Below are 60,948 nucleotides of genomic sequence, written 5' to 3'. Positions count from 1 at the left end.
GCGTATTCCAATTTTTTTTAAAAAAAAGATGCCCACCCTGGCATGATCCGACGGCTGAGGTTCGTCGAACGTACGGGACCGGGAAGCATGCGACTGGGACGCGTCTTCGCAGTTCGGTAGGCCGTGGGTGCTCCGTGTACGTGTCAGAATTATATTTAACAGGGTCCGCTTTCTGCCGTTCTTTGCCAGCCAGCTTATCAGAATTCGGATCCTCTCATCCACCGGTGTCGGAGCAGACCCACCCTTGACCTTCAGTCAAAACAGAGCAACAAGAACTAAAATAACACGCGCTTATAGAGGTCTCCATGCGGATGAAGATCTGGCGTCAGCGTCGCTGCTTGAATCCATCCTGTCCGTTAGCGCGGGGCGTCGCAATCAAGAAGAGTGACGCTTTAGAAATTTTTACGAAATTATTACCGCTCACATTAGGATTCCTAAATAATATATATATATATATATAAATGGTTGCTCATACTGATGTAGATAAAGCTAGCAGAATCAAGAGAAATAAGATGACAAAGTGGTGGAGGAGGAACCCCTAGTATGTCGAGAGAATTTTTTTGGAGTATTGGGTATCAAAAGAGGCCACTCTATTCACCTTATGGTACACATGTATAATTTGTAAGACACTACAATTCTCGACCATCCAATGAATATTGCATAATAGAGGATTTCCATCCCTCCGCCATTCATCTCGTATCTAGTTGATTAGTGATTGAGTTTTTTTTAAGAAGGACACGCTCAGCTCTTAGCACCGGCCTCGTGTTAGGATGATATTTTCTCATGCTGCTCTGAGCTCCATCTTATGGCTGTTAATATAAAGGTGTTTAGTTCTTAAGTAGTAATCAATTTTGAGTTATGACTCATAAAATTTACATCTGCTCCGTCTTTATTATTGAAAGCTTCAATCTTAAGATGGCCTGAAAGTTCCCAAAAATGGACAATTGTAGGCACTATAACAGTATTGTGGGGTCGGACGTATCTGGCCATCCTGAATGAGGTGACCGTGGTAGCTTGGTGATTTCAGCAGCGCCCTTTCCACTACCTCTCCTCATTCACTGTAGTTTACTACAATACTCTCTCTCAATATATAAAGCGAGAAAAGAGGAGCTCTTTGTAGGAAAATAATATGTACGAATCGAAACCCTAGGGGCTCGCTGCGATCGGGAAGGAAGAACCCTAGTTCTTGGAATCGGAGCAGGGGGCCGGCATTTGGATTTCGTTGGATTAATTATTTCTTTTTCTTTTGTCGGTGTGCTGTGATTTGATGTGAGAGAGGGATCAGATCCGGGGATGGCCGATCTGAGCGGCGGCGCTGGCGGGGAGGGTCATGTGGCGGAGGCCGGGGGAGGAAATGCGGCAGCATCGTCGGCGGCGGCACCGGTAATACTGACGGCGTCGGCGTCGTTCAAGGGGGAGGGGAAGGCGGGGCCGGCGCTGAGGCGGAGGCCTTCGATCAAGCCGAGCTTGGAGGTGGAGGAGTTCATAAATATGCTCCATGGATCCGATCCGGTGAGGGTTGAGCTCAGTCGACTGGAGAATGAAGTCCGAGGTGGGAATGCGGTTCGATCCGTCTCTTTTTTGATCTTTTCTTGTTTCTTTTTCCTTTTGGGGCATTGAGGTGTTTTCTTGTTTGGTCTTTGCAGACAAAGATCGGGAATTGGGGGAGGCGCAGGCGGAGATTAAGGCACTCAGGTTGTCAGAGCGTGCCAGGGAGAAGGCAGTTGAAGAGGTGATTTCACCCTTTTTTTGGAATATTCGTCTTGGCGATTGTTCTGTTTCGTTTTTTTTTTGTAACTTCATTGTGGACTTATGATTCTAAATGCAGATTTAACTAAGTTTTTTCTTTTATTGACACTGTTGATTGATGCTTCTCCTTGTTCTCTTCTTTTGATGATTTCCATAAAATCGTGTTATAAATCAAATTGCAGTTTTTTTTTTGAAATTAGAGAGTGAAAAAGTGAGTTTTTTTTTTCTTCTTTTGATCTTGTCACTACTGGTATATAACTCTATGATTTTTTTTTGTTGGGTTTGATTATTAAGATCAAACAATATTTCAGTGCTAAAATCTGATTATTTAATATGTTATATTTTGTCTTACTTGGTTTCTATGCAGAATAATTAAAATGTCCGATAAAGTGCTCAAAAATATTGGTTCAATCTCTGATATGGGCTATTTTCTTGTTTCCCAATGATATGGATTTGGATCTCAACATAGCTTAAGCTGATTTTCAATTGACCACTAATTAGTTAGTGTTTCTGTTCCGTATGTTTATTTTGCGTTGCACTGGCAATATTTATCATACACTCCCAGTAAAGAACTTTCCAGCATCCAACAGTTTTATTGTTATTATCATTTTATTTGAACTAGATTTCTCAATCCTTTATTTTAAAATAGAGGGAAAAGGGACTTGTATTATTATTATTGTTATTATTTATTATGGGTTGCATTCTGATATTTTTCTTTCCCATTCAGCTTACAGAAGAATTGGCTAAGGTGGAAGGAAAACTAAAGCTAACTGAATCACTTTTGGAAAACAAGGTAGTCCATAACATTTTTTTTTGCTATAATTTTGGCTATCCATTTTTGGACAATTATTTATGATGAAGTGCTTTTGCAGAATCTTGAAGTTAAGAAGATAAATGATGAGAAGAAAGCAGCCTTGGCTGCTCAATTTGCAGCAGAGGCTACGCTTAGAAGAGTTCATGCAGCTCAAAAGGATGATGACATGCCCCCTATTGAAGCCATTCTTGCACCACTTGAGGCAGAGCTGAAGCTAGCTCGCCAAGAGGTACCATATGCTGCACCATCATGTCCAGCTGTTCTAAATCTCATAACTACCCAAATAACTTAGAACCCATTTTAGACCTATATTTGTTAACTGTTGCATTAAACCCACTCCTGCCAGACATCACCAAATTATTTGGAAAATCATAAGTTTAGTTGAAACTGTTACATGTCTATGTACTTTCTTTTTTCTTCCCATTGTCATGACCAATGGAGATAAATGCTTGAAGCTTTTAACTTATTGTTTGCTGTTTCATAGATTTGCTGCAAGATTTTTCGGAGTTTTACTGAATCCTTTCATTTTCACCAACCTCTCATTTTATTTTAACTATTTGTGCCCACTTTATTTTATGAGTGCAGCATATCTGTGCCCAATTGCCTGCGCCCCTGTATGTGGCTGCACTTCTAGCATGGTGATTAGCCTGTGTGGTGGAGGGCCATGCACTGCACATGGTCCCATGCATGAATTGAGTGCCCCTCGCTGCATGGGCATATCATGCATGCGCCACCGAGGAACCATGCTTTAACATTTTAGTTTTTAAACGTTTGTACTTTTTGCTGGACAACAAATGTAGTGAAGGTTTGTACTATCGTAAAGTGGTGGCTTGTCTTATTTGACGGGCACTTTGGATGTTTGTGTTTCTGGTTATGTTAGTTTTCTTTCTAATCTGCAGTATACAGGAGTCTTCTGTTTTACATTTAGAAAAGAAAAGATCTGTCATAACAATTCGATTTGATTTGGAGAGAGAAAATTGGGGAAGAAATAATATTTGTCAGATATGATAGAGATGGTAAGCCACTGGATATTATCTTTTTAATAGGATTTTTTTTAGTACTTGCCATCTACTAGTTATCATGTAATAAATTTTTCTATGTGAATTAATCAATTTCTCACCTTTTTTAATGTAGTTTAGATGTTTGTCCTACAGAGTTACCATCTTGGCGGACTGGTTTTGTTTTCTTTGTGTTTCTTGATTTTATTCTTCATTTGTATGTAGCAGAGGTGTGGCTTTGCAAGTAAAGTTTAAGCTGGTGATCTCCCTCCTACGTTTAAAAAAAAAAGGAAGAAAGGGAGAAGGGTTACAGAAGTTTTTGTCCATATTTGTTGATATCCTATTCTACATAGTTTTGTCATGAACTAACATCAATGCCTTTACCCTTCTACAACTTTGATATTTTGTAGCACTGTAGGATCATCTAGCCTGCAAAACGAGATCTTTTCACTAGTGGGTGAAGGGGTATCTGCCTGTAACATTTGCATACCAATAGGATATGTAGGAAGATGGTAATATTTTGACAGTCACTTCTTTTTTGCAGATTGCAAAGCTACAGGATGACAACAGGGCATTAGATCGTCTCACAAAATCAAAGGAAGCAGCTCTACTAGAAGCAGAAAGAACTGTTCAGATTGCACTTGCAAAGGCTTCTATGGTGGATGATTTACAAAACAAGAATCAGGAGTTGATGAAACAGATTGAAATCTGTCAGGTATCCTTCAACAAACCATTACTCTGTAACCTCTGAAAATATGGAGTGAGGATTGGGTTTTTTGGTTATGAAAAGTTAAAACAAATTTACTTTTCTATTTGTCCATTCTGCATTCTGTAGGAAGAAAACAAGATTCTGGATAAAATGCACCGCCAGAAGGTTGCTGAGGTTGAAAAGCTTAGCCAGACAGTAAAGGAGCTAGAAGAGGCTGTTCTTTCAGGTGGAGCGGCTGCAAATGCTGTTAGGGATTACCAGCGGAAAGTTCAGGAGATGAATGTAACATATCTCACTGCCATAATAATTATAGAGCTCGAGAAATTTCTTGAATCATTGTTGCTTTTGGTCTTTCATTAGAGCTTGAAAATGTACATAATGCTATTTCTCATCACTTATTAATTTTATGTTGATATATGCATATGTATTTGCTTAGGACGAGATGAAAACCCTAGACCGGGAACTAGCCCGTGCGAAGGTTACAGCTAATAGGGTTGCTGTTGTAGTTGCAAATGAATGGAAAGATGCTAATGACAAAGTAATGCCTGTTAGACAATGGCTTGAGGAGCGAAGATTCATGCAGGTAGGCAGTAATCATTGGATCAGTTATTTCATGGTCTAATTTTAAGGATGTCATGTTAGTGGCTATTTCTTACTTATTAGAATTATTCTCTTCTTTTAGTTAAGCAATTTATGGTAATTGTCACTCAATATGTTTCTTATGGAATATATATATCATCAGCCGTAACTTTTGTTACAGGGAGAAATGCAGCAACTTCGAGATAAGCTTGCTATTGCAGAACGCACTGCACGATCTGAAGCTCAATTAAAAGTAAAACACCTAACTATACCCTCATATCTCATAAGTATTTTATATTCTGCGAACTGGTTTTCCGAAAAAGCTAGTCGACATTTTATCTATAGTGATAATAGATGATAATTTATTCTTTTGAACTTCTCAGGAAAAATATCAGTTGCGACTTAAGGTATTAGAAGAGGGATTGAGAATGTCTGCAAATGGTGGCAGCCGTACCAGTGTAGAGGGAAGGAGTGTCAGCAATGGCCCTTCACGTCGCCAGTCCCTTGGTGGTGCTGAGAATATTTCCAAGAGTTCTCCTAATGGCTTCCTATCTAAGAGGCCATCTTTTCAGTTGAGATCTTCTTTGTCTAGCAGCACAAGTGCAGTACTGAAACATGCCAAAGGGACATCAAAGTCATTTGATGGTGGCACTAGGTCATTGGATCGTGGTAAGGTCTTTGCAAATGGGTCTGGCCTCTCACTGATCAAATCTTCTGATGCAACTAGAGAGAATGAGGCACATGGCAGTTGGAAGGAAAATCCAGATGAGAAACCCAGTGAACTCCCCAATGTTGATACAGATAGTAGCGTCTCTGGGTTGTTATATGACATGTTGCAAAAGGAGGTAATCACCCTGAGAAAAACATGTTATGAGAAGGATCAAAGCCTGAAAGACAAAGATGATGCAATCGAGGTACTTTTGGCATTCTAATATATAATGGTGCCACGCCTTTGCAAAACTTGTTTAATTTGTTGTGCCAATCTTTTGAGATGCAGATGCTGGAAAAGAAGGTTGATACATTGACAAAAGCAAAGGAAGTGGAGGCCAAGAAAAAGAGAAGGGAAGTAGCTGCTATGGAGAAGGAGGTGGCTGCCATTCGGGCAGAGAAAGGGCAAGATAACAGGGCTAAACGACTTGGCAGTTCCAAGGGTCCTGTAAATAGTTCCCAGCTGCTGCCAGGGAGGTATGTTGAAGAAATTGGTCTAATATTGTTGTGCATGATGTTACCTGTTAATTGGCCAAGTTTTAAAGAGCACTGTACACCACTAGTTTTCATTGATGACTCGGTGTTACCTTTTTTGCTGCATTTGCGGCAAGATCTGAATTTCATTTTCCTTGCTTATCATCACATATAACTTCAACCTCTTCTATCGTGGATGTTTATTTCACCCTCATAACTTTAATTTTCATGAAGATGTTTGATTTATGCCTTTTAGATGTGGCTTTAGTTTTAGCTGACCTCTTATTCTGGCTGATGGACCAGCACTGGCATGCATCGGTTCTCCTTGATGATACATCATTGAGGTTGATCCTTAGCTGCATATCAGGGCAAGTCAAAGGCCAATTATGAATTAATTTTAGTATGTGCCACCGATCATCAAGTCATTTGTCCACCAATGACCACAAATGTGTATGATGTGTTTTGTATGCTTATGTTTTTCCTACTTTTAAATGATAACAATCTGATTGCATACAATGTCAATTTTTTAAATCACTTGGAGCCTTAATTTCGATTAGATCAACTTTCAAGTTGCTTTTTGAATACATTCATTTACAATTTAGGATATCTATGTATAGAATCTGTTAACTTATGATTTTGAGTCCAGTGCAACACTTATGCATCACTGACATGATAGACTTATTAAAATTGAGTGCTCGACCTTTCTTCTTTCTATGAGGAAAGAATATACGAGAACGGTCCTTTTTCTGCACCAAATTTCCTAACTAAAATGTGAGCAGATATCGATCAGCTGCGATATTGTGTAGAGTCCACTTTCGAGGGTAAGGGTGATAATTTTCTCCATTGCAGATAAAAAATAAGACTTTACAATGTGCAAGTTGAGTTTCAGATTTGCGGTTGGAATGTGATACAGATTCAACAAAGCCCAAGCTAGTCCACCAGCATTAAATTTTGGACATGAATCTCAAATCTTTAGCTGTATCCCTAGTAGTAGGAAAGTTCTACTTATGGTTGCTTTCTTGCTTCAGAATCTCTTTAGAAACTCTGAAGTGACTTCCAAAGCACTTCTTTTTTCAAAATTTTTCGAGCAACCTTCATCCTGGTACCTTCAACTGGATCTGCTGCCACTCATAAACCTGCATCCGCACCTGCACCTGCTTCAGGTAACTAAGGTTGTACCACAGAGATACCGAGGGAAAACTATTACTTCCACACGCAAGGAAACCGACACAAACATTAGGGGCAGTGAATTTATAGACCTATCTACAGTAGTTTTTGACTCATGTAGCATGTGAGGATATTGAAAATTGTGTTCATGCTCAATCAAGATGTACGTCAATAACTCACGCATCTCCAATTCTTTGCCCAAGCCTTTTAATAGAGTGGGGGCCTTCAGTGTGAAGAGGCCTTATTGCTGGATGTTGGTCCTTTAAACTATCTAGAGTAGTGAAATAGGAGAACAACCATGTGGAAGCATTTAACTGGCATGAATGAGAAAAGCCTACACACTTTACATAAATACTTATTGTGTATATTGCTAAGTGGGCTAAGATTAACCTTGGTCATTCATTCAAGACCCTTAGGAAACCTAATAAAGTCCTTACCATAAAATGTAAATAGATCAATCTGTGGTAAGTAATCGACCAATTCTAAATGATAATACAGAATTGTCAAGATCTGCTCCCCACTTGGAAACAAGTGCTGATGTAACCCAAATTGGCATCGACAATAGTAGAATCAGCATCAAAAAAATATCTTGACATTGACTGTGGAAGCTCTAGAAATGCAGGACAAAATGTTCGATGGTTGACACTTTTCAAGTGTTGGTAGTGCCCTTTAGTATGACCCTTTATGTCAGGGCTGTTCAAAAGTACCTTCTTTTACTGAATGACCATGAGTATCAGTGATGGTGGTTGAGAAATTGACTTTTAGTTGAGCCCCTTGAACTGCTGCCCGTGTTTGGCAGATCAATCTGTGAGATATAGAAAGTAGAAACCTTGTCAATGATGCTTGTTTGTCCGTCATGATATTTACCTATTTAGTGACTCCTATCATACAAAATTCAGTTAATTGCTTCTCTGGATAAACAATTTTAACTTGCATCAATGTGGATTATCACCCATCTTAGTAATTATAGTGACAAGCAGCACTAAAGATAGCTAATGCATCTTACTCTAGTAACTCCAGATGGTGAGCATAGTTATTGACGTTCCAAAAAAAAAAATACTGCACGAGCCAATTTTCTTTTCCTTAACTATTAGTTTCCCATGGTAACCTCATTCCTTGAAGATGTCACAGCTAATCACCCTTCCTAAACAACATATGCTACTGATGGACATCCATTTACTCTTTTTATTTCGCTGCAGTATATTCAAAGTGACATGCTCATTGGTTTTCTTGTTGATGCCAATAAGAGTACTCATGTTGCAACTAATTGGCGGTAACCTAATGGCTCTGAATCTAGAGCATGTAGTGGTTCTTTCCAGATAATCCTGAATATGCTTCATCCTCAAGATCTATTGGATGGGTTACTGAACAGTAAGATCCAGGAAATGACAATGACTCAATGCCCATAGGTTATGATTTATCTAAAATTTTGGCTCTTATTATTTTGGTAATTGAACTCATATAACTAAGATGTTGGCAGATATGATATCAACATATCGGCAAAGATATTCTCTAACTTTTACTACCTCAACTGTGTTTATCAATTAATAAATTTCAAAATCAAAGCCTTAATACAGTTATTAATCCTCTTTTAGATGATATATGAATATCTCGGTTCCAATAATTTGGCCAAGATTTTGTGATATTTTGCTTCTTTTAGAAGTTCTCCAACCTTCCATCTTGGTCAAAATAAACCGATCTTCAATTCATCCGCCGGTCTCTCATCAAGGTGACCGATACCTCTGGATCTAAATGCATTGAGGGCAGTCTTTGGATGATTCTGCCCGGTCCGTGGGATTGGAAATGGTATTTCCAGAATTAAAAGACATGAGGCCCCACCTGGCCCATGTGAACTAGGCCTCCCCCAGCCCATGACTTTTGGGAGGAAAAAGGGCTGTGCAGGTTCTTTTTTCTTTCCTGCAGTGTCTGGGCCTCCCCATGCCCCCCCTCTCACCCCCGGCCGCCCTCTTTCTCTCTAATTTGCTGTTCCCAATCCCACAAATCCTTCTGGACAGTGCAGGAGCAAACTTTCTCACTCGTCCTTCATTACAAGCTGACTGGACCCCTTCTCGCCAACATCGTGTAGGAAATTGTTAAGTTCATTTTCCTTTATTGGCAATCAAACATTTGAGATGCCTGAACCTTCATATATGGATGAAGGATCTGGAGGTAGTACATGATGACATCTTCACAACAGCCTACTATCACAAACGAGTAACATATTGATATTCAAAGCAGCAAAATCCTTAACACACATCAGCTATAATGGTTGTTATTGGAAAATTTTCCCTTCTTCAATATTATACTATAATTTCTATATTAATGCTATTGAATCTATTTGAAGAGTTTTGTTTCTTAAATCAAAGCATTCACTTTGGAAATTGATAGTGGTCCTTATGACTGTAATTTCATATTCCTATATTTTTTTCCCAATCTTTTAGCTTGGTAAGTGTTACCTAGACACGTGCATCCAGCTCCAAAATCGGTGTGGACATGTATCCGAGTTGGATGCATATTAGTTACTTGGATACTTATGAAGTTTTGGATGGCCACCTTCTAAGATTAGAAGAGAGTTGAACTCTTTCAAAATGAGTTTGATCCTCAGTGTTGATGTTAGAAGTGAGTATCTATTCTATTTAGGAATTGGTCAAGGATGTAGGTATTTGAAACAATTTTGCAAAATATAGTTCTTCTCATATTCTTAAGTTAATTGGGAAGTTTAAAAGTGAATATTGATAGATCTTAACAAACAAAATTGTTTTAATAGTTTAAAGTTTAAACAGTATTTAAATGTATAAATACATCACATAGTTAAAATTATATTTTATCCTATGTATCCATGTATCCCTTTTTCCCTCTTGCTGAATCACACACTGGGATAGGCGTCCAAATCTAATTCTTGTATCCTGTGTCTGTGCAATACTGGTAACTGCTGTTTGAGACCATTACAGTAAAGGGTTATGGATATGGCTATTAGCTGTTACAAGATAAAGAATCCTTTAAAGCCATTAATAACGGTCTTTGAAATGCTTCATTCTATGATTGTTGTTTGTGAATAATGATATCACTCCAACCATATCTAAATATGTTTTCTTTTGCCCTTCATGGATGCTCCAATCAGTTGTATGAGCATAAAAACTCTGTAAATTTTCAGAAATCTTAAAAGACCAAGATGTTCCTCCCTCACAATTACTTCAACCTATTAGGAAAGTTTCAGTTGCTTTTATTTTTTTTTCTTTTTAATGCCAAGGCAAGTTTCAGTTAAGTTGAAACTCTAGAGAAAGCCATAGTTAACCAAAAAAGCTTAAGCTATTTGATTTATTTGGCTTTTTGCGATTTTTTTTTTGAAATTCAGGTCTTTGTTATCTCGGTAGAAGGACATCACACATCCATCCAATGTTGTTTTGTGTTCTTAGTTTTTGTCAGTAACCAATTTTTTGATGCACTTGGGAGAAAGTTTTCCAATTATGCTCTATGGGTTTTGTTTCTTGAACATTTGCATCCAGCTTCCAGAATCAATACTGGTTATATATCTGAATTGAGTATGTGTTAGACGCTTGATATTTTGATAATTTTGCAAAGTATAACTTGAACTATGAGTTCAACCCACTGCAATAATTACGTTAACGTGAGGTCCTGTTCTTTTTATAAATTGGCAAAGAATGTGAGTGCTAAAATAATTTTGCAAAATATCATTTTTGTAAAATGTTGAAGCTAATTGGGAAGTTTGAATGAGAAACATGTATCCTAGAAGACCTTAACCAATATTTTTTTAGTGTTTTCATTTGTACAACATTTAAATATTGTAATTAAAGTTACTTTTTGTGTATCCTTGAAGCTCTTTTTTTCTCGTTGAGTCAGACAGTTGGGCAAATTTTTGAATCTGATTGTCATGCCCATCCCCATGCAATATTATTTATGAAAAATTATTACTTATATGCAGATTAGCTTTCCGTATATATAATGTCCAGCTGTTAATGATTAAAAAAATTAGGAACCATGATTTGTTGTTCAAGGACTGGCACGTAATGCATATCATATTGTATCGTACTGTTGCATGATGCATTGGCATGTAAAATTATTTGACATTGCGAAAAAAAATTTGTTGAAGGCAAGCTAAGACATTCTAGAAACTATACATCTGGCATGCAGGATGCTTTTGAATTTTAATTGCTTTCTCATGAGGAATGTACACATGTTGAACAGTGGAATGTAGACTAGCATCTTGAGTTAAACTAAAGACTAATTGTTGTTACTGAACAATCGAATTACATGTATTATACCGTTCAAAGATATCAAACTCACAAACCAGTTCAGACTAGTTTAATATGTATGTGTGTATAAAATCAAAGACAAAAACCTTGAATTCTATATCGGATCAATACCTATTTTACTTATACTATTAAATTAAAATTAATCAGTGTTTTATGGGAAAATTAAAATGTCTTTAGATATTGTGTGGATAATCAAATGTGATTGATTTGATACGATTACTTACCAGTGGTAACATATTTCGTGTTCGCTGCAATACACTGTGATATGGGCTCGGATGGATTGATACACACTAATGCTGCCTGGTACACCAATGCTTCTATAAATCTTGCCTGCAACCTTGCAACACTATATATAGACTGGCCACTTAAATTGTTCTACTCATTGAGCCTTTTTGCTCATATTGCTGCTGCATGTTATGATTGTAAGCATATTATTCCTATGGATTAGGACCATTCTTCAAGTTACATAAATGATGCTTTCATCTTTCTCCTCGTTTTTGTTGCAATTGAAGTTTTAGCTTGATGGCTTAGGAAAATAAAAATTGTTAAATATTTCCGTCTGCCAATCCATGAAATTCATGGGCAGAAATGCAAACGATTTTTTTTTAGAACTCTTCAGGTATATAATAAAAGCATATAATCTTGAAGGCATAGGTTTAACTGTTAGCGGACATAATACTGTTTTCTAATATAAATTGATGTTTAGGTGTTAAAAATTTTGTTCCTTGATCTGTTTTAATTTCTAATGATACTGTGTGTTTTCTGTGAATTCAGAAATGTGCCTCGAAGTGGGTTGATGCGTCATTTTCAATGATTATATACCAAAATTGGATGTAGAAAGACTTACGGAAGAGGACTTGTTCTTCATTCCCTTGTTGTCCCTTATTTTCTTTATTGATTTTTAGATCAAGACCAGCATCTACGACCTGATCATCATCGATTTGTATGGGAGCATAATTGCAAGAAGAGGTCGTTCTGCATCTGACTCTTGACTGCTGTAGTGAATTAGTGGAAGTGATGCTGAAGTTGGCTAACCTTATGGCATGGCACGTTCATTTTGATAAGATAGTTCGTGTTTGTTTGTATAGGTTGGTGAGCGCTTGTTTTCTTCTCGTTTTGTAATTGTTGGCAGTGTTCTGGTTTCTTTTCTCTTACCAAGGTTGTGAATATTATTGTAATTTCAGATTAGTATTTGTGTTATTCAGTGTTCACGCAAAGTTGGGTTGGTGTTGATTTCGGCTGTGTGATTGCTGCTTAGAGTAAGAAAAGTTGGTGATATGTGATCATTTATCAGAAGTTGAACTAAATAAAATTTACAAGAAGTATTACGGCAGATATATAGGCAGCTTGAGCTTGTTTCATGATGTCTTTATCAAATGAGGTAACAAATAAATTCAGGGTTTTTAATGCCACGCTGACCCTTATTTTCCTTGTTATTGGCTGCATACCTTTTTTTGGCGAACTTTGATGTTTTCACCTTCTTTTCCTTGTTATTTGCTGCATATTTTTTTTGGCCAACTTTGATGTTTTCACATACACCTGAACTTTGATGTTTTCACTTGCACCTCTTAGTTTTGTTCGTCCATATGTAAGCCTCTCCTATGCTCGGACGTTGACGCCGACTAATTTGTGTTTTAGTGCGAGTTCTGTGCAGTGTATACGTCCTTTTTAGCAAACATCCAGCCATGCACAACCAAACCACGCGCTAAGGTATATATACACACTTTGGGAATGAGAAAACAATACGTTCAAAATTTAAGCAGATCGGTTGTAGAGTCCCATATTATAGTTGTGGTATGGTTGGCCACATAAGTTACTGTCTAATCAGCTGTACTATTATTTTCCTGTAGATGCTTGAAATCTCAAGAATTTAATGGTAATTTAAGATTGGTAAACTTTATGGAACTAAAGCTCATGAAACAGTCCACATGAGCAGTTAATCAGGTCCATAGTGCAGTTAATTTTATGGATTCAAGGCGGACTAGTACTTTTTCTGTATTTAAGAATATCAATATTTTCAATTTTGAGAATGGTCCACTCATCACCCATCACCATTGCACATTCTGCAAATGAAAACCTGTAAGTTGTCAAGATAATTTTGAGATAATACAACATAGTGCTCATTTAAAAAGTTTCTATACAACAATTTGGCATCATGCCGCCTCCAATTTAAAAAGTTTTTTCTTGCACATGCCATGTCACTGTCCAGACACCCAATAAAAGAAAGATCTTCCCATCCTTTAGGATTGTACAATATTTCTTTATATTTAAGCATCATAAGCCTTTGGAAGAGAAGAAGGGATGTAGCAACTAATAACAAGCGGTGGTTATGACTTATGACCCGTCGCCTGTCATCCATGACATGCGCTGGTCCAAAGTTGGGCAGGTCTGCACGTGCCGCTCCCATGTGAACCCTCTGCCACAAAAGATACTAGTGTGTATGAGACTAACACGGTCACACCTCTTTCTTTCCAAAAGTTGACCCCCTTCGGCGCTCCCCATCAAAACCGTTTTTTTAGTTTCCTCCCTCCCTCTCGCTTCTCTTTCTCAAGATCTGGTTCCCTCTTCTCCTCCGGCGATTCGATCTCTCGTGGTGACGTCTCCCTCGACAATGGCGACCATGGTGAGCCTCATCGGCCTCGTCAATCGGATACAGAGGGCCTGCACCGTCTTGGGGGACCACGGTGGCGAGGGAGGATCCCTCTGGGAAGCCCTCCCCTCCGTCGCCGTCGTCGGAGGCCAGGTATAACCTTTCCCTTAGAAACCCTCGGATCCGTCTCCCTTACCACCTTGCTCTTTCCCCCGGTTCTTCGTTCTCTTGGATTCCTACAAAGTTCGCTCCTTTCTTGATTTCTTGAGTCTTGACCGTTCTTGGTTGTCTCAGAGCTCGGGGAAATCGTCGGTATTGGAGAGCATCGTCGGGAGGGACTTCTTGCCTCGAGGATCTGGTAATGACGATGGGATCTTCTCTTCTTGAACGAGTTCTGGGGCTTTTGTTTCTTTGGTTTGTATCTGGATCCACTTGTCTGGAAATAAGAATTGGCACTGCCCCGTGATTTGAATTGATGTTAGGTATTGTGACGAGGAGGCCGTTGGTGTTGCAGCTTCACAAGACGGGGGATGGACAGGCAGAGTACGGCGAGTTCCTACATGCTCCGAGAAAGAAGCTTACAGATTTCGGTGAGAGAATTGCTTCTTATTTAATTTAGTTTTTGATTGTCCGCCTTGCTGTGGGTGGTAATGCAAATTTTGTCAAGGAGTCACGGGGTTTCTTCAAGATCTTGCAATATTGGATTTTCTTGATTGTTGCTCATTGCCAACCATTTTCTTTGCTTTCTAATATGCGAGGATTGTGGGTGCTTCGAATTCCTGGAGTAAGTATATTAGTGTTTAAAATCTTTAGCACCACCACATTTGGATGGGTTTTGATCTGAGAACCAGATTGTAAGACACAGAACTAGGGTAAGAGGTAAATGTGTAGACTTTTCGGAAGCTTTTGTGTTGATGTACGGGGATTTTATTTTCTGATATTTAATTTCAGTACAAGCTTGGGATGTAAGGTGGTTCTTAGTTTTGCAGCAATAAGATGTATCTACCATGAAAGGGACGTTACCAAGATGTAGGGGTACAATATGCCGTTTGCTCTGACATAGTATCTACCACGAAAGGGACATTACCAAGATGTAGGAGTACAACATGAAACTACCTAATACACAAAATATAGGGAAGAAACAGTGTATGGGGATAAAGGTTGTGAACAAATTAATATCTGATCTCAATTTGCTTTATTTGTTTAGGAGAAGCTACATCCCTGGTTATCTTGATTGCACTTTGGTCATCACAGTGTGATGGAGTGAGGACATGGAGAAAACAGTTGAAGATAAAGCAAAAAATGCAAACAACCTCATCATCATTCTCAAACTTTGCCTAGAACTTGGCATCCACAATGGGTTAGAGCCACTTTTCTGTTTTTTTCCTTTTCTAGAGGTTGTGGGAGTCTCCAAGGAAGAAGCTGAAGCTAGTAGGCCATTAATCAGTAGGATCACTAATCCAAAGATATCAATTTGGCATTTGGGATTTATTAGGAGAAAAGGAGAAGAAATTGAAATGTGTAATTATTTCCGAAGCACTGCAGAATGCAAAAGATAACAACATAACAAACTGAACAAGCAACAATGATAAGCTGGCTAATCGCACAATGATATGTGTAATCTCAAGCTAGGTGATGTTTAAGTAGACACACTAACTTACGTAATAGATTGGAGGGTTTCAGCAACATTAGAGGTTATACTTGTATTAACCAATTACTCTTGATGAGAGAGAGAGAGAGTGAATTTGAGATAAGAAAAGTAATGAAGAGCCCTGAGATATGTGCTGCTGGAGGCAGCATTCGTAACAAAAATCATACATTCAACATAGAATAGCTGTATTATTCTACAGAAAAAGGAAGTGAAGAGAGAATGCTCTTTTGAAATTTAGGAGGGGTTTACAGAAGTGAATGCCGATTGTAGTTAGGGCATGGTCCAAATTTCTCACAGTAAGGGCGAATTTTACATGCAAACTCAACATTTTTAATCTGCACACGCATGTATAGGTGCACATCTATATATGCACATAATTAGAATGTCTAAGAGGAAAGCTGGCTAAATATTTGCTCTGTAGCATACTAATAAAAGTGCATGTGCATATGCATGGAGCTAAAACCTCATCTTAAAAGAGTTATGTAATAAATGAGTTACCTAATGGAGGAACAAATACATCTACATGTGATCCTATTTTATCAATTCAAACAAGAAATTAAATTATATTAAAACAAGGTAGAAAGTTCTTTATATGCATATGGAAACAAGAAAATAGAAAATTATCCAACTGCTTCACAAAATTGAAACCTTGGTAATATTTAGTTTTTTTTTTGTAGAAAATTCTTGATGAAATCAACTTGAGGGAATTCTTGCTAACAGCAACCTTAGGTTTGAAATGTGAGCAGTGAGCGTGGGGTTGTTCTTGAGCATACAGTGATCATCTGGCTACATGTGTGAGTAAAGGAGCTTCGGTTTGATCTACTTTGAGGTCTTAATGGGTCTAGATGTTGGAACATGGATTCAAAAACCTCCAGAACAGGATCTTATGGACAAAATGCCATTTTGATGCGAAATCGGCATGAATACTGGTGTCAAGGCACCATACTAGTATATACCGGCCATACAGATGCATATTGACTGTGTGGTACCACCTTATCAGTCGATACCATACTAACTTAACCAGTCCATACCAATGATTTTTCATTCTTCTTGACGCTGTTAATTTCAGTACGTTCCCTTGCTATCTATACCGTATCTTTTTGATGAAAAAATGATATAGGTTTTAATACTGATATTTAAAACATTGGGATACAACAAACAACTCATGTAGTCTCAGGACTCCATCTTATACTTAATTTATATTTTTTGTTGTTTTTGTGTTTTTCATCCAAAGCCATGTTTAGGTTTGGATTTTCAGTTGAGTCATGTACTAGTACTGCCATGCAAAAATGGTCCACCTAGGTGTAATAGAAAGCCTAACCCGACTCCAAACTACCACACTTAATTGCTTGAGCCTTAACCTTTCTTCAATGCTCATGGTCATCACTCATCTCTAGGAACGGAGGAGGATGTATGATAGACTTGGCAATAGAGTTGTTGAATGTATGGAAGAAGGGAGGAAGGAAGTTAAAAGAGAAAAAAAAAAGAAGATACAACATAAATCTGCAGAAATACGCAGAAATCTGCAGAAAATAGTACAGAGAAAAAAAAAGCACTGCTCACATGAACAGTAATCCGACCCATTACTGTTCACTGAATAGTAACCCGACCCGTTACTGTTCATGAAACAGTAAGGTGAGTGCCACAATGGGCGAAGCCCTGAGAGACCCTTTTCCTTCCACTTTCATCCTGCTTCTTGACTTATTTCTTCTTGGAGCCACCTTCTTGACCCCGTCATCCTTCATCTCGATACTTTGGTGGAGCGTGGCTTGAAGATTCTCATTGGATTGGAGGGACCAAACTTGTAGAAGTAATTATCCGACTAGTTCTATCACCATCTTTTGCCCAGCCCTCGTTTCTTCGCCCATCAATCGTTATCTTCACCCATCATCATTACCATCGTTGCCATCTATCACATCCTTGAAACTCGAGTTTACTGGCAGTATTTTTTTTATTGTTCTGTTGTGGTTATTTTCAGTTTGCTGCACTAGTTATATTTCATTGATTATGCTTCATTAATAAGATATCTATCATGTTCTATTTTGCGTTCACATACCTCTATGATGTTCTTTTGGGATAATGAGTATTTGCTGAAGTGTCTAATCAATCGCATCATAATTGATTATTATGCAATAAACCTACACCTGTAGTAATCGATTATAATGAGTATTTGCTGAAGTATTTAATCAATCGCACCATAATTGATTATTATAAAATCAATCTATACATATAGTAATCGATTATAGGTTGCAACAACAACCCATCAAGAAAAATGTCATCAAAGTTTTGTACTTATGAGGGTTTTTTGGGGGAAAGAGCACTTGGCCACATAGAATAGAATTCTTTCTCCTTTTTCTTGCAACGGAGAGAAATTCTAGTGATGTCTTATTTTTTTTATTTTTCTCTTTCTTCCTCTGCTGATGGAGTGCCTACCTGTTTATTTGATTTATCTAGAAGTGGATGGTTTGTTTGATATATAGAAGGAGAAGTAGTTGTAAGCAAGGTTGTCAACATGCCTAGGCGGTAGCTCCTTTAAATGCCCAGGTAGAGTACATTGGTGTCTAAGCAACCACTTGGAATTAAACATCCTCGAAAATTAACAAATTTAGTACAGTAATATTGCATAATCAAATTATCACAAATATAACAGCCCTAACCTCAGCCTCGCCCCTTTTCTCTTGTTTGTTGCACCAAATCCTTGATCACTATGAAGTGGAGGGTTAGGTGTTAAGAGAGGGCAGGCTATGTGAATGATTGTAATTATATAGATGATGGAAGTACACAAGATGGACAGTTGTGATCTTAAAGTCGGGTGGTCTTAAAGTGCTTTGGTAGGTGCACTACAAGACTTGTTAAATGCAGCCCAAATTACTAAAAAGAAAATACACTTCATAAAATGTACCCAAGAGAGATGGCTGAATTTTAAAGTTTTCAATAAAGTTAGAAACAGGTTCCCACCTGATAATTAAGTGGCTGATATATGGCCAGGCACTCGCTTGCTTAGTGGCTTGGAAAGCATCATACCAAGGGACCCACATGTGCCACTTGTGACAACCTTGTTTGCTAGGGTGCGCGCTAAGAAATGTCTACCCTCCTCAGTTGTTAGTGAGTTCATGATTGTGTTGAATCAATTTCTGTAACAACCTAGGACCTCACCCAAAATGGTTAGCCGGAAGGTATTATATGGGTTCCTTGATCCTATATAAGTACCCAAGATCTACCCAGCAAATAACCGATGTGGGACTAAACACACACCCACACGGGTCCTCACAGACTCCCCCCGTTCAAGTCCTGACGTCCTCGTCAGACTAAGGGTTTATATCTATTCCAATCAAATCACAAATACCATGATTGACCCATGGTCAGCCCCAATGGATCCGTGCTGCAGTATCCCCTAGTCCACATAGGTTATGGGCCGGGTCCGCTCTGATACCATTTGTAACAACCTAGGACCTCACCCAAAATGGTTAGCCGGAAGGTATTATATGGGTTCCTTGATCCTATATAAGTACCCAAGATCTACCCAGCAAATAACCGATGTGGGACTAAACACACACCCACACGGGTCCTCACAATTTCCTATATCAACAGGGATTGCTTCTTAGAATCATTGTACATTTGTCAAACTATTGAAGATTGTAGATTTGGTAAATATTTTGTATGTAAATCCTCATCAATAAAGTTCATATTCAACCAGTGGCTTAAAATTGGGTATCAAAGATTTTTCTCAAGAAAAGAGGCATCAAATATGAATGATAAATTTTCATGGTCAAAGAGTCAGTTTTAAGTTATACATATCTTAATGGACCTAAAACATATACATAAGATTTCATTTTTCATTGATGCTGTTTTTGTTCTATTATAAGTTACCATCTTGCTTATGGATATTGAAGTTTATTTTGAACCTTGTATGGGTGCAGCTGCTATTAGGAAGGAGATTCAGGATGAAACTGATCGTATTACTGGAAAATCAAAACAAATATCTAATATTCCAATCCACTTGAGCGTTTACTCTCCACATGGTCAGTATACATATGCATCATGGGTCTTTGGTTGATTGTTGTATCTGGGTTCTTGCAGGGGTGGTTATTTTTGTAAACAATCAAATACTAAATGAAAATTTCCCATCTTTTTGCTCTTTTTATTGTTTATTTTTCAGTGAGTAGCTGTAATTTTGCATTTTACTTTATAAAGTATCCTAAAAAATGGATCCATTGTCAGCATTCCTTTCATCATTATAAAGCCAAATTGAATATTTTTTCTAGCACATACTAAATGATAAGATAAAAAACTAGTAGTTAATATGACTAAAGTATGGGAATCTCCCCTAATTTAATGCTTTGCTTGATATTTTCTACTTCAACTTTAATTCTTCTTAAATTCTTTATAAAATTTTCTTTTTAGAGATAGATATCTCATATATATGTGGCTATGCTTTATTACATGTCTATTATGTAGTATTCATGTATCACATGGCATGCCATAGCCCTCAAATTGGATTTCTAGTATAGTATGCATTACATTCAATTCCTGCTCCTTCAGCTTCATGATATGGGATCGTGTATTTGCTTAACTTAGGATTACAATTAATACTTTACAGAGTAACCATGAAGGACTCATAATCCTTCATTGATCTCGAATATTTATGCTTGGAGCAACAATAGGTATGCTGCCATAGTTCTTGCCAACCATCAAGATGATGTGATCGTTGGTGCTCGCCCAAAACTTTGCTGAATTTGGAACTTATAGGTGATAGCATTGGAGATTCCTTCATTGACTTGGATAAAAATTGTCAAAGGATATGACACACCTATCCTAGTTATCTTATTGAAACATTTATGTGTTCAAATGAATATTTGTTGTTTAATTATAATATCAGCTTTTATCTGTGCATCTACATCAATCAAGGAAGTTTTTTTCCCCTTACAAAAGATTATTTAGTTATTCACTTTTTTTGGTGCATTGCACATCATTAGGTGTGAATTATTATTCCTAGTTGCATTGCATGACTTCATGTAGGACTTGCATGAAGTTCTCCCCTTTGGTTTCTCCTATGTCAATACAGTTTTCGATTGCTTACTGTTTCACACAGTCCTCGGTTGAATTTGCTGGTCTTCTATCTTCATCAGCTTAAACTGATGACACCTTCAATAATAGGGAAGATGGTGAGATGTTGTGAATGATATATATCCTAATTTTATTAAAGTTGTATGGCAATTAGTATGTCAAATCTATCTCTTAGAAGCTCTTAGCATCACAGTCACCTGATCCAAGAAGATCATCCAACAAAGTTAGGCCACTTCAGGTTGGATTTGGGAACAAGATATACAAAAGCCAGCCATGGATCATGGCTTTTTAATATGACATCCGTTTTGGCATTCAAATGTCAGAAAGATGAGATTGGTAGCACTACTGCAGGGTCAGTTTGCAAAGTTTTCTTGAGGATCGACTTTGCTATGATCTTAGTTTCTTTCTGCCTTGTAGCTACCAATCATCTAGCTTTGATTACATGTAAAGATGGATGTGCAGATAACTCCTAATAGAAGTGGATTTTAAAGATTTTGGAAGTTAAACTAGACGCGGATGATTTCATCTATAACCTAGCTAATTCCAGCCCAAATTTATAGTCTTTTAAACATTCGTGAATGTCTTAAAAATTTATGATAGGTCTTTCCTCTTTTGTCACGGAGAGGACTTCAGCATTAGTTAGAATGCTTGACCTCCCTAGTATGGAAGAAGGGTGTCACAACCCAGGAACTCACCTAAAAAGGCTAGCTGACATGTATTATTTAAGTTTCTTGGCCCTGTATAAGTATTCAAGATTTATCCAGTGCATAGTCGATGTACGACTAAACACACGCCCACATAGGTTCTCACATACTCTCCCATTTAAGCCCTGACATCCTCACCGGACTTAGGGTCCAAATCATCCAAATCTAATCACAAGCACCACAATCGGCCCGCGGTCAGCCCCAATGGGCCCGTGCTGCAATGTCCCCCAGTCCATATGGGCCATGGGGCTTTGATACTGTCACGCCCCCACCTCTGCGAGGCACGTGAGGCACCTAGTGCCCACGTGGGGGCCACATGAGGGGGGAACACGGGCATGGTCTGCTGAACCGACCGGTACCAGTCGGTTCAGCCCGTACCTGGACCGGTGCGAACCGGTCCGGTTCGCGCCGGTACCGGAGCGAACCGGCCCGGTACAAGCCGGTATCGGTGCGAACCGGCCCGGTTCGCACCGGTCCAAGCCACACTTTTCCCGCGCAGGGGTGTGCGGGGAAGAGCGCCCGCGCGCGGGGCAGCGCGCCCCACGCGCGGGGAAGAGCGCCCACGCGGCTGGAGCCCGCGTGGGCCTCTTAATGCCACAGAGTGGCATTTAAAGCCACTCTGTGGCATTTGTTTTTTTTTTTTTGAAAAACGCGCGCGGACGCGCGAGCGGAGAACGCGCGCCCGCGCGCGATTCCCCGCGTAGGAACCGCGCCCGCGCGCGATTCCACGCAGGAAAACGTGCCCGAGCGCGGGGCACCGTGCCCACGCGGGCTGGCAGCCCGCGTGGGGGCATTAAATGCCACAGTGGCATTAAATGCCACTCTGTGGCATTTGACGCGACGCGCGCGGACTCATTTTTTTTTAATTGGGAAACGCGCGCGGACGCGCGAGCGGCGCACGTGCCCGCGCGTAGGAAACGCGCCCGTGCGCGATTCCCAGTAGGGAATCGCGCCCGAGCGCGGTTCCCCGCGCGCGGACGCGTTTCGTTTTTTTTTTTTTAATTTCCGCGCGCGCGGCCGGTTCGGTACCGGTTCCAAGCCGGTACCGAACCGGAACCGTACCGGTGCCGGTGCTCACCGGTACGCCGGTACAATTAGTCCTGCGAACCTTGAACACGGGGCTCCCCTGCCAGATATTGTCTGATTCTGGGGCTTCACGCAAGCGTCCTTCACCCCTCCCCGGTTTTGTTTTCCACCCAAAACGCGTCTGCAGGATTAGGAGACACCCGCCTCATATGCCCAGGCTCTAGAACGAGTCTTTCCGATGTGGGACTATTGGGCCTCACACTCTTCCCACCATCGGACAAGAGCCGTCCTCGGCTCTGATACCAAATGTCACGCCCCCGCCTCTGCGAGGCACGTGAGGCACCTAGTGCCCACGTGGGGGCCACATGAGGGGGGAACACGGGGCTCCCCTGCCAGATATTGTCCAGTTCTGGGGCTTCACGCAAGCGTCCTTCATCCCTCCCCGATTTTGTTTTCCACCCAAAACGTGTCTGCAGGATTAGGAGACACCCGCCTCATATGCCCAGGCTCTAGAATGAGTCTTTTCGATGTGGGACTATTGGCAGAACCGGACAATATCTGGCAGGGGAGCCTCGTGTTCCCCCCTCATGTGGCCCCCACGTGGGCACTAGGTGCCTCACGTGCCTCGCAGAGGCGGGGGCGTGACAGATACCATTTGTTACATCTCAGAATCTCATCTAAAAAGGCTAGAAGGGATGACTTGGGCTCCTTGGCCTTATATAAGTATTTAAAATCTATCCAGTGTATAGCTGATGTGGGATTAAATACACGCTCGCACGGGTCCTCACAAAGAGAGCCATCATAATCCTTGTAACCATTTTTGGGCTGCATTTGGTTACAGGATAAACTCAAAGAAGTGGGAGAATAATCTACTTTTTCCACTTTATTCCACTTTATCCTGCCGAATGCTCTGTTTGAGCTCCTTTGTTCCCGAGGGGAAAATATGCATCCTAAATAACATTTTGGGCACTCATCTATCATGAATTGATTAAAAATATTCCACCAAAAAGTTGGTCTATTTTTAATACTCCTTTGTTTATCTCAAGTTATTCCTCAAGCGTGCTTAACACAGATATAACTATTCCTCAACCAGACATGGCGCTGGAGTTTATATGGAAGTAATATGGGAAATCTCTAATTCATTTTCTCTAAAAGTTCTTTTAATCTTCAGTTATATTTCTTATTGATTATTTGAGATTAGAGTAGAGCAGATTAGAGAAAGGAATTCCTTTTATCTAGGGTTGTATTATCAGCATTGCTTTAATGCTTCACTTGTTTTAACATGCAAGAGTGTTTCCATGTTAAAATTAAAAGACATGCACCTAACATTGTAATCAATTCTCTTCTTATAGATGCTTTCCCCCTTTAATTTATGGCTTTAAGATTAGAGATAAATTTCTGAATGGGGATCAAATTTGCAGGTAGAGGGTCTTGGGCCTATAAATGTGGTGTCTCATTTTATGGGGCTAACTGTGTAGATATTCTTCCAGCTAAAAATATTTGAGAGGGGAATCTAAATATATATATATATATATATATATATATATATATATATATATATATATATATATTTGCTAAAGCCTTTCTTATACGCAATGTCATAACTGTGTACCATACCTTAAATTATCAATGATAATCAGAAATGTGTATTAACATTTTACTTTTATGTTGATTTTTGTTTCCCATGGAATATCTGAACCATGTACTGAAGAGATGGAATGCTGTAAACATATAATCAATCAATTTTTTTCTTTAATTTTGGATGTTTTGTGCAGTAATATGTCTTTGTTTTATTAACCAGGAATATATCAATACATGTTCTTGATTTAGATTCATTCATGACATTTGGCAGTTGTTAATTTAACACTTATAGATCTTCCTGGGCTGACGAAGGTGGCTGTAGGTAATTTCCTAAAAGGGCACAAGGTTTGATTTGCTTCTATTTTATGCACATGATGTTTTTGTTACTGTGCACTATTGGGCAATCTGGTGTGTGCAGAGGGACAGCCTGACTCGATTGTTGAAGACATTGAAAATATGGTGCGATCATATGTTGAAAAGGTAACGAACATTTCTCTTTGATTTTACACACATCTTCCTTCCTTTCTCCTGCCTCTCCCCTCTCATATAGGACTTATATTTTGTGATGAAATCAATGGTCATCTACTGAACATTCTTACAGGATTATATTAGTGGTTCCATAACCAAAGAAACAAAGTTTTCCACTCATCATGATTCTTAAAGTTTTATTCTTTAACAAATCTAATTCCTTGTGCTTTTATGAATTTTTTATATTATGCTCATTTCAGCAATCACTTCTAATGATACTGTGTGCAGTGAATGTTCTTTAATATACCTTTTTTATTTGTACCTGTGATCTGTCTTTCAAGTTAGTTGGTGCTGGAGGGTTTAGTTATTTCCTTGTCATTATTCAAAATCATGTTGGCTGCCTTCTTATAATCTTGTACATGCTACCTGGTTTTTCTGATTGGCAGCCCAATTGCATCATACTGGCCATTTCTCCTGCCAATCAAGATATTGCTACTTCAGATGCTATAAAGATTGCAAGAGAAGTTGATCCTTCAGGTAGAAAGTTTATTTGTATTCTTATGACATAAGATGTCATGTGTTAGATTACCAAGTGGTTGGAGATAGTTTTCTTTTCAATGAGGATTAAAATAGCTCAGTTGACAACTGAAATCTTATCATTTATGTTTTTGTTGTTTTCTTCTAGGTGAGAGAACTTTTGGAGTCTTAACAAAGCTTGATCTGATGGACCAGGGTACCAATGCTCAGGATGTAGGCTGTTATCCTTTGAATATCTATTTTTATGTGAAAATAAGAGTTTTTATTACAATTTTAGCAAGCATTTATCCAATGGAAGCACTGTTTATGGCTTGTGACACTTAACATCTGCAATCTGCTTGTTCTTAGGTACTTGAAGGAAGAGCATACCGGTTACAGCATCCCTGGGTTGGAATTGTCAATCGCTCGCAAGCTGATATAAACAAGAATGTCGACATGATCGCTGCACGACGTAAAGAACAGGAGTATTTCGCGACGAGCCCTGATTATGGACATTTGGCACATAAAATGGGCTCAGAGTATCTTGCAAAGCTTCTGTCAAAGGTGAAAACATATCCTTTCTTTCCCTTTTATGTCAGTATTTCCTGTGAGATTGCAAGTGAAATCCTAAATATTCCTGTTGCCTTTTATGATCCAGCATTTGGAGTCTGTAATCAGAGCACGGATACCAAGCATCATAGCTTTAATTAATAAGACAATTGCTGAGCTTGAGGCCGAGTTGGATCGGCTTGGCAGACCTATTGGATCTGATTCTGGGGTAATATCGAGAAAATGTTGTGTTTTCAGCATGTGCAGTGTCCGAGTATGAGTTTCTTACTTTTTCTTGTTGGCACCAGGCACAACTTTACACAATATTAGAAATGTGCCGCGCATTTGACCGTGTCTTTAAAGAGCATTTGGATGGAGGGTAAATGTGAACTTATTTTTCTTTATTTTGTAGTTAGAAAGTCATGAAACTTTTATCTTAAATACTAAAAATCTGGGTGCTGTTATGCACATGGCTGAATTATATATTTCTTTTTTCTTCATGGTTGTATCTTTAAAAGATACAACTATTTGTGTAAATAGATTGACTTGAAAAGAAATAATTATCTTTGCATGTCTGCACTGAAAACAGTTTCTGAATAGAAAATGTTGAAGCTCGTAGATTTCTCTCGCATGCTCTTGTTTTAGCTTTTGAAGTTTTCCTTCTTTGTGATGGACAAAAGATTTCACCTTCACATGCATTACAACTGCTCATACCTTTCATCCCCTACCCTATCGCTCCCACGAGCATGAACTTGAACATTGACATGAAGGTGGCAGCAGCAGATGGGTTCACAATCAATATAATGATGAAAAGATGATGGTTGGAGGCAGTGATTGCAATGACTGGAGGTGTAGTAATAAAAGTAAAAGGAATGATATGAGGTTGACAGAAAACTATATTGTAGGTTAAAGCATATGTGGTGGTGGCTGCTAATATGGTTCAATCAACTCAAGTGATCCAATCAATTCTTATAGGACAATCCTTTAAAGTGGTACATGTTGAAAGAGTGTGCATAATTGTGTATACCTTTAAAGTTACAAAACTTGTAAGGTTGAAGGACATCAGAAATAATAACCAATTAAGTTAACATTCTTTTTGTGATTTTGCAATCAATGATTCAAGCTTATATTCTTATTTTTGATCTTATTGCATCAGGCGACCTGGTGGGGACCGGATATATGGGGTTTTTGACAATCAACTACCAGCAGCTTTGAAAAAGCTCCCATTCGATAGGCATCTTTCTCTGCAAAATGTTCGCAAAGTTATTTCAGAGGCAGATGGTTATCAGCCGCACTTGATTGCTCCCGAACAAGGATACAGAAGGCTTATAGATAGCTCTCTAAGCTATTTTAAGGGCCCAGCTGATGCTTCCGTTGATGCTGTATTAATTCTCTAGACCATTTCTCTAAAGCTATTTAATTTCTACTTAGCATAATGCCTTCACATGTTGTCATAACCATATTGTATACATCTCAAGCATGGTTGACTTCATTCAAATACATGCATCTGTTAGTTATAGGAAGACCATTTTGTGCTTGTTCTAGTCACATTCATAGTGTTTTACCTGGTGGTCAGCATAGTCTCTCTTTTTGCTGATACATGTGATTTGTGATTTTTTCTCGGAACTCCATATATTCTTTGACATTATCTACTTTGCATGTTGTTGACAAACAAAAATGGCTTTGATATGAAGCTTATTTATTGATATTTATTTAGGTCTTATTGTATTATGACACAAGAATGGTCTGATGAGATTTGATCTCGTCCTTGTAATAGTATCTAGCTAAGTTGCACTATTTTAGTGGTTAGCAGGAACTCACTTCGAAAGTTGACTTTTGAAGGTCGTCTTAGGTTTAAGCTTTTCTTTTCTCTTTTTTCCCTTATTCCTCCTTTTACTGAACAAAAGAGGAAGAGATATGGATACTTGAAATTTATATGCCATTAGGAATATCATTTAGATATATACAATCATATTGGATAAATTTATAAAATGATTTTAGCTCATTCATGACAGAACAAATACAGCTTAGCAGCCCTAAACTATATAAGATGCTCAAGGTAAGATCATAAATGTCTGGCTGTCAATGCATGTATAAGATGCATGCAAGTCTCAATCATTTGGTCAGGTCTTATATCATTGAAGGCATTCATCACACTTAGTGGTGTAGAAGTGCTTACCTGAGTATGGGTTGGTCATCCTCTTCCCATGTTCAAGTACCACTAAGTCTAGAAGATTGATCAATCACTTCTTAACATGCTGACCTTCCCTACATTGTAGAAAAGTTGCATGGTTGGTGTTTCATATCCTCCTTGTTAACTTAGAGAAGCACTTGAAAGAAGCACTAAACACACAAATTCACCAAAATAGGACCAGAGGAAAATGCATGTACAAAATATGAGTTTAGGGGCCACAGCATGTTGGGTCCTGCAATGCATGAGTACATGGTAAGGATACATAAAATTAGCATTGTCAAATTGAAGAAACAAAAATCATATTATTGCTATAGTTTAAAGGAACAGGAATGTCCAAATATCATGCACACTGTGCATAAGCAGGATTTAACTTGGTTCAGATTTTTATACATGTGCATGTGAATTAGGACTAATCAAATAAGCAGTTCTTATTTTAGAGCATGACCTCATATATGATGCCAGAAACTGAAAGAAGAGAGGCAGAAGGCATTTGCACATAATGCTTGATCTTTCTTGCTGTTGCCATTGAAGATAGAAAAAAGCATGGACGTTTCATGGATTTTTTTCATTAATAGAAACAATGGAAAACAAAATTTATAAACCTGACTCATTATAATGGGAGGACTTGTTTAAGATGCTCTTTTGTGTTTTCTTATGCTTTTATTATTTATAAATAGTGGCAATTGATTTCCTTTAAAAATTTAGATTGTTATTTCTCAACATAAAAGTAAGTAACTGGATGTTTCGATTAGTCTCACATTTTTCAAGGTTTCTGTTTTCCTTTTCATTGCATTTTATGATTCATTTTGTTTTGCCATCTGTGCCTTACCTTTCAAGTCCTGGTTAGAGAAATTTGGGCATATCATCTCTCCGTCATGTTTTATTAACATGATAAATACACTTTATTAGTAATTATAGATTTATGTTAACCAACATGCTATCTAATTAACTGTCATTATTACTTTTCAGGTGCACTTTATCTTGAAAGAACTCGTTAGAAAGTCTATTGCTGAAACAGAGGTTAGTAACTTTAAGAACAATTTATTGGTCCATATGATGCTAGAGTATTGTGCTTGAAACATGTTTTATATATTGAAATATTTAAGATTCTTGACCATAAGTGGTTATCAAGTGTCCTGTCTATCAAAGCAATAGTAAATAATTTCTTGAGAGTTATGTTGATTATATTCCTGATAAATCAATTAAGATCCCAACAAGTACAATATAGAAAATTCTAACTTGGCTCAGTAATTGAATTCTGATTCTTTATATATGCATTGGATATCGAGAATAATACGGCATTCTTAGTTATATACATAAATACCTACACACGCAGCAGGCATCCATACACATACTCATGCATGCAGGCATGAGACATTTATACTTGCATGCACGCATGAGACATTTGAACCTGCATGCACATGCACACCCGCCACGCCCCCCCCCCCCCCCCCCCCCCCCTTCCTGATACAACAATATCCACCTAATGATTTGGTTAAAGTCAAGGAGAACAGAACCTCCTGCCTCTTCAAATAAAAGAAGATTTGAAAACATAAGACACACTTCTCTTCCATTCATAGCTATTGACATATAGACATGCAGATTATAACAGCAAGTATCTTTTTGATAACCACACATAATCAGCCAAGTTATAAACTTCCACAATGACAAATCTATGATAACAACCAATAATCACACCCTGGTTTCCTGAACTGAGAGCAGATGCAGGTCTGGGATCAAGTATGCATGTGTGGAAGCATATTTCTTAAATCTTAACAAGAATATAGAGCAGGTTTCTGGAAGGATTTCAAAGGAAGGTACCCTAGAAGTTTCCCGTTACTAAGAGCCACATACCACTAATACCACATACTAGGTACAAACAATGTAATTAGTTAAAACACCATTAGTATCCCTTCATCTATCAATTTTAATATAGTATTTTTTATAAAATAAGCATTTACAATTCTATCTGCCTTAAGATGGCTAAAGTTTGTGCAGTTGCTAGAACTGTTGCTTGGGTATCTCCTATGATCTTTTGCAACTTCTTCCATCTTAGCAAAGTGTGTTTCTTTTGCCATCTCTGGAATCAGCAGCAGAAACATTACCATAGTAGTTGAATTTCTTCGGGACTGTGATGATCTCATTCCTAATTATTTGCCTTAGGATTTAACTAGTGCATAATAAAAACTTGTAGCTAGATCCACTGACTGCATTTTGGATCTTGGTAGAATCAATGAATATTGAGAAAGATTCTTTAAAATTATGGTCAACCTTAATGAGCTCTATGTGTTTATTTGTGTATGTATTGTGTCAGTATATGTAAACTGTGAAGATTCAGTTCATAATATATGGAACTAGATTCATTGTCCTTACCAAAATCAAATGTGAATGTCCCCTTAAGGGAATCATCATCCAAGCCTTTTCCCATGAGATATGGAGTTGGCTATAGAGCAGAATTCTAAGTTGAGGAGTTCATTGCCATTCACTACTATATGATTACTGGATATGATATGGCCCAAAAAATAACTGCAACACTCATTTAGATTGAATCCACTATATATTAGCCCATTGACACTTTGAACTACATGTTTAAAAATTCATTAAATCAACAAATCTTTGATACTCCTGATATTGGAGTGTTGACATCAAAACTTGAAGCATGGAATAGCATCCATACAATTTCTTTGTTAATCAAACCTTTGTAAACATATCAACCACTTGATCTTGGAATCTAACAAAAGGTTTGTTCACCAATTTTCCTATATATTTTCGCAGATAAAAACACTAATTGCTTTTTCTCATAGATAATTTAACTTCTAAGTAAGATGAAACAAAACTTGATTTATTGCTTGAACTATATTCTTTTTAATATTTGTTTACGAATGATGCTAAAAGCCACTCTAGTTGAACCTTAATATTCTTTTCTTTGATTTTTTCTTTAGCATTCCAAATTTTAGTGTATGGGGTTGTTCATACGGTAAAAATCTATCTCCATCTTTTTCAACCTCTTGCCTCCAAATTCATCTTGTTCTGGCTACACATACCATATTAATTCAAGGGGTCCTTTAAGTTAATATTAAAATGCTCGCTGTTGTCTATTCGAATTTAAAGAGCATACATCTTGTTTAGAGCTTGTTGCAACACAAGATTATTTTACTCCTACCGCGTTTGTTCTATTGCAGTCGCCTTATAGATCTTCCACTTGTTATAACTTCTGCAGCTGGGCATAAAATTCTTAGGCATGCATGCATGTATTGATGTAATTATGTATGCATATGTTTATTTATATATGTAGACAATCATGTGTGTGTAAGAGTTTAAATTCTGCAGAATGAACTGACTATAATTTGTGAATCTGATTTTAACTACCAGTTTATGTACCTATTTAAATCGCCCTCTAAAGATGCTTACTTGTCAAGCACAACATTGATATTGTCATGAACCACATGTACTGCTTCTTTCAGTCTTGGACCGACTGCAAGGCCCTAGGCCTTGTTGCTTATACACATTCCAACTTGTGATGATGGTCCCATTTTATTCGATAGGAACTAAAGCGTTTCCCAACCCTCCAATCCGACATAGCAGCTGCAGCAAATGAAGCCTTGGAAAGATTCCGTGACGATAGCCGGAAAACAGTTCTGCGGCTTGTGGAAATGGAGTCCAGCTACCTCACAGTGGAGTTCTTCAGAAAACTTCCTCAGGAACCTGATAAAGGTTCAAATTCCTCAGCCCCGACCATAGACAGATATGGTGAAAATCACCTTAGGAGGATTGGTTAGTTAACTATTCTTGTACTTTATTCACCTCTATTTTGTAGCACAGATTTACTCAAATTCCTTCTCATAATTAATATGTTTGAAACTAACATCATGTACAATGTAAGAAATTGTTGGACACAATTATGCAATTATTTTCCCTTATCTTCTCTATTTCTTTTCTCTTTTTACAGATAATTTAATGCAAAATGATGAATACTGGGTTATGCACCTTTCTGATGGCTAATAATGGTTGTAACTGACGGCAATTGTGGTATCACATTTATTTTTCTCCAGGATCAAATGTGTCAGCTTATGTGGGCATGGTATGTGATGCACTGAAAAATTCTATTCCGAAGGCCATTGTCCATGGTCAAGTCCGAGAAGCAAGGCGATCATTGCTTAACTTTTTTTATGCCCAAGTAGGGAGTAGAGAGGTATGTCATTCTATGATCTGTCTCTTCTGGTAATGATAGGTCCAGTATGAATACTCACAAGGTCCCTTACAGTCACCAGTCATGTTTTCTACTGCATGATATATTTGGTTGTTACATAGATGCAATAGCAGACAATTGACAAACGAGCATACTTGCTACTCGGGAAGAGGGACGCACACCTGATGGCCATTAAAACCTTTTCTGATTAAATAGTTACCTTGGAAAGCCCATGCCAATTTTCAGAATGCATTGTTCATGGTGACACGGACTCTTGCTATCTCACTCTTCTCTCTTCACACACAATTTTTTTCCTGTTTTTGCAGAATTACATATTACACTAATCTTCATGGGTTTGACTATCTGTCTTGGACATGTTACCTGCTTTATCTATTTAGGAATTCATACATTACTTTGAAGGTTTCTGGAATGTTGGCAGTGAAAAGTGATAATTCTGGTAATTAATGAGGAAAAGTAGAATCTACTTCATAACAGAGTACATCTCAAGTATAGACCCCAAGATAAATTCTAATGGATGTAATTGTCTGTTGATTTCTTTTTTTAAAAAAAAATATCACAAAGTTATCTAGCTAAAATCATGTACAGCTCATAGACCATATCACCATACTCTGCAAATTATTGATAACCTCTTCATCGATTTGATGGTTCTGCAAATCATTTCTAAACTATTAGTAATTGTTTCACAAATTATCTGAGATTTATTAACAGACTTATGGCATACTTATGGTTAATTTTGCTGTTTGTATTTGTTTTTTCTGAATAGTAATGTTGTCATGTGATAAAACAAAGTGTATGAATATGTTTCCATTTGTATATTTTTTTCAGATATTCTTCTCAAACTCTTTAAGAACTTTCACATTTTTCCTTAATTTTGAATTTTCCCCTTAGCTAAGTTCTATTCAAATTTGAATATATCACATGATACAGTCAAATGAGAACTTCTTAGTGCAAGTTGGCTTCCAGTTAAACTGGAATGTGATGCCGGACAGCAAGGAAGAGGGAGAGGGACAAGAAGGAAAAAGAAGAGGAATGGGAGGAAGGGAACTAGGCTTCACACCTAGCTCTTGCACTAGATTTCACACTAGGGCTAAAAGAAAGAGAACCAATTCTTTATTCATAGCATATCCCATCCAATGTATGGTCCAACATATATATAAAGCCCAAAATACACGGAAAAAAAAAACCTACAAGAAAGCTAATCTCACAAAAGACCCTCAAAGATAAAAAATACTTAAGCCCAAAGGCCATTAAAATAAAATAAAATCACTCTAACCACAATGAAACTGGCTGGACAATCCTCTTGCGGCGACTATAGATCCGAGTGACGGGTGATCTAGTACTGGTGCCCGCACCAGAATGTCATGGATGTGAACCTTGCTTACCTTTCAACAAGAGAGAGAAAGAGAGAGATTAGCTTGTAACTAGATCAGCAGAATAGTGTCAGACTAACTGTCAACTAACAAGTATTTACTTCTCTTGTAAACAAAGGCAATTAATAAATGAATGACTTGGCTCTACTTCTTGCTAGTCTGCCTATTTTAATGGCACGGTGCTGAAACAGTGCATTACAGCTCATGTTTTGAAGTTTAACTATATTTAATCTGGGGTTTTCTCCCATACTGCAGAAGAAGCAGCTCAGCGCAATGTTGGATGAGGACCCAGGTCTTATGGAGAAGAGGGAGGCCATAGCTAAGCGACTTGAGCTGTACAAGTCTGCGAGAGATGAGATTGATTCAGTTGCATGGAAATGATAGGCCAAACAAGAAATGCATGCGAATGACATGACAATAATGGAAGTAAGCACAGATGCGAATCCACTTACATTTCCATTCCTTCCCATTCTTTGTGACTTCAAAAAGTAAATGCAATGGGATAGACATCATGAGGAGCATCAGAGCATGCCATTGTTTGTTTTTGTTCTTATTTTTTGCTTGCTCACATAGCCACTGCATTGTGACTAACCTGCCACTTTTTGTTATTTTTATATTTTTGTAATCCATCAATTTATATTATTACTTCTAATATCTCTCATGTAAGAATTCGTGCGGGTATGTGTTTAGTCCCGCGTCGGTTATTCACCGACAGGATCTTGGGTACTTATACAGGACTAAGAAATTCAAAAATTATCTTCCGACCAGTCATTTTGGGTGAAGTTTTAGGTTGTTATACCTCATTGTTCTACTCTCTATGTTGCGATAAATCATGAAACACTTGTAGCTAAGTTTCTTAAATAATGTGTATTTTCAAGATATGCAGCAGACTGACGATGAGTTAAAGTTTTGTACTCATGTCATTGGTTTACCAGCCATTGTTTGGATTGTTCCTCTCAGTGGATCTTCCGTGGTAGATGTGATGCTGTCATAGAAACTAAAGTATGCGGCTCTGTTAAAGTGCAATACAGCGTTTTTTTTATAAAAAAGTTATTTTATAAGAAATAGGATTATTAGTGCTCTGCTTTATATAGCAATTTTTTTTTAGCAGACCAGGTGGCTTGGTTTAATTAGAATACGGTTGGACTAAAAATTTTGAAGTATCCAAATAAGTTAGTAAGCTGACATTTCTTGCTATATATTAATGTTGATTGATTGATTGGCTTGGACAGATCTTTTTATTAGATTTGACCGTCATCTATCTTCGGCCATCCAATGGCTGACGAGGTCCAACCTTATTTAACGAAAAAGGCCATCAAGCTTCCCCACTCAGCGTCCTATGACGACCCAAATGTCATTAGGGGCTCGTTTGGTTTGTAAGAAGAGAAGGAAAAAAAACTGTGGCCAACGAAAAAGTAATAAAATGCCTCTTATTTGGTTGTTTTTGAAAAGAGAGAGATGGAAAAGTTGTATATTTGTATTTCCATGGAAATATAATTTCTACATTTCATGGAAAAATATTTTCCATGAGAAATATGAGAAAGTTACTTTTTCATGAGGAGAAAATCACTCCATTTTTATTTTTATTTTTCAAAAAACCCTTCAGCATTAAAGAGGCATTAAAAACCTAATTTTTATTAAGAGTATAATAAAAATTACACAACTTTTCCAGAAAAGTGGATGATCAGAAAATCTGTCACTTTTTCATGTTTAACCAAACATGCCAAAAGTACATTCTCAGGCATTCTTTTTCTAGGAATATTCTTTTCAGAAATCATATTCCTAGAAAGAAAAATGCTTCCCGCGAACCAAACGAGCCCTAAGAGTCGTAAAGTTTTGCCAATTTTTGGAACGAAAGGAAGTGGTCGGGGCTAGCAATATTGTTCATATGATGAAGCAAACTTAGAAGGTGTTGGGCGGCGGCGGCAAGTTGATCCAAGTCCATCTTTCCACCATTGGAGGTGGATTTCGAATCCAGAGGGCGATCTCCAGAGTCCAGTCAGTCCAGCTCTAGAAGCGGTTCAGGGATTCCAATCACAAATGATCAAGGAGCTAAAGAGATAATAGACTATTCATGGATCACCGGGCGGTGTAAATCCCAGACAGTGGTAGCCAAAGGAACGAATCATATCTGGATGAATGCATGCACCTAGAGCTTCAGCATTTTGTGGGTTTATGAGAGGTACTTCTAAAAGTTTCAACCGAATCAGCAATCTCCAATTGCAGCACACAAAATCCCATTCCAGCACAACTCCAAATTCCTGTAACTTGGAGATCAGGACTGGAAACAAATGATCAAGGCTCTTCGTGCGCTGCAAGCAAGACAGGAGACAATATGCAAAGTTCTACACCTTTAACATCAAGAAAATTATATATGTAAGAAATGCATTGGAAACTCTTTCAAAGATGGTAGTGGAATGTACGATACCCTACTAAAAACAAAGAAGAAAGGGAAGACCACTACAACAAAGCACCTACTTAAAAGGAGTCGCCGCATACAAAGAAAGCGAAGATGAGACGACTACAGAAACCAAAGGCACATCACCCGAAGCCAAAGGACAGAAAACTCTAACCTCCACTCACTCTTCAAAACATAACAGCAAGGTCATGGATCTGCCTCAGGTCTGCTCGCCAAACATAACTCGTGCAGCTCATTCAGGATCCACTCCTCCCCTGTGCGACCGCCCAGTACAAGAACTCGAGTCCCTCCAACCACGCAAGTGCTATGACCCCATGCAAACTTCGGGGGCTGTCCAGGGACGTTGAGGATCCTCCAAGTTGGCTTCTCTTCAGATGGATCCAGAATGAAGAGCTGCGATGGCGAGTGCAGCCCTGCGATGGATCCGCCAAAGACGATGATCCTCCCGCATGGCAAGCTTGCTGCAACATGGTCCAGTCTAGGGGGTGGACCGACTCCTGAGATCCCACTCGCCTCAAGCTGCCTCCACTGGGGCTCATCCTCTTCCAAATCAATGGTGTATGCGTCGCAGGACCTCAGCCTTAAAGAACCACTCTTAGCCAACCCCCCAAACATCAATATTTTAGTCCTCCCATATGCTGAGAGTGTGTGACCCAGCCTAGGAGGAGGAGCCCATGATGAAGGTATCTCCCTCCACGTTGGCTTCTCCTTCGTGAGGTCCAGCAGAAAGGTGTCGCTGAGAAGCACGCCGGCATCTGTGCAACCGCCCGATACAACAAGCTTCGAGCCATCGACGGTGCAGGAGCTGTGCCAAGACCTCGGCAGGGGAGCAGCTTCGCCTGCAACTTCTTTCCAAGCTGGCTGCTGGGCATCCAAATCCAAGACAAACACATCATTGAGCAGTCCCTGCCTCCCGCATCCTCCGAAGACCACCAGCCATGAGCCATTTAGGCATGAGAGAGTGTGGCCCCATCGCCCGGGAGGGGAGGAGCTCACTTTCACACGCCGCCATTCTGGATTCGCCGACTCAAGGTTGAGAACAAAGGTATCATCCATCGGTTGCATGTCGATCCCTTCCCCTCCGAAAAGAACAAGCCGGTTCCCGACTGCGCAGGCACTGAAGTTACAACGAGAAGGCTCTATTCTGCCTCCAACGGTAAACTTCTTCCATGCGGCAGCTTCAAGTGTGGTCAACTCCCTTGCCAGTCGGCCCCAGCCTACTTTCTTGGTGCTCAACTCCAATTTAATGGTCATTTCTTTCCCCCATGCATTTTGGCAGACCATCTTCCTCAAATGCTCGTTCTTGGTTAGTTGGCGCATTCTGGTGCAAACTGATCCAATCGATGCCACATCTCGGGGCGACAAGCGTGATAAGATGTTATGTGCTAAAACTTCATCCGAGAGCTGGAGAATACCGCAGTAGTCGGACTGGTGGTCGTTGGAGTTATATTCGGACATCAAAGAATCTGTGTCTGGATTGCTGGATTTGAGGTAGGTGTTCTGTTTATAAACTGGGTATGAAGAGCTGCTGAGGTCTATGTTTGCTTCAGAGAAGAGCTGAATACCTATGATGTGGGTCATGATGCCATCATCCCCATATATGGGCATGAGCCTTAGTCTGTTTACCAAGGGAGTGCCATCTTTCCGGAAGTTGAGAAGCTCGCCCTGGAACTCAATCCCTTCTTCGAGGCATCTACGGATTTCACAGACAACCATAGGGTCCACCAAGGGATGCCGCCTTTGTGCTCGTGGATCTCGAAATTGCAAGAATCGGCTGAAAGGAAAATTCCTGTGTGAGCTAATGGAGCAGTACAAAAAACCTTCACTCTGCATCGTTTTGGAATTCATAAAATGGAAGGAAAAAGAGTTGGGAGGCCAGGAGGGGGGGATACAAGCAACAGTATTGTTAACATATATTCATCTTGTTAAGCTAAAAGAATATACGCCATATATCCTCTAGATTTGAGCAACAAGATCTTAATTAATCCATCTTGCTTACATTCAGCAACTACCTGATATATTCTCTAGATATGAGCACAAGTTTGTTAAGGTCTAACATGATTCAATTGCATATTTCCCAGCTCAGGTTCACCGAAGAAGGTATTGGAACGAGCAGGAAGATCACACAAGAGCTCACAGTCATTCCTCTCAAGGCAAAAATCTGCTGACCAAAAATGTTCCAGTCTACAGGAGAGAAGAGAAGAAAATCCAACAGAAACCACGAGAAAAAAGAACATAAGACCAGAAAATCCCAATACTGGAAGACTGCAGCGGACCAACCAACCAAAGGAACACAAGAGCTTCAAATAACATATAGGCAACACAGCTCAAGATACTAATGAGAGGTCTGTGTGATGTCAGGACAGGAATTAGTTCTTTGAATTAAACCAAGGAGTTAGCTCTCTATAAAGCTAGCATGGAGTTGGCAAATCTTGAGAAACAAAAGGCATAGAAGACAAATGCATGTGACACATAGAAAGGACAAGTGAGATAAACCTCTTCAACAATTCAACCCAATTCCTGCAGCAAATTAATGGGGCTGATATTTTACTAGCAGATTATGCCATCATAATTTTGATCGTTCACCAAACTCTGGCATATTTAAAAGCACATATTCCTCTGAGAGCGAATCAATTAAAAGATTTGTTTGTGCTCAGAAAAAGTATATGAATCAATCATATACGTGCTACTAGGAATACTATCTGCACAAAATATATTATTATCATGAGAACTCGTGCGGGCATATGTTTAGTCCCATATCGGTTATTTGTTGGATTGATCTTGGGTACTTATATAGGATCAAAGAACCCAAATAATATCCTCCGGCTAAGGTCCTGGGTTGTTACAGTTATCCCCAATAACATCCTTCAAGCAATCAGGGGTATAGAGACACAACGAAATGTTATCCAAATTAAAGGAGTACCAAAACCAATAGATCCATATTAAGGGCATGAAATTCAAAATAAGCTTCTTCATTCGGGATCGGGAAGCATGGTCTTACATCATGGCTTCAAGTAATCCTTGAAAAGTTATAGCAACTTAAAACATTTGGAAAGTTAATATATTTATAATTTGGAAATTCTTAAAAACACTTACAAATTCAGCAAAAATGGACAGCCTTGAGAGAAACTAACAAACCAATCACAAGTACTGCCACAAAAATCGATAAAATACAAACAAAAGTTAAAAGTTATAACCAAAAGAACATACTGAATCAACAAAAGAAGAAAGTTTGACACTTTTAGAATAATTAACAATCACAAACATCAGAACGATTTACACCATGAGATACAATTAAAAAAACGATTTTGACGGCAATTCCTTCATCTCTGATTTCTAAGATTCCTCCCCTCGCAAGTTAACTCAGCTAGAAATCAGCAAAATTATGTAATTAAAAACACTATGAAACCCCCAAAATAAAATTTACGAAAAGGAGAAGTTTTGAAAATTTCAGAGAAATTAATAAATCAATCACAAACACGACGACAACTTGTCATCCAATACCCAAAAAAACTCGTGAAATTTGATACTGAAAGAAAGAGGAGGAGTTACCAGTTCCGGCCGAGGACCTCATGGGCGCAATATCCGGTGGAGGTCTCGAAGACGGCGTTGACGTAGATGATGGGAAAGTCTGGCTCGAGAGCGTCGGAGACGACGAACGACGACGGGATCATCGGGTTATAGAAGAAACCGGCGCCAAGCTCGCCGTCTTCTACTCCTCCTTCGCCGAGTTCCATTTCGTCCTCCGCGGAGCACTTAAAGCGCTTCATCAGGATCTGGTCACTGCCTCCCCCTTCCCTCACCTCTTCTTCCTCAAAGTCTCCGCTCTCTGCTCTCTCCCTCTCTCTCTCTCTCTCTCTCTCTCTGCGATGGATAAATGGAGTGGAAGGGGTCTGTTTCGTGGTGTAAGAGCTGAGGGGACGATGTTTCAAGTGACCTCGATGTGGCATGGAATTACGAAATGCCCACCACCGGGACAAATATCTTGCAAGCACGCCCAAGGTTGTCAAATCTTGGTGGGCCGATGTGGTTGGAGCACTCATTTTCTTATGGTCAGTTTGCTCACTAGGAATCTTTGTCAAACAAATATTTGTTTTCGGATGCATTCACAGGTGTATGAATCATCCGCCCCCGCAAAATAAAAAGATATTTTATATTTTCGGCCAGAATCAAATTAAGAAAATCAATTCCTTCTCTTTTCTTTTCTTTTGTTATAGTTTTCTACCATCTAGGCAATGGGAGAATTTACTTATCTTAAAAACTTAATTTGTAGTATATCTTTTGGTGAGGATTACCATGATAGAATTATTTTTTTGTCGGATCAAAATCTCATAACCTTGAGCTTCTATTTAGTTGGGCTATGTATTTTACCATGCATCAAAATTAGTTGGATTTGAGTCAGAGGGAAATAGATCAAGAAGACTGTTTGCAGTAAGTTGATTAAATACTACAATTAATCTCTCACTAGGTCTATAAAAAAAATTATATTCATAGAAAATATATTAATGTAATTGGCTCCGTTGCTTAGTTAGGAGATACTTAATGTACACATTTATATTTAGGTCGGCCCAATTCAATATTTTTCGACGTATGAATATATCTAGGCTAGTGATTGATTTGCATTATGTTTCCTTACCTCAATTAAAACACATCCATTTTGAACTGTTGGCATTCATGCTTCCACGGTATCTTTCAAAGATGTGGTCACATTATAGAGTGGGATGCTTTAAGCATAGCTCATGACAGCTACACAAGTTTGTTTCTTATGTGACAGCCATCAATTTGTTAAGCTTGGATGTCAAGCTTGCATTGGACCGGCGCGATTAGTCCATATCATTCATCTAATTTTAGACCCACATCACACTCAGATATTCTGCCAGCAAGAGCCCATGCATTCATGTTTTACCGTGTTAAAATAGCGATAGTTCTGAGCTCTCCGTCAACCAACCAATTTAAAGCCCATTTCAGAAAGGGAATTGGAAATCATGAACATATAGACATTGGATCAGACAAGCTTAAATTTGGATAGGTTTAGTGGGGATTGGACTTTTTTTTTTTTTGGAGGGGAAATAATGCAGTAATCTCATGTAATAAGTAGCTTTTTGTTGTTTTTTTCCTTTTGCATACATCTAGAGGATAAAATTTGAGAACAAATATTTAAAAAATAAAATTTTTCTGTGTTGGTCAAATATGCCCGTGCAATACCTATCAGATACATCAACCTTCAGTTGTTTTTTAAACATAACTGAAGTATTATTAAAATAATGAATGATATTAGTTACTAAATTAAAAATATTTTAGTAGACAAGTTGGTGCTTCGAATATTAGTTTACCATAACTTGTTCTAATATAATATTAATATAAATACATAAGAAAGATATAGTATATTATCAGTATACTATTAGTGTATGAGATTGATATGACATTATTAATAAACTAATACTACCTTATTTTAGTCTTACATATTAATATAATATCAAATTATACTAAATATCAGCATACTAATATTATAGCGATACCATGTGCTCTTGTAATAATATAATAATAAATCAATATAATATCACTACAGAACAACCTTCATAGGTGGATGGGGACCGCGCGTAGGTATCAGAGTGGCACAATTTGTAAATTTATCATTCCATGAGGGCTAAAGATGGCGCCGGCGAAATACCGCCAGATAACCGGCCGGTGCCATAAATATCTTTGCGTGGGCCGGTGAGCCACTCACATGATGACACGTAAACCGGTGCCCATTTAGATATTTTTTGCCCCAGATCTAATGTGATCGCACGAATATCTTGTCTCTGGCCACTTGGGAAAGCACCAAGAAGGGGGCCCACCGCCCACCCCCAACGGAAATATCTCACCCAAAAGCATCGTCAAATTGATAACGTGGCTCCATACTTGAACGACACCCACGAGTCCAATATTTCTTGTAGGATATTTTTGCCAACTTTTCTTTCTTTCTTCTTCTTCTTCATTATTTTTATTTTTATTTTTTTTTGTTGAAAAAGAGAAGGAGGAGGAAAATTAATCCTACCCGCGTAGCAACTCTCACTGAGCCCCCTTTCACCAGAAAATGTTCGATGTGGGTAGACAATACACTCATACCCTTTCCGACCGGTGGGTTACCCCACGTGTGAGTATGTCATCCTAGCACAATCTCAGTGCCAGTTGGACCAAAAGCGCTTCCACAAACGCGTCCAAGCGGGGAACCTTTTTTTTTCGGTGGCAATTAACTTCTCCATGGGAAATGTGATCATCAACCGGATCACACAAACTAGAATGGATCCTGTTTAGTGTCCACTAGAGATCTAGGTTTTTGTCTTGCCTCAAATAGCGAAGATGAGGCATGCATACTAGGGTAATTCAAACACAAACCAGAGTGGATCCTATTTCCTTTATCACACATTTGGTGTCTACTAGATCTAGGCTTTCTCATGCCTCAAATAGTGAAGATGAGGTGCACTTATTGGGGTCTATGCAATGGAATGAGGCTAAGGTCACTCGACCTAGATAAGAGTCTTTTTTTTGTTGTCTGTAATTAGACATCATACTTCAAATGGTGAAGATGAGTCACAAGATTGGGGTACATGCAATGGAATGTGACCAAGGTCACTCAATTTTGCTAAAAACGTTTTTGGTTCCTTATCACTAGAGATCTGAAGTTGAATCAGCTTAGTGCAAGCCCGCCTCTAAAATTTGGTTAGGGGATGTCTGGTGGTATGGAAGTTGTCAAAGTAGAAAATCATAAATTTCTCAAAATCTTGCTGCTCGATTTGTTTGGGAAGTGAATTGTAGCGACTTGAGATCTCATCTAAAAAAAAAAAAAAAAAGAAGTTAGAAGGTGTTATGTAGATAATTGGTCCTATAAAACTACCTACTAATATGAAACTAAACTACACTATCCTGCATAAATCCTCACACACAACATAACATAATACAATCATATTATAAAAGATCATTACATTTTTATAATAAACATAAAAAATCATTATTTATCATATATTTAGATTAAAATATCACAATGAATAATTTATAAATTATGAATATTTTACAATAATATTTTTGATGAGACAAATAGTTAGACAATTGAAAGCACAACATAATATTCTTTATTATCATTTTCTGATGCTAAAAGTACTTTTATAATTTGATTACTGAATAGATACTAAAGTGCCACGATATCTCCAAAATATAGTTATCAAATAATGAATAATTTTTTTATTAAAAGTTTCAATAACAAAATCTCTACTGCCCAAAGATTTACAAATGAAGGCTCGACTATCTACAGCAATACCAAACTAGACTATAGAATCACACGAGGGGATCTTTCTGCTATCCTTACTATCCATCTCACACCTTCCATCCCTAAACTAGGCACCCCCTGGCTTCATGAAAGAACTCCATTTCCCCTTTGGATAACCTTCGATAGGTGGAAACCAACAATTTGCTGCATCAGCCATGCCAATGACACATGTATGGTAAAGCTAGCTTCCCCACAGCCCCTAACCTCAGAATCTTAGGCTCGGACCACATCTAAACAACCCCAAACAAGCCCTTAGACTATACAAATGGTAAAAGGGATGGGGGTTAATCAAAGAAAATACAGGAGATCGATTGGGGGTGAGAAAAGGAAATCCTGAGAACTAGGAAGCAAGACATGCTGCGCATCAGTCTTGAATTAATTTAGCAGAAAAATAATGAAATAATATTCTTCAGAGAGAAATAGTATAAGCTGATGAATTATTTTTCAGGTTTTGTAACATCTTTAGATGAGCTGAAAAGAAAAAAAAAAATTTAGATGAGGGAGGTAAAAAAGAATAATGTTTACCTTCGCTGGTGCAGTCAGATGTTTTTCTGTATAGATGAATAGAATAATGTTTGATAGGATTATTAGAGCTATAACTCAATTGTGAGAATTTTTAGACTTATCGTTTCTTCAAAATAAGCAGGGAAAGATTTTGGTGAAATGTATAAGGGCTAATAGTCAATGTATATTACTCTACTGTAGATGGCGACATTTTTATGGGAGTATCCTCTATGAAAAGCTTGGTTAGGGTACGCTTTTCAGGAGTTGAGACAATAATTTCTTCAGCAGCCAACGACAAAGAAAGTCCAGCACCTGTACTTTGAGGTGAATCGGTTATTGGTGATTCATCTTCATCGAAGATTTTTGTCACCTTGAAGTTGACAGCATTTGGAGTAAAGCCTTGTCGTATAAATGCGACTTGAAAGACGTAGCTGACGTTGAGAGTTTTCTCGATAATTAATAGAAGGAAGAGTAAATCTATCATTTCTTGTACCACTTGTAAGATTAATCGATGGAATACCAATTAATTGTTTTCTTAGTTTACCAAATAATGCAAAGGTCATAGCACCGATATCAGCCTCGGCTATCACATTTAATTTATATCTTTGGAAAAATCAATAATTGATAGCTAAATTTAGGACAGCGGATGATATTTTTCTTTGGAACAAAAGGGTAAAAGAAAGAAATTCTAAAATTTTACCGTGGCATTGGAGGTCTGTCATTTTTACTGCATTGGCTACACCATAAATTTTAACCGCAAACTTGCAATTATAGCAGGTTTTGTACCAGTAACCATATGAGATGTTAATTATTTTCAAATTTGTTTTGTTGGTGAATTTTACCCTTATAAAAAAACAATCACGAATTCATAATTATTCTATCAAAGTATTGTGGCAAAATAATACTGGAATCAAACTTCTATACAGCAAATTTGATGTCTGCAATAGAGCAAAAAGAAGGAAACATGTATTGAATTTTCGGATAGTACTTGAAAATTTGAGGGTTTTAATTTAAGTAGATTTGCAATTACTTTTCTGTTGGTGGTTGCTTCTTGCTGGGGATCAAAAACAATTCCTTGTTCCTGCATCGTAAATACAATAGAAGCTGCAAGCATTTCTCGTCTGTATGTTAATTTACCATACAATATGAAAACTTAATATTTGCTAAATATAAGAAATAGAAGTTTAGCATGGGAACCTATTTTTGTACTCCACAATTTCTTATATAATATCTTGATGTGGGGGAGGTGGATAAGAAGATCGATCTTTTGTGAATGTAAAGGAAAACATGACCAAAAAATTAGCATACCAAATTGCAACGATACAAAATTTTCTAAATAGAATCGAAGAAAATTATCTCTATTTATTCTTACAATCATATAACTCCCCCCACCCTCACTTTCTCGAATGATATTTTTTTTAATTTCTTCAATAATTTTTTTCCCAAAAGGTGATGGACAATGTCTGCATCCTACAGATTGATTGGAAATAACAACATGCACTTCCAAATAGCAAGATATTGCAGTTTAGAAGAAAGGTAAGAGAAAAAATTCGAAATAAAATATCAGAATAACAAACAGAAGTTAATAAACTTTACTTTAGGTTTGCTATTTCCAAATTCTTTTTGGCAGCCAACAATGTCCTCGTTCAACTTTTTTTTTTTTCCGCCCCCAGCCATCTTGAGCAAAGCGTCGGAAGAAGCACGGGGAACGAACCACGCATTCCAATAAGCATACTACGTAGACCCAAAGGAAAACTACGGGTCTCTTAAAACAGTTCAGCATCACATCCAACCTCTATTCCCTACGAAAAGCAAGGAGCACAGGGCTGCTAAGACACAGGTTTTCCCCCTCACTCCACATACGAGCATGGGCAACCAAATTAAAGAATCATATACATAGGTTCGGACTTCTGCCAACCTCCCCTCATCAATAACAATCGATCTCATTCATATGGTACAGTAGTTATTAATTGAGTGCACTTCTTCTTCTCCTCTCTTTCTACATTTCCATGCAAAAGCGGCAGGGAAGGGAGTTTTTTTTTTTTCCCCCTCTCCTACATCCTCCTCAGTAACACCTGGATTCGACCTTCATCCTGCGACCCGGATCCAACCACCACCGAGCACCGAAGAGTCCTTCTTAACGGAAGGTACATGATGGATAACAATGTCATCCCCCCTCAGCAAAAGTCAATAGCTGCCCTTCCTCTTCGTTGCAGTCAACGTCGGACAGCCTTACGGAAGCGAGCGCAAGCTTTAAAAGGAGCAGCAGGAACGTCTCCGCATGACCCTTCAGCAAATAGGACGTGAGCCGGCTTGAGGAGACGATAACGGATGATGCAGCGGAAGAAACACGGCTGGCGAGTTGGTACGTCATGTAAAACTTCTTTCTCATTGTTATTCTTTTCCGTAAAGAATGAATATACATTTATAGAGATACAAGAGAAGCTATTTTAGGAAACTATTAATCCCAGCATAACGGGATTCTTAAATCAAGTAATTCCATAAAATATTTACGGCTACATTTAGCTATGAATTCCCGAATGAAGAAGTTTCTATATCTGTTTCTTCCATGTTCGGCTGATGGAGGGGCTCATACCCACGGTTAGGAATCCTTGAATGAAGGGATTCCTAAATAGGTTCTTTCCATTCTTGGCTGGTTGAGAGAGACTCACGCCAACACTCCCCCTCAAGTTGGTGTGTAGATATCTCTAACACCTAACTTGTCAAGTGCGTCATTGAAGTTTCGGCTGGAAACTGCCTTGGTAAGGATATCAGCTAATTGATCCTCCGATTTGACGAAAGGAAACTGAATGATCTTCTCTTCCAGGTTCTGTTTGATGAAATGTCGGTCTATCTCCACATGCTTGGTTCGGTCATGTTGAATTGGGTTGTGAGATATGCTGATGGCCGCTTTATTATCACAGAATAAATTCATTGCAGAGTCAGGAGGAAAACCGACCTCTGTTAGCAACCCTCTAAGCCAAAGAAGCTCACATAATCCTTTCGCCATGCCTCGGAACTCGGCTTCAGCACTGGATAAGGCTACCACCTTCTGCTTTTTACTCCTCCATGTAACTAAGTTTCCTCCTACAAATGTAAAGTAGCCCGAAGTAGACTTTCTATCCAGGATATTTCCAGCCCAGTCCGCATCAGTGTATCCTTCAATATTCAGATGAGTATTCTTGGAGAACAATAGTCCTTTTCCAGGTGATGACTTTAGATAGCGGAGAATTCGAATTACAGCATCCATATGGTCTTCACTTGGATTATGCATAAATTGGCTTACCACACTTACGGCGTAAGCAATGTCTGGACGAGTGTGAGACAAGTAAATGAGCTTCCCCACTAGTCTTTGATATCTCCCCTTATCGGCTGGCACCTGGTCTGAATATTCTCCAAGCCTATGGTTCTGCACAATCGGCGTATCCGCAGGTTTACACTCTAGTAATCCCACTTCCGTCAATAAGTCTAGTACGTATTTTCTTTGAGAGAGGAAGATGCCTTTTCTTGACCTCGCCACCTCTATTCCCAGAAAATACTTAAGCCCTCCCAAGTTCTTCATTTCAAATTCAGTAGACAATTGTTCTTGTAGCTTTGAGATCTCATCAGTATCATCCCCAGTAATTATCATATCGTCCACATAGACTATTAGCGCTGTCACCTTGCTTTGTTGGTGTTTAAGGAAAAGAGTATGGTCTGAGTTACTTTGGCGATAGCCATACTTCCTCATAGCTGAACTCAGTCGGCCAAACCATGCTCGCGGTGACTGTTTTAGTCCATACAATGCCCTCTCCAATTTACAAACAATTTTGTTCCCAGCTGATCCTGTGTATCCTGGTGGAATATCCATGTATACCTCCTCCTCAAGGTTGCCGTGAAGGAAAGCATTCTTCACGTCGAGTTGTTGTAAAGGCCAGTCCAGATTTGCTGCAAGAGATAGTAAGACTCTAACAGTATTCAGTTTAGCTACTGGTGAGAAGGTTTCTGAGTAGTCTATGCCATATGTTTGAGTAAATCCCTTTGCCACAAGTCTCGCTTTGTATCGGTCAATTGATCCATCAGCCTTGTATTTTATAGAAAACACCCATTTGCATCCCACTGATTTTTTTTTTTTCGGGTAATGGGACCAACTTCCAAGTATTATTTTTCTTTAAAGCTTCTAGTTCTTCTTGCATTGCTTGTGCCCACTTAGGATTAGATAGCGCCTCTTCAACACTACTGGGAATATGGCAGGAGGAGAGTGTTTGAGTGAAAGTCTTGAGCGGCTTGGACAGACCTTGAGTAGATACATAATTTGCAATTGGGTATTTAGACTTCCTTCCTTCTTCATCTGGGCTATATCTACTTGGTGGTTTCCCACGATTGTGTCTAAAAGGCAACACAGAAGTAGAAAAGGAATCCAAAACATGAGTATGTAAAGGTGCAGATAACGGTGCAGTAGGGGTGCTTACCTCAGGCACGTTCTCAGGAGGAGGAGGGTCTAGTGGCACTGATGAGGAGGGGGACTGAGGATACTCTGCTTCTTTATTTTGAGGTTCTTCGGTCCTCAATTCGTCATATTCAATCTCTGGTGGTGCCTCATGCAGTTCAACCTCTCTATTTCCAGTTCCATGCTCACCCACTGGGGCCATAAACCAATTTGTCTCTTCTACTTGAGTCTCCCCCTGAGGAGAGGAATTGGGTACTGGTGAAGAATAAAAATTCTCGGACTCAAGAAATGTAACGTCCATGGTGACATAGGTGCGTTTGGTAGTGGGGTCATAGCACCGGAAGCCTTTTTTGTGTAAACCATAGCCCAAAAATAAGCACCGAACAGCACACGGGTCTAGTTTGGTACGTTGATTCTTGTGGAGGTGGACAAAAGCAACACACCCGAAAATTCGAGGAGGAAGCATCAATATTGAAGGAAGGGATATATAGGTAGAGAGGATCTGTAAGGGGGTTTTAAAGTGTAGAACTTTAGATGGCATACGGTTGATTAAGTATACAGCAGTAGCCACAGCATCCCCCCAATGGCAGTGCGGCACCATTGCACCAAGAAGCAGTGCACGGGATGTTTCCAAAATATGCCGATTTTTCCTCTCGGCGATACCATTTTGTTGAGGTGTTTGGGAGCATGAGGTCTCATGGAGGAGGCCATGATGGCGGAAATAGGCCTGAAATCTTTGATTGATGAATTCTCCACCATTATCGGAACGAAGAATTTGTATCTTGGAGGAGAATTGTGTCTGAACCATGACATGAAAGGCTTGAAAAATAGTGAAGACTTCGTCTTTGGTTTTTAGCTGATATAGCCATGTCATTCGAGTACAATCATCGACAAAAATAACAAACCAACGATGACCAGAGGAAGTGGGTATCGGGGATGGTCCCCACACATCGGAGTGTACCATAGCAAATGGAGAGTTAGCTTTATTCAAGCTAACTGGATAAGAAACCCGTTGGCTTTTAGCCTTGATACATGTATCACATTTAAAGTCCACATGCTTCATATGAGAAAATAAAGATGGGAGTAGATGCTGAAGATAACCAAAAGATGGGTGCCCCAAGCGCCTATGCCATAGCCAAATCTGCCGTTCATGACTACGAGTTTGATGGTGCGTATGATTAGCTCTGCCTGGACTGAAGTCATCAAGGTAGTACAGCCCCCCCCTCTTAGTACCACGCCCAATAATCTCCTTGCTGAGAACATCCTGAAGAAGACAAAAGGTAGAGTATATCAGCACAGCACAATTAAGTTCTTCAGTAACTTGACTCACAGACATCAACTTGTTGGAAAGAGATGGAACAAGAAGTGTGTGAGCTAGAGAGAGAGAGGGAGATAGGGGTACGGTTCCAGCCCCGGTGACTGGGTACGTGGCCCCATTAGCATTGGCAATGCAGGTCCTCCGTGGCTGAGTTGTGTTTGAGAAGTCATTTGGATCAAATGTCATATGATCCGTCGCTCCGGAGTCAATAATCCAAGCATCATTATGCCGAGTAGTAGAGCTGCAAAAACTTTGACCACAATTACCTTGATCTGGAGTTGAGGTAGATAGTTCTGTCATGGGAATAAGGGAGAGTTGATCTCCAGCTGTAGCCACCGCTGCTCGACCTGGGATGTCTTTAGTTGCAGGAGTATCTTGGTTTTTTCGGGCTTGTAATTCGTGCCACCAGTCTGGGTAACCATGCAATTTGAAACAAGTCTCCCGAGTATGTTTTGTACCCCCACAGTGAGTGCACTTATTCCCATCAGAATGACCTTTGGATCTGGAGAAGGATCCAGACTTTTGTGACTGGCCAGATTTCACGCCTTTGATGGCCATAACAGCACCACTCGCCACTTCTTCTGCTCCCGATATCATCACGGATTGTCGGAGATCTTCCCTTCGAACGTGAGCATATGCCTGCTCAATTGAAGGGAAAGGTTTCAGCTGAAGGACATCGCTCCGAACATGATCCAATCGATCATTTAGTCCATCAAGAAAAATGTATACTCGCTCCTCCTGTAACATGGAGTTGTAGCTTTGTATGTCAACTACACATTTCATTGGGTTTGGTCGACGAAAATCGATCTCTCGCCACAAACCCTGTAGATTGTTATAATATTTTTCTATAGATCCACCTGCTTGTTTCATTCGAGATACACGACGTCTGAGTTCGTATACCTGAGAGGTGTCAGTTCCATCAAAGTATGTAGTAGCAACAAAATCCCATACCTGCTTAGCCGTAGGATAGCGAATAAAGTTCACGACCAATGATTGGTCCATGGAATTGATCAACCAACCTTTCACTATGGCATTCTCAGTGCGCCACTTACGAAAGGATGGGTCGGATTCTGAAGGTTGGGGGTAATCTCCATTGATGTATCCCAGTTTGTCCTTTCCTGAGATGTACATCTCAACAACCTGGGACCATAATCCATAATTGGAACCATCAAGCTTGATGCCGATTGGAACCATCGGGGAATCAATGATGGAAGAGGGGGAAGTATGGACCCTTGACAAAGCCTCCGTCATCTTTGACGTTAGATTATCAAGGATGCTTTCGGTGGAGTCCGCCATGAGAGCCGAGCAGAAACTTGATCCCTGCCTGAAAGACACAGTAAAAGGAGAAGGATCATGAACTCTTAATGAGTGAGGTAATCTCCGGCCTGACCATCGACTCCACGACACTCATTGAGATTCAGAGCCTGCTCTGATACCATGTAAAACTTCTTTCTCATTGTTATTCTTTTCCGTAAAGAATGAATATACATTTATAGAGATACAAGAGAAGCTATTTTAGGAAACTATTAATCCCAGCATAACGGGATTCTTAAATCAAGTAATTCCATAAAATATTTACGGCTACATTTAGCTATGAATTCCCGAATGAAGAAGTTTCTATATCTGTTTCTTCCATGTTCGGCTGATGGAGGGGCTCATACCCACGGTTAGGAATCCTTGAATGAAGGGATTCCTAAATAGGTTCTTTCCATTCTTGGCTGGTTGAGAGAGACTCACGCCAACACGTCAGAGAGCTGAAACCTCACGAAAAGTCTTCATTGAGGCACGAAAAGTCTTCATTGTCGACGTAAAAAGGTGGAAACTTCACCGATAGATTTGACAATAATCTCTCTCTGCCGGGCTTATAGCTAGGATGAGAACATTGTTAGGTCTGAAACAAATTAAGCGATCGGAGGCTGGCAAGGATTAATTTGTGGGTGCAGTGAAGGATGGAAATGGCTACATGGTTACGGTCTTTGGAACCACCGTGCATCTGAGACACACGTATCTATATATCTATCTGTTGTATAGAATACTAGCTACCCTATGGACTGATCTTTTTTTAAATGATAATTCTAACTATGCCGGTCTTTTCCATTTTGTACAGAGGTTGTATCTTTTGCGCTAAAGAAGGATCGATTCACCTTCTTTCGTTAAAAATATACTGTTGGATTGCGCAATGGATGCTTCAAGATCTATATAGATGAATGGATGAAGAGTTCGTAGTGCTTTGAGATCTGTGTGGGGTGTGATTCAATGATCGCTGTCGTGAAAGAAGATCAATCATTCTTTGGCGTGCGAGAGATGCGACCCGGACACTTCCATTTTATTTCAAAGATTGCTTGGTACAGGGAGAAATTCAATTCACAGAAGGGCTGGGCTCTGCAAAACGAATTCTTGCTGGGCTCTTTCATGCATTCTGGGGTATGGACTGGGCCTATGACGTTTTTCTATTTAAAATAGCTGAACATGTTCAAAAGAGAGTGAAGAGACAAAAATTTGTTTCCATAAAAAAAAATAAAAAAGAGTCAAAAATTCCATCCAAGTAAATAAAAGGAGTGGATATCATTTTTTTTTTCCTGCTAATGCATAGCAAAATTTAGGAAGAGTTACATTGCTCGAGAGTCTTGTAGGCCTCTTAGTTGGGGAATATATAATTACAGCTAGATTTGAATGGAAACAACACGACTTTTTGTACAGAAATGCTTGAGTAACTCCGAAGAAGCATGCCATTTAGGGTATGTTTGGTTGGAGGGAGCTGGAACCTAGAATAGAAATGGGAATGAGCGACTTCTATTTCAGCCATTTGGTTAGAGAGTACTATTTCCATATCGAAAAAATTCGAATGCTGCAATCCTCCAAAATTCAATCTCAACTATCTCTTAATATTTAAATCTCCAATTTTGATTCCAATTTCATTCATGAACTAAATACGTCGAAAAATATATCCATTCTGATTTCTATTTTAATCCATTCTGATTCTAATTTTAGCCGCGAACCAAGCGCATCCTTAATGAAGCAAAGTGATGAGTGTTAAGATATGCTTCCAACAAACACTTTGGGTTAGACAAGGACGTCTGCTAATCTTCTCTCGATTTGATGTCATCTCATACGAGAGTGAAATGGTAGGCGTATGGCACGAATTTATTGGGCTTTCTGTGCGTTTCGGGGAGCATGTTAAGCATTCGGCAAGTGAAGGCTTAGATTTAGCTTACAGATAGCAGGTGGTCCTTAGAACATCATGTAAGTACTCTGTTTCTGAACATGAATTGCTTTATGATTAGTGCATAATATAAGTGTTTATTTCTAAAAACCAACAAAATATTAGCGATATGAGAGTACACTTCATTTAAGATTCCAATACAATCAAATGGAGAATGTCTAAAAAGTAAGTGCTATAACTTTTTAAAAATTTTGAAAATCCATCAACTATTTAAAATAAAACATATGAAACCACCCATCCATATCATCATGTATCGGGTTGAATCTTTCTCAAACCTTCTAAATAGAGCCCATGTAATTACATAGAATTAAATTTGAGCTCCTTCTCGAAACTTCGAATTCATAAATAACAAATAAACACTATAATTTTTATTTTTTTTTTGAGAATCCACCAACTTATTTAAAATAAATCAAACAAAACGACCCATTTATATCACCAACAACTACATTTGTTTGTACACCCACCAGATTGAGTCTTTCTCAAACCTTCTAGGTAAAGCGTGTGTAATTATATAGAATTAAATTTGAGCCCTTTCTTGAAACTTCGATTCATAAAAAAAAATAAGTGCTATAATTCTTTTAAACTTTTGAGAATCCATCAACTTTTTTAAAATAAAACAAATGAAACCATCAATCTATATACCAGCAACTATATCTATATGCACACCCACCGGATTGAGTCTTTCTCGAACCTTCCAAGTAAAGCGTGTGCTATTATATGGAATTAAATTTGAGCCCCTTCTCGAAACTTCGAATTCATAAATAAAAAATAAGTGCTAGAATTTCTTTTAAAATTTTGAGAATCCATCAACTTATTTAAGATAAAACAAACGAAACCATCCATCTATATATCAGCAACTATACCTGTATGCACCCCCACCAGATTGAGTCTTTCTCAAACCTTTTAAGTAAAGCCTTTTCCGAATTAAATTTGAGCCCTTTCTTGAAACTTTGAATTCACAAATAAAAGATAAGTCCTACAATTTTTTAAAATTTTGAGAGTTCACCGCCTCATTTAAAATAAAACAAACGAACCACCTATTTATATCACCAGCAACTACATATACTATATATGTATGCATGTCCACCAAATTGAGTCTTTCTCAAACTTTCCAAATAAAACACATGGAACTAAATTTGAGCTCCTTCTCAAAAATTTGAATGTATAAATAAAAAAAATAAGTCCTATAATCTTAAAAATTTTGACAATCCATCAACTGATTTGTTGCTGGAAATTGGACCCGGGGGCCGCCGCGAAGCCGGGGAAGGAGGAGCTCCGCTGCTGCAGGGGGCGGACGGCGGTGCGCCGGCTGGCTGCGTCCTCCGCTGCGGGGGGGTGTGCAAGTCCTGCAAAGAAAACCGGTGGCCGGGCTCCCCGGCGCCGGCTCTCCGATGCCTAAGTCAGAGGGGGCAAGTAAGTGGAGAGAGCAAGGGAGAGAGTATGTGGAGAAGACAAAGAGAATCTCGTGTTCAATTGTGTCTGTGCTGTTTTCTTCCTTTTTCCCCCGGTCTAGGAGGGTTCTCTCCAGCTCCGGGTTTTTTCTCTGGTTTTTGGTCCTCCCTCCCTTTTCCCTCCAGGTTTCCTTTTATAGGAGGATTTTTGTTACCTGGGAGGTGACAGGAGGTTTGTCCTGTTTTGTAATAATTGAGCACGATTTGGCCCATTAATGGCGTAATTGGGAACGGGACCGGATCAGACCGGAATCAGGGAGTTGTCACGGTCGATCGGACCTGTTGGAGTGGTTGAACCGCCGGCTGTGGTGGGCCTGGGGTCCGTGGATGGTAAGTGCATTTATTACCGAATGAACCGGCGGTCAGGGAGAGCCATACGTTCTGATGGTTCAGTGATCCGGAGATCGTCTTGGGCCGTGTTCATTAAATGCCTGAGTGCATCGGAGACTTGAGGGAGTCTCATGCATTAATGGCAGGTCGTGCCGAACGCCTGAGGAGATCTTATGCCTTGATGGCTTGGAGATAGTGGCAGGTCGCAAGCCGTAGGAGTTGTCAAGTCCCTTGGACTTTAGGCGGAGGTTGAACATTTGGTTAAGGCATCGGCTCGGCAAGGGTGCCGAGCCGAGCTGATCGCCCAATGGGGCGCCCTGTGGCGGGGCTGCTTTGAGTACTCCTGGTCGGCGCCCTTTAGGCGAGCACCTTCTAGCAGAGCGCCTCGGCGCTGTCTTTGGTCGGCACTTTCTAACCGAGCAGCTTATTTTGGTTGGGCACCTCTTGGCGCGCACTCTGGTCGGCGCCTTCTAGTCGAGCGCCTCCCTGGTCGGCATCCTTTGGCCGAGCAGCTTTCTGGTCGGCGATCTTTGGCCGAGCAGCTCTCCGTTCGGCACTCTTTGGCCGAGCAACTTTCCGGCTGGCGCTCTTCGGCCGAGCGCCTCCGTGAATGTATGGCTTGGGGTTCTTCCCCCAACACTACCCCCCGACTTCCGAGCTCCAGTTGGCCATTAGCTGGAGCGCGGGAAGTAGCTTTAATTGGGTCATTACGAATTCCGAAAATTTCGATTTACTGCGCGTTTTGAGTTATCGAACGCTTCGAGGTGCCTTTAATAGGCGGCGTCTCTTCTTTCCCGAAGAGCCTCATTATTGGGACACCTTTTGCGAAGCGTCCTCGCGTCCTTGCGCCAAGGCGACTGAAGACGCTTCTCTGCTCGGACTCCGTTCTTGTACCGTGTGCGTCCTGGCGCCGAGGCGACTGAAGACGCTTCTCTGCTCGGTGTCCGTTTTTGGAGGGCGTCGACAGAGAAATCCAATAATAGGTAATGTGAAGACATTAAATAAATAGGTACCTCGTTCCGTGTGCGTCCTGGCGCCGAGGCGACTGAAGACGCTTCTCTGCTCGGTGTCCGTTCTTTGAGGACATCGGCAGAGAAATAGATAAAATGATGCAGAAACATTAAATACATGGGTACCTTGTACCGTGTGCGTCCTGGCGCCGAGGCGACTGAAGACGCTTCTCTGCTCGGACTCCGTTCTTCGAGGACGTCGGCAGAGAAATCCAGAAACATAATAGATAATGTAAAAAACATTAAATAAATGGGTACCTTGTACCGTATGCGTCCTTGCGCCGAGGCGACTGAAGACGCTTCTCTGCTCGGACTCCGTTCTTCGAGGACGTCGGCAGAGAAATCCAATAATAGGTAATGTAAAAACATTAAATAAATGGGTACCTTGTACCGTATGCGTCCTTGCGCCGAGGCGACTGAAGACGCTTCTCTGCTCGGACTCCGTTCTTCGAGGACGTCGGCAGAGAAATCCGGAAGCAGAATAGATAATGTAAAAAATATTAAATAAATGGGTACCTTGTACCGTATGCGTCCTTGCGCCGAGGCGACTGAAGACGCTTCTCTGCTCGGACTCCGTTCTTCGAGGACGTCGGCAGAGAAATCCGGTAATAGGTAATGTAAAAACATTAAATAAATGGGTACCTCGTACCGTATGCGTCCTTGCGCCGAGGCGACTGAAGATGCTTCTCTGCTCGGACTCCGTTCTTCGAGGACGTCGGCAGAGAAATCCGGAAGCAGAATAGATAATGTAAAAAACATTAAATAAATGGGTACCTTGTACCGTATGCGTCCTTGCGCCGAGGCGACTGAAGACGCTTCTCTGCTCGGACTCCGTTTTTGGAGGGCGTCGACAGAGAAATCCATTGATGAAGGAACGAGCCGAGCTCGTTGGTTGAAGCTGGTAAAGAATGAGCCGAGCTCGTTTGGCCAATAAAGACAACATCCCAACGTATCGGGGCATCCCGATGAACCGGGGCGTCTCGACGTCTCGAGGCATCCCGGCCGAGGTCGGGGTAGGAGCACGAGCCGAGCTCGTCCGGTCAGAGGACCGCTATTCAACAATCGATGGAGCACGAGCCGAGCTCATCCGGTTAGAGAGGACCGCTACTCAATAATCGATGGAGCACGAGCCGAGCTCGTCCGGTCAGAGAGGACCGCTACTCAATAATCGATGGAGCACGAGCCGAGCTCGTCCGGTCAGAGGACCGCTACTCAATAATCGATGGAGCACGAGCCGAGCTCGTCCGGTCAGAGAGGACCGCTACTCAATAGTCGATGGAGCACGAGCCGAGCTCGTCCGGTCAGAGAGGACCGCTACTCAATAAATGGAGCACGAGCCGAGCTCGTCCGGTCAGAGAGGACCACTACTCAATAATCGATGGAGCACGAGCCGAGCTCGTCCGGTCAGAGAGGACCGCTACTCAATAGTCGATGGAGCACGAGCCGAGCTCGTCCGGTCAGAGAGGACCGCTACTCATGTCTCGACGCCTCGAGCTTCTCGGTAACCGGGGCGTCCCGACGTCTCGGGGCATCCTGACCGTGGCCAGGGTAGGAGAACGAGCCGAGCTCGCTGATGGAGAGCGCACCATAAACTCATGGACATCTTCAGGGAGTCCACGCAGGTACTCCATCATCCCGAGGTATCAGGGCATCCCAACCGTGGTTAGGGAAGAAGAATAAACCTGATGCCATGGGATAATCAAGAAAATTAGTGAGCTCGGAATAAGTCCGCAAACCATCAGTTTATCGTGAAACGAAATTCATAGAGTGAAATTCATAGAATGGAATTTAATGGTTGAATAATGAGGGACCCCTTAGGGTTCTACTGGTGGTACACGCGGAGATTTTCAGAGCTCCAGCTCCGCAGAATGGGAGTCCCATTTAGAGACTCCAATTGATAAGCTCCGGGTCGGCGAATGCGCGTGACTCGGTATGGTCCCTCCCAATTCGGGGCCAGCTTCCCTCGCTCAGTTGGTCGGAAGGTTTCAGCTCTTCTTAGGACAAGGTCCCCTGGTCTGAAAGATTTGACTTTGACCCTGGCGTTGTAGTACTGAGCTGTCTTTTGGCTCGGACGAAGGAAGTAGTCCAGTCGTCGATCATCCTGCAATATAGCCAAATATATATGGAGATGTGCGTGCCAAGCAGGATGTACCTTTCATGCAGTTAGAGTTATAGTGCTTTAGGTCGACTCAGCGGCCTTCTTTGGCTTGTGGTCAACTCAGCAGGGTGCCCCCACTCAGATCAGGGCGTGTTGTCGTAGGAGGCGTCGAATGGCGTGGAAAGGCGTCGAATGGCGTTGAATGTCGTCGAATGTCGTCGAAGTGTCGTCGAAGTGGCGTCGAAATGTCGTCGAATGGCGTCGAATGGCGTCGAATGTCGTCGAGTGTCGTCGAGTGGCGTCGAGTGGCGTCGAATGGCGTCGAATCGGCGTCCCGAGCTTAGCTAGAGCATCATTGGAGACGCATACAGGAGACGGACTTCGTCCGTTGGCGATCGTGCACCCTATTCGGGGCGACATTGGTCGTTTTTTGGATTCTCCGACCTGAAAATAGATAAAATATTGAAATTATTTGAAGCCAAAGTGGCGTCCTGTACCTTTTGGAGATATTTTGATGGCTTCCGAGCTTCGAAGTCCCTTAGGACTTAGCTTGGCACTAGCTTTCTTTGGCTCGATTTTCTGGGGGAGGTGTTCTGCATTCGGGCTTCTGAGCTCGGGCTTCGGAGCTTGGCAGCCTTCTGAGCTCGGCGGCCTTTGGTGCTCGGTCTTCTGAGCTCGGCGGCCTTCGGAGCTCGGCGGCCTTCGGAGCTCGGCCTTCTGAGCTCGACGGCCTTCTGAGCTCGGCAGCCTTCTGGACCATGAAAGGATTTAGCTTCATAGTACTTTCTTGGGGTAGAATCTCCTATGAATCTAGCCAGAGGAGCGCTCATCCTTTGGAAGGCATACAAAATAAGGCATCAGCCGAGCTTTCATGATGTACTAAAATCCTTTTTTAAAACCTTGCAATGATGAGGAAAATAGCTACAGCGTCGTCATAAAGAGGGCTCAACACCCTTTTGGTCTTCGTCAGAAAAGGAGAGGTGACTTCAAAAGAGCACGGATGCTTTGAGGAAGCTCTTTTTTTCGAGCTCGGAGCTTCTGGTGCCTCTAGTTGCCCGCCCTCTGATGGTATTGATGATGCCCGTGAGAGGTCAGTTGTCATTCTGCTCCTTATGCGGCACTGGATTTTGTTCCTCGGGCTCTCTCCTGTAGGCATGATCACGGACAAAATAACTCAACCGACCTCGGCGGACAAGTGCCTCGATCTCATCACGAAGCTCGTAGCAATCCTCCGTATCATGGCCGCGATCTCGGTGGAAGCGGCAGTACTTTTTCGAGTGCTTCCGCGACTCTGTCGGACGCATTCTCAATGGAGGTCGGAGGTAGCCCCGACCCTCAATCTCCATGAGGATTTCTGCTCGGGTGGATGTGAGAGGAGTGTACGTTTGAAATTTTTGGAGGGGAGATCCCGGGCGAGCTAGGCTCTTGGGCCAAGGAGGCTCTTTCTCATGCCAGGGGAATCTGCTACTTGGTTGGGAGTGCTCCTGGTGCTTCTTCTGCATCTTGGCAGGTCGTTCGGCTTCCTCCCGCCGAGAGGCCATGGCTTCCTCAGCCTTGGCATACTTGCGAGCTCGGGCCAACATTTCGGTGAGGTCCACAGGGAAGTTCTTCTCGATAGAGAAGAGGAACCTGTAAGACCGGGCTCCAGTCTTTAGTGCCGACATGGTGATTGACTGGTCCAGCTCCCGGACTTCCCATGTTGCGGCAGTAAACCGATCCAAGTACTCCTTGAAGGACTCTCCCTCCTCTTGTTTGATGTCAAGGAGGGAGTCCGACGTCCGCCGCTGGGGCTGGCTAGCGGCAAAATTACTGGCAAACTGCCTGCCGAGCTGCTCAAAGGAGGAGACAGTACTCGGCTTCAGCCCGGTGAACCAAAGCCGGGCCGGTCCTCGGAGCGTTGCTGGGAAAGCCTTGCACATCATGGCTTCCGAGGCTCCTTGTAGGGCCATTAAGACCCGGTAACTCTCCAGGTGGTCAAAGGGATCTGCCTTGCCGTTGTAAGGCTCCACCTGGGGCATCTTGAACCGGAGGGGAACCGGTTCATCTTCAATCTCCTGGGAGAAGGGCGACTTCGTATTGAACTCGAAGTCGCCGTTACATCTCGATTTTCTCCCGTGGAGTGCCTGGATTTGGCGCTCCAGCTTTTCGACCTTCTTGTCGAGTTCATCATTCTGGAGGATCGCTACAGCGGTTCCTCCGGGTGCAGGTTGCCCTGGAACCGACTCAGCTTCTGAAGGCTGTGGCCAGCCTCCGTGATCTCTGACTGGGTGCTCTCTCCAGAGGGAGGCCTGGACTTGAGAGTCCTGACCTCGAAGAGGAAGCCCGCTTGTAGGGGGCTCCGGTTGAACTGGAGCCGGGGGAGGCGGTGCTGCTGGGATGCCCCTGGGTTGCAAGCTTTGGACGGCGGTAGCCAACGCCTGCACTTGCTGCACCAGGGCATCAAATTGTTCCGGTTGAACTTGAGGTGCTGGCTCAACCGGGGGTGGTGAGTTCCGAACGGAACATTCTGGGCTTGGTGGAGGACGTCGAGAGGCGTTGGAAGCCCCTTTGCTTCTTAGCTTCATGGTAGCGAACTCGGGCCCTTCCTCTAGCGCCAACTGTTGCTGGAAATTGGACCCGGGGGCCGCCGCGAAGCCGGGGAAGGAGGAGCTCCGCTGCTGCAGGGGGCGGACGGCGGTGCGCCGGCTGGCTGCGTCCTCCGCTGCGGGGGGGTGTGCAAGTCCTGCAAAGAAAACCGGTGGCCGGGCTCCCCGGCGCCGGCCCTCCGATGCCTAAGTCAGAGGGGGCAAGTATGTGGAGAGAGCAGGGGAGAGAGTATGTGGAGAAGACAAAGAGAATCTCGTGTTCAATTGTGTCTGTGCTGTTTTCTTCCTTTTTCCCCCGGTCTAGGAGGGTTCTCTCCAGCTCCGGGTTTTTTCTCTGGTTTTTGGTCCTCCCTCCCTTTTTCCTCCAGGTTTCCTTTTATAGGAGGATTTTTGTTACCTGGGAGGTGACAGGAGGTTTGTCCTGTTTTGTAATAATTGGGCACGATTTGGCCCATTAATGGCGTAATGGGGAACGGGACCGGATCAGACCGGAATCAGGGAGTTGTCACGGTCGATCGGACCTGTTGGAGTGGTTGAACCGCCGGCTGTGGTGGGCCTGGGGTCCGTGGATGGTAAATGCATTTATTACCGAATGAACCGGCGGTCAGGGAGAGCCATACGTTCTGATGGTTCAGTGATCCGGAGATCGTCTTGGGCCGTATTCATTAAATGCCTGAGTGCATCGGAGACTTGAGGGAGTCTCATGCATTAATGGCAGGTCGTGCCGAACGCCTGAGGAGATCTTATGCCTTGATGGCTTGGAGATAGTGGCAGGTCGCAAGCCGTAGGAGTTGTCAAGTCCCTTGGACTTTAGGCGGAGGTTGAACATTTGGTTAAGGCATCGGCTCGGCAAGGGTGCCGAGCCGAGCTGATC

General features: G+C 40.6%; 3 protein-coding genes across 3 annotated transcripts; 2 read left to right on the top strand and 1 right to left on the bottom strand.

Annotated features, from left to right (window-relative positions):
• The first annotated feature begins 1,095 nt into the window (after positions 1-1,095).
• Positions 1,096-12,800, top strand: LOC103695922 (microtubule-associated protein 70-1-like). The gene is made up of 11 exons (XM_008777373.4): positions 1,096-1,552; positions 1,647-1,732; positions 2,477-2,542; positions 2,622-2,792; positions 4,106-4,276; positions 4,397-4,552; positions 4,707-4,853; positions 5,031-5,102; positions 5,233-5,763; positions 5,847-6,034; positions 12,247-12,800. Exons 1-11 carry the CDS (start codon positions 1,294-1,296, stop codon positions 12,284-12,286), a joined length of 1,887 nt encoding a protein of 628 aa, XP_008775595.2. The 5' UTR covers positions 1,096-1,293; the 3' UTR covers positions 12,287-12,800.
• Positions 12,801-13,959: 1,159 nt separating this feature from the next.
• On the top strand, positions 13,960-34,329 carry LOC103695947 (dynamin-related protein 1C). Its single transcript, XM_008777405.4, has 16 exons — positions 13,960-14,215; positions 14,357-14,420; positions 14,545-14,652; positions 19,634-19,735; positions 24,363-24,413; positions 24,510-24,571; positions 25,006-25,096; positions 25,245-25,309; positions 25,445-25,639; positions 25,734-25,853; positions 25,933-26,003; positions 26,781-27,006; positions 28,788-28,838; positions 31,364-31,592; positions 31,871-32,010; positions 33,654-34,329. Exons 1-16 carry the CDS (start codon positions 14,084-14,086, stop codon positions 33,777-33,779), a joined length of 1,833 nt encoding a protein of 610 aa, XP_008775627.1. The 5' UTR covers positions 13,960-14,083; the 3' UTR covers positions 33,780-34,329.
• Positions 34,330-35,750: 1,421 nt separating this feature from the next.
• LOC103695941 (adagio-like protein 3) lies at positions 35,751-39,699 on the bottom strand. Its single transcript, XM_008777395.3, has 2 exons — positions 39,370-39,699; positions 35,751-37,591 (listed from the first exon to the last, which is right to left on the bottom strand). Exons 1-2 carry the CDS (start codon positions 39,585-39,587, stop codon positions 36,004-36,006), a joined length of 1,806 nt encoding a protein of 601 aa, XP_008775617.2. The 5' UTR covers positions 39,588-39,699; the 3' UTR covers positions 35,751-36,003.
• Between the last annotated feature and the right edge of the window lie 21,249 nt (positions 39,700-60,948).

This window comes from Phoenix dactylifera, chromosome 8 (genome assembly GCF_009389715.1).
Source record: "Phoenix dactylifera cultivar Barhee BC4 chromosome 8, palm_55x_up_171113_PBpolish2nd_filt_p, whole genome shotgun sequence".
In the NCBI taxonomy this organism is placed as follows: domain Eukaryota; kingdom Viridiplantae; phylum Streptophyta; class Magnoliopsida; order Arecales; family Arecaceae; genus Phoenix; species Phoenix dactylifera.
The sequence above is the reverse complement of the archived record's forward strand: the minus strand, read 5'-3'. Positions and strand labels throughout refer to the sequence as shown.

Bases quoted from the DNA above. Each gene is read 5' to 3' on its own strand.
- LOC103695947 (XM_008777405.4), top strand. From the start codon at position 14,084: ATGGCGACCATGGTGAGCCTCATCGGCCTCGTCAATCGGATACAGAGG. The intron at 14,421-14,544 runs GTAATGACGATG...AATTGATGTTAG, and splicing joins CTTCTTGCCTCGAGGATCTG to GTATTGTGACGAGGAGGCCG. The intron at 25,854-25,932 runs GTAATATCGAGA...TGTTGGCACCAG, and splicing joins CTATTGGATCTGATTCTGGG to GCACAACTTTACACAATATT.
- LOC103695941 (XM_008777395.3), bottom strand. From the start codon at position 39,587: ATGAAGCGCTTTAAGTGCTCCGCGGAGGACGAAATGGAACTCGGCGAA. The intron at 37,592-39,369 runs GTAACTCCTCCT...TTTTCCTTTCAG, and splicing joins GAGGTCCTCGGCCGGAACTG to CCGATTCTTGCAATTTCGAG.
- LOC103695922 (XM_008777373.4), top strand. From the start codon at position 1,294: ATGGCCGATCTGAGCGGCGGCGCTGGCGGGGAGGGTCATGTGGCGGAG. The intron at 2,543-2,621 runs GTAGTCCATAAC...GTGCTTTTGCAG, and splicing joins AATCACTTTTGGAAAACAAG to AATCTTGAAGTTAAGAAGAT. The intron at 5,764-5,846 runs GTACTTTTGGCA...TTTGAGATGCAG, and splicing joins ACAAAGATGATGCAATCGAG to ATGCTGGAAAAGAAGGTTGA.